The sequence below is a fragment of the Juglans microcarpa x Juglans regia genome, chromosome 4S, assembly GCF_004785595.1.
Source record: "Juglans microcarpa x Juglans regia isolate MS1-56 chromosome 4S, Jm3101_v1.0, whole genome shotgun sequence".
NCBI lineage: Eukaryota > Viridiplantae > Streptophyta > Magnoliopsida > Fagales > Juglandaceae > Juglans > Juglans microcarpa x Juglans regia.
Genome location: NC_054601.1, coordinates 13,732,430 through 13,804,518, shown reverse-complemented (window position 1 = coordinate 13,804,518; position 72,089 = coordinate 13,732,430). Strand labels below are relative to the sequence as shown.

At 38.5% G+C, this 72,089-nt stretch overlaps 1 protein-coding gene, 2 long non-coding RNA genes and 1 pseudogene across 3 annotated transcripts; 3 read left to right on the top strand and 1 right to left on the bottom strand.

Moving 5' to 3' along the window:
• The first annotated feature begins 2,878 nt into the window (after positions 1-2,878).
• On the top strand, positions 2,879-7,550 carry LOC121263784. The gene is made up of 3 exons (XR_005940343.1): positions 2,879-3,275; positions 3,813-3,816; positions 7,541-7,550. It is a non-coding gene; the product is annotated as an uncharacterized LOC121263784 (long non-coding RNA).
• A 21,831-nt stretch (positions 7,551-29,381) lies between these two features.
• Positions 29,382-31,146, top strand: LOC121263426. The gene is made up of 2 exons (XM_041166306.1): positions 29,382-29,861; positions 31,035-31,146. Exons 1-2 carry the CDS (start codon positions 29,382-29,384, stop codon positions 31,095-31,097), a joined length of 543 nt encoding a protein of 180 aa, XP_041022240.1. The 3' UTR covers positions 31,098-31,146.
• Positions 31,147-32,455: 1,309 nt separating this feature from the next.
• On the top strand, positions 32,456-35,611 carry LOC121263470. The gene is made up of 3 exons (XR_005940266.1): positions 32,456-32,502; positions 33,759-33,803; positions 35,228-35,611. It is a non-coding gene; the product is annotated as an uncharacterized LOC121263470 (long non-coding RNA).
• Positions 35,612-40,018: 4,407 nt separating this feature from the next.
• LOC121263936 lies at positions 40,019-40,133 on the bottom strand (annotated as a pseudogene).
• Positions 40,134-72,089: the final 31,956 nt, after the last annotated feature.

The following is a 72,089-nucleotide window of genomic DNA, read 5'->3' as shown; positions in this document are numbered from 1 at the left end:
CCCACAATCCAAATATAATTTCTTAAGAATATAAACATAAATTCATCTATTTCAACCAAATATATATATATATATATATATATAATCATCTACAAGGTCATCAATGAAATGATCCAACAACATAAATCAACAACTCCTCAAAATCTCAATAATAATATCAATCTCCCAATAAATCAAATCAACGTAATAATAATAATATCCAATCTACTGAATAAAATTCTCCAATAATTACAGTACCCTTAGGTACTCAATCTGCTATCCTCAACTAAACCTTGCCCATGCTTCCAATTCTTGATTCCAAGCTGAATCATCAAAATAATCTGAAAAGATTGAAGGTGATTGAGTGAGTTATCAATAACTTAGTAAATAGTGAACATGTACTAGTAAGTAACCATGAGCAAGCATGGAATGCAAAACAAAATATAGTATCAAATTCTCAGAGCGAACTTTAGAAAACATTTATTTGCAACAGTAAAACTTATAAAATCCTTTGGCATAAACATAACTAAACAACATCATAATAGAATGTATTCTATGTTTAAACCCTATGGTGGGGTTGTGCAAACTCTGACGGTCAACTGAGCAGAAACAGACTGTGAATCTTTCCCTCGTTATTCTCAGTGCCCCAAATCTACATATAGAAAAGACCACGCAGAAAATCATTTTGTTTCGAAAGAGGGTGCACTAGAAACAGAGGTGTTGGTACCAACGATATAACAAAGGCCACAGTTTTATACCTGGTGTAAGGTCAGGATGAAAACAAAGACAGAGAGTCTTGCAAGAGGTTTTCAGATGCAACATTTCATAACAAAACAAAGTGCCAAACAAATATAGATCACATAATTGTAAGCAAAATTTTAAATTTTAGTTTCCCTCTTTTATACAGTTATGAACAAAGTGTCAAAATGCTTATGTCTACACCAATCATGACAAAAAATCTTTTAGTACATGTTACGATAACACAAAATGCAGAGTAAGATGATCGAGGTTGTTTTCCAACGTTCCATACCAAAACATGCAAGCTTTTTCAAAATCAACCTCAATCAAGGTTTTGGTAAAGTTTAGCATAGGAGCATTGCGTACCTGATTCTTGCGGCATATTATCTAACCCTTGGGTCTGACCTTTAATAGTCTCACAACCTAAATCAGAAAATATCCACAAAAGTGTTAATAACCAAACAAACACAAAACTAACTTTATCCACTTACACCAAACAAACATAAGTCTAACTTTACTAATGAAAATCCATAACACAAATTTCAATTTTAGCATGCACAAGTCATCATAATACCTCAATTCAAAATTACATGACACAACCCACAATATACACGACTAGTTTCTTCCATCCTCCCCAATTTCACTTCACCATCATACGTCAACCCATCAATCACACGTTCCAAACACTTAGCCCTTACCTTGTAAAATCAATAACCAAATTACAATTGCTCGACATGTGAAGGCCCAACTTTATATTGTGTGTGTGTTTGTTTAGTGGGGTTGGAGCCCAAATTGTGGTAAGTGGGTTCTTTTATTTTTCTCTGTTGGGTTGACTTTTAGTGTGATATGGGTACAAAAGGAGGACCTAGCCCGTCGTGTACGTAGAGAAAGAGCCCAAAAACCCCTCCCCCAACCGAAACGGTGTCGTTTTGAGGCATAAGCTGAAATCAGCCTTCCCTCCCTTAAACGACACCGTTATGAGCTTAGGATGAAAACCTTAAGCCTTCTTTTTGTCTTTTGCACTGAACGCCTTCTTCCTATTTTATTTCTTTTTCTCTTTTCTTTTTCTTCCCTCCTCTTCCCTCAACCAGTGCCCTACAATGCCTCCTCTCGTTGCCACCCCGCCATTGCCACGTGTTTTCTGTGCAGCAGCCATCCCTTCTGTCAGCCTCCACTGTGTACCTTGCCAATTCCTTGGGCCTCTTTGTCTAGCCCTTCATGAAGCCTCGGTTAGTGTAGTTTTGTGCAACTGCTATGTACCAACCGTCGCATGCCATGCATGCAACGCTCATGAATCCCCTATCGTCTCTCACCACCAGTCACAGCCACAACTGCATTCACTGAGCCCTACCCCACGACCAATAAATAGGTCATGCCTCCTTAACTCGAGACTCACTTCCAAGCATCTCATCCTCCCTCAAGCCTCCTCCTTTCATCTTACCCTTCCTCGGATCTGCATTCACCGAGCCCTACCCCATGGCTACAGCGAGCCACCACTCCCAGCCATGTTCCAGTGGCCATGCAACCATCCCTTGCCTTCCCTCCCCATTCTCGACTTCCTCCTCCCTCGATTTCACCCAAGCCATAAGCTAAGGCTCACTTTAGCCACTGCAATGCCGTGCTCACCACACTCCACCCCAAAAATACCCTCCTCCACTCACTATCATGACAAATCTACCTCCGTTTATATTATCCTAGTCATAGATTCCTTTCAATCTATCTAGATGCCACCAAAGTAAGTCGCATGCCACTCACCTTGTTTATTTATCTTTAGGCAACATCATTTTTGAATAATTCTTTTTCTTCCACGTACGCAGTGACACGCACTCATGCACGCTTGTGGGATGCTTGAATTCATCGTGCTTAATCATCTTGAAATTGCCTTTCTACTGTTGTAAGTACATTCCCGAATTGACCTTCAAAATACTAACATAGAATAAATTATTATTTGAATGTTGGTGCAGTCTGGTTTGACCAAGACAATAACGCTCTTGGTACAACTTTGTGGCCCCTTTGCTGGTGGGGGCTAGAGGATGTCTAGTTACATACGTGTTGGGTGTAGAGCTAGGCATTGCTCGTTACGACTTCACACGCACGGTCGTTACCCGTGGTGTGATGAAGGGAGGTAGAATGTTCAGATGGTCCCTAAGGGAGACCATGGTACACACTGTAATAAATGAATGTCAACTGTGCACAAATGTGATTTTTTGTGTGAGTGGCTATAATTGAAACAATTGTAGTAAAGGTTACAAAAAGGGGTATTTTGGGATAATCTCTCGTGATTATTGTGCGTGTTTGTTTGGTATGTTTTCATGTTCATAATTTCTAATTGTTTATCTATGGATTTACTTGCTGAGATTGCGAGATCTCATTGTGGTATTCCCACCTATGGTTCCGTTTCATGGAATTGTAAATTTTGATGCAGAGGACGAGTTTGAGCATGAGGGACCAACCCCACCTGAGGCGTGATGACCTGGGGTTTACTTCTATTGTGGTTGATGGATTTTTGTTTTATTTTATTTTTAATCAGTTGGATGACTGTAATAACCTTATGTTGGGTTGTATTTTAAAGTTTTTTAGTACTTAGTTTTAGACAACCTTATTATTTTTCCATTGCGTTTACAAGCAGTACACATATTGCATGTCCGCACACAGTTGCACTTGGCATTGGGGTGTGTGGCCCGAGTGCACAGGTGGTATCATACGTGGTTTGGCTCTGGGTAAAACCACAAGTCACCTAGTTGCACAGAAATTTAGGCTTTAATCTCTGAGAATTATTTTGTTTGAGTTAAGGAATGGAGTAATGTGTTGTGTTTTGGCAGGCTGAGATGGTGCGACCCAGGTTTCTGGGTGGTGACCCTTTTGGTCAAGCTCCTGAGGATGAACTACGGCATGATGAAGAAAATTATGCCATGGCAAGGGCGTTGAGTTGCATGATGGAATTCGTCTAGCAAAACTTCCTACCCCAACCTCAGGAAGAGCATAGAGGGTGCTCTTATGAGCGTTTCTTGGCCCATAGTACTCCTGAATTTACTAGCGAGGAAGACTCACTTAGAGCTGGGAGATGGATCAATGATTTGGAGTGGACGTTCGAGATTTGTGGGTGTATCGTATCCCAAAAGGTGTTATGCAAGCCACATGCTGCAAGGAGAAACTGCCACTGAGTGGGAGACTAAGCGGGAACTCTTTAAGATGGAACTGAGATCTTTTGCGCAGCGATGACCTGATAACGCTTTAAGCAGTTGTTTGATGATCGCTCTTTCCCTAACATAGTGAGGCGTCAGAAGGCTAGGGAGTTCAACAGCCTCATGGAAGGAGATATAAGTGTGGAGGAGTATGCTAAAAAATTCATGGAGCTCGGTAGGTTTGTGATGCATTTCATTGCCACTTAAGAGATGCGAACCGAGCGATTTCAGGAGGGATTGTGTCAGCAGATTCGCAGACAAGTCTCTTGTCTAAAAATTCAAAATTTTCAAAGACTGCTTGAGGTGGCCTCCATAGCAGGGCGAGATTATGGTAGTGCAGTAGGCTCTCTAACAGGCCAAAAGAGGCGGAGCTTCGTAGGAGGGGGAAGCAGTTCGGGGTCACCTTAGAAATTTATGTCAAGGACAAGGGCAAGATTGCAAGCATCTACTGGTGTGGGTATGGGGGGTTGAGCCCTAGTATGTGGTAGGTGCAACATATCTCATGAAGGCGACTATCATCAAGGTGGGACCCATCGTTTCAAATGTGGTCAACCGTGTCGTTATGCTCAAGAGTGCCCCAATGATGCACAAGGAAGTCGACCAGGACAGCGCGGAGGAAGGTCAAATTATAGGTAGCCAGTAAGGGTGAGGGTGTAAGCTCTGACACCTAGCGAGGTTGATGATGAGACCCCGAAGGCTCAAGATGCAAGGGTCATCATAGGTATGAACTTGATCTGATCTATTTGAGTTGATGCATTGTGTGGCTTAATTTCTAGAATTACATTTGAAGTGTTTCATCGCTTCAGGGAGAGTTTGCTTGTATGAATTTTATGCTTGTACGTTGTTTAATTAGGGAGGGAGCATCCCAGTCCTTTGTGTCTGCTACTTTTGCATGAATGTGTAACTTAACCACGGAGCCTTTACAATAGTCTGTGGTTGAAGCATTACCAAATGGAGAAAGGGTAATGTGTTTGAAAGTTGCCCTAAGCTATCCTTTGGACTTTGGAGAGAGGATACTTGATGCCAACTTAATAGTATTCAAACTACTTGGGTTTGACTTCATTCTAGGAATGGATTGGCTACTTTGGCATTTCGCGAGAATCAATTGTCAGAGCCAGGTGGTCAATTTTCATATACCTAGAGGGGACAATATGGAATTCGCAAGTAACAAGCTGAAGTCGAGACCCACGGTTATATTTGCGATCCAAGTGAAGAAGGATTTGACAAATGGGGCAGATGCTTATTTGGTTCAAGTGGTGACTAAAACTAGTAGAAAGGAAGTCGGTAGCTTGAATTCCAGTCGTTGAGGAGTTTTCAGATGTTTTTGCAAAGGACCTCCCCAGATTGCCTCCCGTTCAAGACTTCGAGTTCACAATTAATCTAGAACCTGGAGTGGCTCTTGTGCATAAGGCTCCCTACTAGATGGCACCAGCTAAATTGAAAGAGTTGAAGACTCAGTTGTAAGAACTGGTAGACAATGGATTTATACAGCCCGGTTCTTCACCTTAGGGGGCACCTGTATTGTTTTTCAAGAAAAAGGATAGCACCCTTAGAATGTGCATTGATTATCGGGAGCTTAACATAGTGACCGTAAAGAAAAAATATCCATTGCCCAAGATCGATGATATCTTTGATCCATTGCAAGGCGCAACTACATTTTCGAAGACCAACTAGAGATCGAATTACTATCAACTGAGAATAAGGGACAAGGATGTACCGAAGACTGCTTTCAGATCGAGGCATGGGCATTATAAGTTCAAGGTAATGCCTTTTGGACTAGCCAATGCGCCTGCAACTTTCATGGACATGATGAATCAGATGTTTCGGTCTTATTTGGATTCCTTTGTGGTAGTCTTCATCGACGATATGCTTGTATATTCTCGGGATTAGGAGGGCCATGCTAATCACCTTCGGCTAGTACTAGGTAAGATGCGGCAGCATTTGTTATATGCAAAACTTAGAAAGTGTGAGTTTTGGCTTGACGAAGTCAAGTTTCTTGGGCATGTCATCTCTTAGGAGGGTGTGGCGGTAGAGCCTAGTAAGGTGGAAGCAGTTTTGGCCTAGCCGCATTCCACGATAGTGCATGAGATCCGGAGCTTCTTAGGACTCGTAGGTTACTACTGAAGATTTGTGGAGGGATTTTCTAGGTTTTTTGGACCACTCATTGCTTTAACCAAGAAGACTGCAGAGTTTGTTTGGACTGAAAAGTGTGAAAGAAGCTTCCAAGAATTGAAGAAAAGGTTGACCTTGGCACCTATTTTGGCACTTACAGAGCTACACAAGACGTCTGTTGTTTTAAGTGATGCTTCCAAATTTGGTTTGGTATGTAAACTGATGCAAGGAGGGCGAGTTGTGGTTAATGCATCTCGCCAGTTGAAGGATCATGAAAAGAGCTATCCCACTCATGACTTGGAACTTGCAGCTGTGGTCTTTGCTTTAAAAATTTGGTGACACTGTCTATATGGTGAGACCTATGAAGTCTACACATGTCATAAGAGCCTGAAGCATCTCTTCACACAGAAAAATCTCAACATGAGACAGATAAGGTGGTTGGAGTTAACCAATGATTATCAGTGAGAGATTAAGTACCATTAGGGGAAAGCAAACTAGGTTGCTGATGCGCTAAGTCAGAAATCTCACCTTGTGGATGTGGTTGAATCATTAGGGGTAGACTCTCTTCTCTTTGGAATGAGGAGACTTTTAGTGGAAAGTTCACAACAATAGGAGATCCTAGCCTCAATTCAAGAAGTCGGGGTTGTGGACTTTGAGGAATTGAAGACTTTTCAGAGGAGGGATCCGAAGCTATTAGATATCCAGGAGAAGGTTAGAAAGTCAAGAGGACCTGCACATTACAGTTTGAGCAAGGATGGGATTTTGTTGTTTAGAAACCGTAGGGTTATTCCTACTAATTCAAAGATTAAAGAGAAGATTTTGGCAAAGGTGCACATGGCTTACTCAGTTCATCCTAAAGTACGAAGATGTACCGGGACCTAAAGAGAATTTTTTGGTAGGAAGGGATGAAAAGTGACATAGACATGTTCGAGAGATACGCCACCTGTCGACAAATTAAAGCAGAACATCAGAGACCTGTTGGTAACCTTCAACCTCTTACAATTCCTTATTGGAAATGGGATGATATTGCTACGGATTTTGTAGTCAGTTTGTCGAGGACTCTCAGTGGGAAGAATTCTATTTGGGTGATTGTTGACCCTTTGACTAAAAGTGCCAATTTTCTACTAGTCACGAATACTGGCACCTTGGGAAAGTTGACACGATTGTATGTGAAAGAGATAACGAGGTTGTATGGGATACCCAAGACCATTCTATCAAATCAAGACCCGAGGTTCACATCCCATGTTTGGAAGAGCTTACAGGTTGCAATGAGCACTAAGTTGAAGTTTAGCAATGCTTATCACCCACAGTCAGATGGCCAATCAGAGCATATTATTCAGACTCTTGAAGATATGCTGAGAGCCAGTGCTTTGGAATTTAAAGGTAGTTGGGAAAATCACTTCCCGCTCATAGAGTTTGCATACAACAACAGTTTCCAAGCTTCCATTCAGATGGCACCCTATGAGGCTCTGTATGAGAGGAAGTGTAGATCACCGATATAATAAGACGAGGTTGGTGAGAGCAAGCTTATTGGGCTAGAAATAATTCAAGAGATGAAGGATTAGGTCAGAGTCATAAGAGACAAAATGATAGTAGTTCAAAGTTGTCAAAGTAGTTATAAAGATACAAGGAGAAGATGCTTGTCTTTTGAGGAAGGTGACAGGGTGTACCTCAAAGTCTCACCCATGAAAGGCATTAGGCAGTTTGGGAAGAAAGGGAAGCTTAGCCTAAGATATGTCGGCCCATTTTAGATAATGGAGAAGGTTATCTGTAAGGTTAGGCTGTAGTTGGTGCTACCGAGGTCGACAAGCAGTGTCGGTGAAGGTGTCATAGGGAGAACTGACAGCTCAGGACTTCACTTGGGAGAGAGAAATGGATATGAGAGAGCATTAACCATATCTCTATGGGTATTATTGATTGTATATCTTGTTCCAAGCAAGTATTGAGCTGTAACTGTTTTGAAGTTTAATGGATTAAGATTTTCAATTTCGAAGACGAAATGCTTTTATAGGGGGGAGGTTGTGAGGGCCCAAGTTTATCTTGTGTGTGTGTATGTTTAGTGGGTTTGGAGCCCAAATTGTGGTAAGTGGGTTCTTTTATTTTTGTATGTTGTTGGTTGATATTTAGTGTGATATGGGTACAAAAGGAGGGCCCAACCCATGGTGTATGAGGAGAAAGAGCCCAAAAATGCCTCCCCCAACTGAAATGGAGTTGTTTTGATGCATAAGTTGAAATTAGCCTTCCCTCCCTTAAACGAGACCGTTTTGAGCATAGAATTAAAACCCTAAGCCTTCTTATTCTCTTCTGCACCGCACGCATTCTTCCTCTTTTCTCCACACGCCATCGCCATGTTTTTCCCACGCAGCAACCATGCTTTCCTTTTGCCTCCACTGTGTACCTTGCCAAATCCGCATGCTTCCTCGTCTAGCCCCTAGTGAGGCCTCGGCCATGGCAGCGACATGCGACATGCAACGCTCGTGAATCCCCCAACGTCTCTCACCACCAATCGCAGCCACGATTGCGTTCACCAAGCCCCAACCCACGGCCTATAAATAGGTCGTACCTCCCTCACTCAAAACTCACCTCCAAGGCTCTCATCCTTCCTCAAGCCTCCTCGTTTCATCTTCCCCTTCCTCTAATCTGCCACTTCATAGCTTTTAGGAAAGATTTTTTCCTTGCGCTGCCGAAGCCACCACTCCCAGTAGTGTTCTAGTGGTCGTTCGGCCAACCCCTTGCCTTCCCTTTCCCATTCTCGACTTCCTCCTCCCTTGATTTCTCCCAACCTATGAGCTAAGCCTCACTTTAGCCACTGCTCCACCGTGCTTCACCACTCTCTGCCCCGAAAATACCCTCCTCCTCCCACTGTCATGACAGATCTGCCTCCTTTTATATTTTCCTATTCATAGATCCCCTTCAATTTGTCCAAATCTGCCACTGCCTCCATCACACCGCCACTACCACCATTGTACTCTGCCCCTCCAGATGCCACCATAGTAAGCCGCATGGTACTCACCTTGTTTAGCAAGGTTAGATTTGAATAACTATTTTTCTTCCATCTGCGCAGTGACACACACTCATGCACGCTCAAGGGATACATGAATTCATCGAGCTTAATCATCTAGAAATTGCCCTTCCACTGTTGTAAGTAAATTCCTGGATTGACCCTCGAAATACTAACATGGAATAAATTATTATCTGAATGTTGTTGCAGTTTGGTTGTGAATGAGAAGTGGTTGGGGGCCCCATGGAGCGTTGGGTTACATTGGTTACATTAATGTAATTGGTGATGAATGTCGACCTAGGGCTGGGTGGAGTGTTGGGAATCGCGTGTAGTTTGGAAATTGAAAAATCTTTGGGACTGCGACAACTGTGATGTTTATATGATGAACTGCATGCTACTTGGTTTTATTATGCCATGCCATCCAATAACAGCCTGTCATGCATATGCATTTTTATTGTTATTGCTTGTCATGATTTGTTAATTGTGCTTTGCCCTGTGGTTAAGCTATGAAACCGGAAAAACTTTGTTTCGGTGTCAAAAGATTAAAAGCATATTTTGTAGGTGCGTGTGTATCATGACCCCAAGACGAGATTGGGTATTGTCTTATTAGAGCTCTTCTGGTCACTGTGGAGTGTGTAAAACTGAGTGACGTTCCTGGGCTATCGCTAGGTGATAGCAGGCTCAACCAAGATGGTAACGCTCTTGTTACAACTTCGTGGCCCCTTTGCTGGCGAGGGCTAGAGGATGTTTGGTTATGTACGCACCAAGCATAGAATTGGACATCACTCGAACGAAGTCACATGCATGGTCCTTAGGAGAGACCATTGTGCACATCATAATAAATGAATGTCAACTGTGTACAAATGTGATTTTTTGGCGTTAGTGGCTTTAATTGAAACAATTTTGGTAAAGGTTACAAAAATATGTATTTTGGGATAATCTCTCATGATTGTTGTGCTTGTTTGTTTGGTATGTTTTCATGTTCAAAATTCCTGGTTGTTAATCTGTAGATTTATTTGCTGAGATTGCAAGATCTCATTGTGGTGTTCCCCACCTACGATTCCATTTCATTGAACCATACACTTTGATGCAAAGGACTGGTTTGAGCATGAGGGACCAACCCCACCTAAGGAGTGATGACCTGTGGTTTATTTCTGTTGTGGTTGATGCACTTTTATTTTATTTTATTATTAATCAGCTGGATGGCTATAATAACCTTACAAAGGACTTCTTGTTGGGTTGTATTTTAAATTCTTTTGTTTTAGACTGCCTTATTATTTTTCTGTTGCATTCATAAACTGTACATGTTGCATGTCCACGCACACTTACACTTGGCATTGTGGTGTGTGACCTGAGTGGCCATCACACCGGTGTCGCGACTCCTACCAAATCACATATGGGGGTCGAGGGCGCTACACGACATATCAAACCGACATGTCCAACAACCCAAAAACGACACATAAATCCCCAAACAATCACACATAAGCCCCGGACAGGCATACAACTCGACCCACATCGTCACACATCAACCCAACAGCTACACGTCAACCCAAAGAGCCACACAACTCGACCCATACTATCAAGTCTTCTCCACCCACAACACTATGACCAACGACTCCCAACATAACCAACAACTCACAAACCTGGCATATTAAGCAATCACATTCCACAAATCGATATAATGAATAATCAAACAGCCCAACCAACCATACGTCAATCCCCAAAACAACCACACAGTAATCCAAACAGCCACCCACATCAATTATCAGTTCAATCATGTAATTAGTGCCAACACCATCTTCCAACAATTACCAATGTAAAAGTTACGTAATAACAGTACAAAGACAAAACTAAAGCTTGGATTTCCTTATCCAAATTTTGTTACTGTGATACAACAAATTTGATAAAGAGATGAGGATGTGTAGGATTGATTTCAAAGCCCTGTGATAAATGTCAGTGGTGTTAAAACCAAATTTAAATAAGTGGTAATACACAACAGAGTAGCCTCTGTGAGAGAGGGCTGTGAGGCAGAGTTTACCAGGAGCGAGGGAATATGCTACAGTGGTGGCTGAGGTGAACCCACGATAGTGTGGAACCGAGTTGTAGGCTTCGGCAACAAGAACCCACACGCGAAGGCCTCAATGTACTGTAATCTAATGAAGAACACGTAAATCTCACTGAGAATTGCAACCAACTACAACAAAGAATCAAAGGAGAGAAAAAGCAATACTATAGGGGGTGGGGCAGAGAGTAACAGAGGGAAAATGGCTTACCGTGGCACAAAAAAAATCCGACGAAGGGGTTGTCGACGAAGGGAGGCATTGGCACACTGGTATTCAATGAAAAAAAATAATTTTGGGTGAAGGGATAAACACGGAGAGAGGGAGGAAGAGAGAAAAACTTAACTATGTTGCAAAGTATGGCAGAGTGCAGCAGTTGGGATCGGACAAAGATGAGGGGGAAGAGAGAGCCTGCGGGGAGTGGAGCACAAAGAGATGAAGAGAGAGTATTCACGGAAGTGAGGATTTGAGTGGAGCGGTGTGAATGGATTGGCGAGAGGGAAAATAGGGAGGAGAAAATTGAAGGAAGAGGGAAAAGAAGACTTACCAAAAACAACATGGCATCGTTTCTTTCGAATGGGTTGATTTTTTCATGGGGCTAGTTTGGTCTTGGTATTATAATGTCAATCTTATTCAAACGGTCATGCCTTCAATATTTGAACAATCTCACATTCCCTTCCAACGTTTCTTAAGACTTAACCCATTCGAATGTGACTATAGTGTTTGAACACTAGCTTCACATTGTAACAGTTCAAACAATATTCTATATTCAAATGAAAATTGATTGTTCGAATGCTTGTTAGGGACAAAATGACTTCATCTGGAATTTTTTTTTTTTCGTTTGGACAAACTTTGAATGGGTGGGAAAAATTTCATCCCAAAAGATATTTTCTGGGATGAATTTTCTTCTCGTCCCAGATTTTCTTTCACGATAGACCTATTGGGACGAATTAGGGATGGAATGTTATCATCCCTAAATGTCTTCTAAGATGAAATCCTACTCTTTTGGGACAAATTTTTTCATCTCAAATGAGTGTTTTTGTTGTAGTGCATCAAAATCGGATGAGCCAAAGCAACACATTAAAATCATTGATTGTGAAGCCAAAGCAACATATATACCTTCTTATAAACGCATACAAATGAACTTATATGAAAATTTTGAATTTTCGGTTCAACACCCTTGTGTTTGATTTTGCGTATTTGCAGATTTCTTCCCTAGATAACCTTTTTCTTCCACCAACACTAGTGAAAAATATCTATAAAAGTAGTGGCATCAATATCCGTATATCATATAGCAATGTATAATTTAACAAAAAATGGAGAAAACACTCCTACATTTTGGACTAACCAAATATCTAGCTCGCTAATAAAATCTATGATCTAGTTGTTGTAGTGAGCCCTATGGATCGGAGTTGGAGATGCTTGGGTTCTCAAGAGCAAGGTTTTAAAAACCGTTCTGTTCCAAATTTTCCTTGTCGAAACAGTAACCGGCAAGGTGTGATGGGTTGTTCCGTTTCGGCTCAAATTCTGGTCTTTCATTCGGAACACGTATTCCGGTCTAGAATTGGGCTATATGGCAATTTGGAAAATATTCTGAAAAGGAAAGGACAAACTTGTAAAAGCCTTAATCGTTTTCTTCTATGCTGACATCCTGCTATATTTGCACCATGTCTCGTCTACACCATTTTCTTCTATCCTGACATCACATCTGCACCCTTTCCTGTACAAGCAAGTAACAGCATATATGCACTGTCTCGTCCATGGAATAATAGATTAAAATATTATCCCTTGAAAAGTAAGGGTAGCGTCCATGTACTGTCCTTTTTATGAAGATATGTGATTTTTTTAGCAGTTGGATTGAGAGCTAATTATAACTTAGAAATATTATTGAATTTTTTAATTATTTATATTTTTAAGACTTGTATCGATATTATTTTAGAATATAATTTCCATATATATATATACAATTTATCTATATATCGACTATCCTGAAACGGTACACCAAAATGTACCGATATCAAAATATTCTATTCCAATAATTCAACTCGAACGATCACAAGAACAAAAGTCAAATCTTTGCTCAAGAGCTCAAGCCCAGGTGGAAACCGTGTGGGGGTGGGGGTGAGGGTTCTGTTTTAAGGTAGAAGGTCATGTTGGCCGGGTTCATTTTGTGGACGGAAAATGCAAGAGAAAAGCATGAAGAGGTGAGGTGAATGGAAATAATTGATAGTGGTCATGCTCTCATCATCTTGTTGTTGTGATAAACACCTCACCCACATACAACAATAACGAGACATGCAGTTAAATATATATAGAAATACAGGAATCAAGCATACACACGACACAGTATTTAACATGGTTTGGCAACGTGAATACATAGACAGAGTTATAGATGATTTTATTTAGCAAAAATTACAATCACACAGTAAGTTACAATCAAGTTAGGTGGACGGAAATAAAGGATAGTGGTCATACTCACATCATCCTTTGTACATCATTTTCTCTATTATCTGATGCTACCACTATGAGCAACAACTAAATCGTTTGCAGTTATTTCAACTAGGATCATGCTAGATGGCCGCCCAGCTTTACCACTGGGCGTACCACTAGTTACAAGCTTTTTGTTCTTTTCTTTTGATTTTCTTTTAAGTATTTTTTTAACATTCTTATTCATTAAGAAAAAATACATAATTTCATTAATAATCACTTTCTTAAACATTAAGTAAAAATTAAAAATTAAAAAATTAAAATACATAAGTGGTAAGATTGGGCGGTAAGTTTGAGGAGCTACATTAGCATTCACTACAACACAATTGGTTTTTAGTGAAGGTTAGGAAATTGTGACGGTCTCTAGACCGTCACTAAAAGGTATTTTCTGTGACAGTTTCTGGAAACCGTCACTAAAGATAGAATGAGATTTTTTTACGTTCCAACGTATGGGAAATATGCGTTCGAACGTTACATATACGTTCGAACATTATGTCTGTTTATGTTTGAACGTAAAATGTTTTGGCGCAACCGTTCGAATGTTATTAATTTTACGTTCGAACGTAAAATGTTTGCACCAATGTTCGAACGTTAAGTAATAACATTCGAACGTTCATTGTAAATTTAAATTAAATGACTTTAATTTAAAAATTATGTGGTTTTTATTGTGCATAATTTGTGAACAAGTCTAAAAAATTGAATTGTATATATTTATATATACACACTTTGTAATATATAAATATATATTATTGATTTATATATATTTGAAATGCAGTGATTTAGTATTAAAGTTGAAAAATATAACATCAAAGAAGGTTAAAAATTGAAATTAAAAAACGATAGAAATATTCAATAATATTTTTCGTTACAAATATTAAAAATAAAATACAAAATTTGATATTAACAGTCAGATGATAACGTTATCCGCAAAAGTCGAACTCCGTACCTCCTCAGTCAAGGTATCAACCTTGTCGTTGAGGATAGTTACACGATGGGTGAGTTCGGCAACAGACGCCGATATAGCCTCGAGCGATCGATCGATCTTATGATCGATATGCGCAGTCAGCTGTGAGATGACCGCATCAACCCAAGCAGGCCGCACATCTCCTGCAGATGTACTCGGCGTATGCTGACTACTACTCCCGACATGACCTGGCTCAGGCTGCGTCGGAGGAACTAGATCCTCTACAGGGGGTGGCTGACGTCCCCTCGCCTGTCCAATGCTACGTCGATGCGTGGTCATGTCGAGGGGGCTCATCTGATCTTTGACCCGGTCCTCTGGCTGGGTCGGCACTCCCCGTGCAAGTAATAGTCGGCTGATGAGGACACCATATGGGAGATTATCCGTGGAGACGATGCTCGCCTCGTAACGGATCCTCTGAAAGATGTGCAATGGCAAATCTATAGGATCTCCACGTGCCACTCGTATCAAAAATTGTGCCCGAAGCCGACTAAATGTGGTTTTATGAGCCACAGGATCGACATTTGTTGCAACAATAAGGTGCAACATGCGGAAGAAATGCAGCAGATGGTTCTGGTTGAAGGCGTTCTTCCGCTCGATCTGCATGCGATCCCTCCCGGTGAGGATGTAGAAATCCTCGTCTCGGTCATCATCCCGAGCCTCGACGCCAGTATCCTCAGCCTCTGACTGGCCTGCATCTCTGGCTGATGCTGGCTCACATCCCCGACCAGTAGATGATGTAGAAGTGCCTACATCCTCACGGGGTGTCGAGTGTGCAAATGTCTCCACTCCTCGACGAATCCCAAGGTGCTCGCCGATGACATCTGCTGATACCTCAATGGAAACACCGCGTACAGTCACGGTGTGAGAGGATGCATCCTGAGGCATGTCACACATCCCCATATAGAATTCTTGAACCATTGAGGGGTATACCTTCCCCCTCAATGTGCAGATATTTCCCCAACCTCTACTGAGGAAAACATCTCTCAGGTTCGTCTGCTGCCAACAGAGTTCGTCGAACTCATTAATTAAGATCTCTCGCTCTACCATAACAGTACGAGCTCCAATACGGGCAGTGTCCGACGTGGCTCCTTCCCTCTCTCGTTTCCTAGTATGCAGTGGAAGAGCCATATCCTGAAAATAGAAAAGGAAAAAAAAAATTATTTACAATAATGCATTTTTTTGTATTAATTCTAAGATGCTCTGCCGTAACGTTCGAACGTTTTATCTATAACGTTCGAACATAAAGATAAAACGTTCGGATGTTTATTTATACGTTCGCACGTAAAATAATGTCAATATATTTACATTCGAACGTAAAACAAATACGTTCGAATGTAACAATGTACGTTCGAACATAAGCAGTAAATAAATATTGGCTGACGTACGTTCGGACGTTAAGACAAATACGTTCGAACGTATTTGTTTTACGTGTGAACATAAATATGGACGTCCGAACGTCGAAGCATGAATAATGTAGAAAATCATTACTTTCGGATGTTATAATCAAACGTTCGAACGTGGAAGCCGTAACGGCTTTGTAATTTAAACGTCGTACGTTCGAACGTCTTGGTGAAACGTTCGAACGTTTCGACGCAGAATGGCTGAGTCGACTCAGCCATTATTGAAATCTCAAAAATTTCTCTACACGGTTCTAAATACCGAAATGTCACCGTGGAAATGAAGTATACACTTCAAGAAACATTTCTACGGTGACTATTCGGCAAATGACTAGCCGTGGTGGCCGAAAAATGAAGTTGAAAATCCGACATCACTTATCCGGTTTAACACAAAACTCAATCCAAATTTCAATAAAATACATATTACTTGAATAAAAGATGAATGCCTACCTTTAGTGACGGTTGTGGCGGAGTTGACGGCGGCTGCGAAGGAGGCGTGGCGGCGTGCAACGGAGTAGACGATGAACGTAATAGAAATGTCGTTTCGACGTTCGGTTTTGGCCTTATATACACAGAACGTTCGAACGTAATTATTATTACGTTCGAACGTTTTTCAATTTAATATTATATTATAAATGTTTATGTTATAGATTACGATGTTATATAATATTATTGACAATTAGATTATTGGTTTTTTTGCGAGTGCTTGTTATATTTCTAAAGTTTAGCAATATGTTTATACATGTTGTTGTGATTTTATGCTTACTCTTGAAATAATTGTGATTATTGTTTGTGAATTTTGTGAATAGTTTATGAGCTTATGGTGTTTATTGATTATTTAATAAGTAGTATATAGATATAAATAGATATATAAAATGTAGAATACATATTATATTATAAGTTTTTATATAATAAAGAATTTAATAAGTAACAATTTAATATATATTATATGGTATAATTTATATATTATATACATTTATGTTCTCATTTAAAGTATTATGCTATCATACTATACAATGTAGTATATAGTTATAAATAGATATATAAAATGTAGAATACATATTATATTATAAGTTAGTATATAATAAAGAATTTAATAAATAACAATTTAATATATATTATTCATTTATATATATGGTATAGTTTATATATTATATACATTTAAGTTCTCATTTAAAGTATTATGCTATCATACTATACAATGTAGTATATAGTTATAGATATATAAAATGTAGAATACATATTATATTATAAGTTTTTATATAATAAAGAATTTAATAAATAACAATTTAATATATATGATTCATTTATATATATGGTATAGTTTATATATTATATACATTTATGTTCTCATTTAAAGTATTATGCTATCATACTATACAATGTAGTATATAGTTATAGATATATAAAATGTAGAATACATATTATATTATAAGTTTTTATATAATAAAGAATTTAATAAATAACAATTTAATATATATGATTCATTTATATATATGGTATAGTTTATATATTATATACATTTATGTTCTCATTTAAAGTATTATGCTATCATACTATACAATGTAGTATATAGTTATAGATATATAAAATGTAGAATACATATTATAGTATAAGTTAGTATATAATAAAGAATTTAATAAATAACAATTTAATATATATTATTCATTTATATATATTGTATAGTTTATATATTATATACATTTATTTCTCATTTAAAGTATTATGCTATCATACTATACAATGTAGTATATAGTTATAGATATATAAAATGTAGAATACATATTATAGTATAAGTTAGTATTTTTTAAAGAATTTAATAAATAACAATTTAATATATATTATTCATTTATATATATGGTATAGTTTATATATTATATACATTTATGTTCTCATTTAAAGTATTATGCTATCATACTATACAATGTAGTATATAGTTATAAATAGATATATAAAATGTAGAATACATATTATATTATAAGTTAGTATATAATAAAGAATTTAATAAATAACAATTTAATATATATTATTCATTTATATATATGGTATAGTTTATATATTATATACATTTATGTTCTCATTTAAAGTATTATGCTATCATACTATACAATGTAGTATATAGTTATAGATATATAAAATGTAGAATACATATTATAGTATAAGTTAGTATATAATAAAGAATTTAATAAATAACAATTTAATATATATTATTCATTTATATATATTGTATAGTTTATATATTATATACATTTATTTCTCATTTAAAGTATTATGCTATCATACTATACAATGTAGTATATAGTTATAGATATATAAAATGTAGAATACATATTATAGTATAAGTTAGTATTTTTTAAAGAATTTAATAAATAACAATTTAATATATATTATTCATTTATATATATGGTATAGTTTATATATTACGTTCGAACGTTAAATAAGAGTAGGACTATTACGTTCGAACGTTTCAGATTAACGTTCGAACGTTAAATAAGAGCGGGAAATTTCCCGCTCAAGGTTTCTGTGTGATTATTCAGACGTTCGAACGTTTAGACTATGCGTTCGAACGTTATTTGATGAAAATCACCAGAAAATTATGTACATGCGAACACCAAATATGTTAACGTTCGAACGTTACTTAAATTAGTGCGGAAAATTTAACTCTCAAATATGGTAACACTTTGATGAAATAAACGTTCGGACATTTATGTTAAATGTTCGAACGTTTATCTATAAATTTACAAACGTTCGAACGATAAATTGGGATACATTCGAACATATATGAGGAAAGTGCGGGAACTTTCCCGCTAGATTTTATGATATAAATAAGAAGGGTACGTTCGAACGTGTACTGTAAACGTCCGAACGTTATGAGCGGGTGAAATTTTGCCAGATAACGTTCGGACGTACAACTTAAACGTTCGAACGTTTAAACTAATAATTTGCGGTATTAATCAGTACGCGCACGGGAGGAAGCGGATCATTTCTTCTTCTCCCGTGCGCGCAACAGACAGAGAGAGAGAGAGCGAGAGAGAGAGAGACAGAGAGAGAGAGAGAGAGAGAGAGAGGGTGTTAGTGTGAGAGAGAGTTGAGTTAGAGAGTTAGAGAGAGTTGAGTTTTGGTAAGAAAATATTTTTATTTCTTATCTTTATTTGAATTTTATGATATTTATAGAATGTGTTTTTGTTATAGAATATTTCTAATAAGTTAGTGTTGTATTTTTTTGAAGGATTGCTTGTTTTGGGAAGTTGGAAGATTTTGATTTGTAAGAGGATATTGTGAGTGCTAGGTATATTTCTAAACTTTATCAATATATTGTTGAAATATTGTGATTATTATTTGTATAGTTTGTAAATAGTTTGTGAGTTTTTGTAAATATGTTGTGATATGAATTTGAAATATTGTGTTTCTTATTAGGTATATATTTTCATTAGGCTTTGTTAATACATGTTTATTACTTACTCAACTTTAAAAATATGTTAATACATGTGGCATGTTATTTTGTGAATATATTGTGAGTTTTTTCTAGTATGTTGTGATATGAACTTTAAATATTTAAATTATTATTTGTGAATGACGTTTGAATATATTTACATTATTACAAATAATTAATAAGTTCGTATAGTAGGAATCGTACGTTCGAACGTTTCAGGTTAACGTTCGAACGTTAAAATAAGAGCGGGAAATTTCCCGCTCAAGGTTTCTGTGTGATTATTGTACCGTTCGAACGTTTAGACTATGCGTTCGAACGTTATTTGATGAAAATCACCAGAAAATTATGTACATCCGAACACCAAATATGTTAACGTTCGAACGTTACTTAAATTAGTGCGGAAAATTTAACTCTCAAATATGGTAACACTTTGATGAAATAAATGTTCGGACGTTTAAGTTAAATGTTCGAACATTAATCTCTAAATTTACAAACGTTCGAACGAAAACTTATGATATATTCGAACATATATGATTAAAGTGCGGGAACTTTCCCGCTAGATTTTATGTTATAAATAAGAAGGGTACGTTCGAACGTGTACTGTAAACGTCCGAACGCTACGAGGAGAGGAAATTTTATCAAATTACGTTCGGACGTACAACTTAAACGTTCGAACGTTTAAGGTAACGTTCGGACGTACAAGTTAAACGTTCGAACGTTTAAACAAATAATTTTAGAACTTAATCAGTGCGCGCACGGGAGCGCCATTGAACATTTTTTCTTCTCTCGTGCGCGCAACACAGAGAGAGAGAGTTGAGTTGGAGAGTTAGAGAGAGTTGAGTTTGGTAAGAAAAAATTTTTATTTCTTGTATTTATTTGAATTTTATGATATTTATACAATGTGTTTTTGTGATATGGATTTGAAAAATTGTGATAATAATATTTTAAATTAAGTAATAATAAATAAAAGTAACTCTTTAAGAATTATAATAATTAAAATTATTGTATAACCATGGAAATTTAAGAATGATAGTGTAAGTATAACAATTAAAATTATATTTTAAGAATGATAATAATTACAATTATAATATAACCTTTAAAATACTCTTCAATAAAAAAGTCTTGAAACTACTAAATAAGTAGAGTTTGAATATGTAAATATACTTATTTATTATAAACTAAAGAGAAAGGAAATAAGGATCAAATTGATTCTTATATAAAAATTATATACTTATTGTCTATATAAGTAAATAACTCACTAAATTAAGTATAAGAATTAAGATTATAATTGTAGAATGATAATAATTAAAATTATATAATAACATTTAAAATTATATATAACAATTATAATCTCTAAATTTTGGTCTAATTGCTTGACTGTCATAGTCTCTTCGGCCTTGAGAGGAGTGTCGAGGTCGGACAGTTTGTGACGGTTAAGTAATTAGACCAAAATTTAAACATTTCATCAAGATCATTCTCCCTCGTTGTGTACAAGACACGATACAGGGGGTCACATAATCTTCCATCCCTCTTTAGTTTAACAAATATGGAGATATTGTTGTATGATTATATTGCTAGATGCGTGTGTCATTGCATAAATACCCTTAGACCCGTTTGGGAATCAGTGTACATTTATGTGTCCACTGATTCCTGAATTGTCTAGTGTGGACAGTTTGAGATTATATTATCTGTATTGCACATTTTTGTTACTCGCTACTTTCCACGTTTAATATGAAGTTTCGGTGTCTTCTTCATTGTTCTTCGGGTATACTGTTCGTCGGGTCACAATCCCGATATTTGAACATGTATACTTGGAGAATTATGGGGAGGTGCTGCCGAAATTTCTACTAACGTAGAAATTAGTAGAGTGACGAGATTTGTGCAATATGGAGAATATAATCTCGAATGGGATAGGACCAACTACCTTATCAACAAAGTAATGAGAATTGGAGCATGATATGCATGTGAATTTTCAATGTACGTGTTATTAATATATAGATGTTTTTAGAAATGGATAAAAATTGGATGCGTCTGGACGATAGACTTGGAAAGGATTACGTACCCTATGCATGTGGAGTAAGAACTTTCATTGATTTTGCACGGGCTTCTGCTAATAGTCGTGGTTACATTAAGTGTCCATGTCGAGGGTGTAAAAATTTGTGTGCGATAGGATTGGATGAAGTAGAGCGTCATATATTTGTGAACGGTATGGATCTGGGGTATACGCGATGGGTACTGCATGGTGAGCCGTATGAAGGGTCAGCAGATGTATTGGTCGATCATCACAATTATTTGCGGCACATGGATGATGATTATGAGCATGATGAGATGGAGGAGATGTTGGGTGACATTGGAGCTGGGATGTTTATGGATGAGGTTAACGACAATGCCTCAACTGGTGGATCAGGGACTGATTGTGAAAATTTCCCTTCACTGTGGGAAGATGCAAAGCGCGAGCTTTACCCAGGTTGTACAAAACATTCCAAAATGTCGTTTATTGTGCGGTTGCTTCACATTAAATCATTGTGTGGGATGTCGACGAAAGCAATAAACATGGTATTGGACTTATTTAACGAGGTGCTTCCCGAAGGGTCCGCATTGCCTAAGAACTTTTATGAAGCGAAGCAGTTGAGAAAGGGATTAGGATTTGAGTACAAGTCCATACATGCATGCAAGAATGATTGTGTATTGTTCTGGAAGGAGAACGAGGAGAAACAAGCATGTCCTGTATGTGGAGAGTCGAGGTGGAAAGGTAAGAAAAACGTTCCGGTTAAGGTGTTGCGGTATTTTCCCTTGAAACCTAGGTTGCAAAGACTATATATGTGTAAGAAAACAGCTCATGATATGAGGTGGCACGAGGAGAAAAGAGTTAAGAATGACGGGTATATGAGGCATCCAGCTGATTCACTTGCGTGGCAGTCTTTCGATAATCAGTATCCAGAGTTCGGGTTAGAAGCTCGGAACGTGCGCCTGGGACTCACAACCGATGGATTCAACCCTTTTGGGAATATGAGTACAAGTTATAGCACTTGGCCCGTGGTATTGATTCCGTACAATCTTCCACCATGGAGGTGCATGAAGGCGCCAAACTTTTTGTTAACTTTACTCATCCCTGGCCCTAGATCACCTGGGAATGATATTGACGTATTCATGCAGCCGTTGATTGAAGAGCTGAAAGAGTTATGGGAAACAGGGGTTAGAACTTATGATGCATCTAAGTCGACATCTTTTCAGATGCATGCTGCGGTAATGTGGACCATAAATGATTTTCCGGCGTATGGGAATCTTTCCGGCTGGAGTACGAAAGGGAAGTTAGCGTGTCCGACGTGTAATAAAGAAACTGCTAGTGAGTGGCTAAAATTTTCTCAGAAGTTGTGTTTCATGGGTCATCGACATTATTTACCAGCAAATCATGCATGGAGAAGAGAATGTGCCAAGTTTGATGGGAGAGTAGAGGATAGGATTGCACCAAAAGAGTTATCTGGAGAAGAGATAGTGGAACAACTGGAACATGTTAGAGCGAACAATTTTGGCAAAGGTCGGGGAAAGAACAAGAGAAAACGAGCCGTACCAGAATTGAATTGGACAAAGCGTAGTATTTTTTTTGACTTGCCGTATTGGTCGTCATGCAAGTTGCGACATAGTTTGGATGTAATGCATATAGAGAAGAATATTTGTGATAATATACTGGGTACATTGATGAGTATTAACAAAAAGACGAAAGACACGATCAAGACGAGGAAAGATCTTGAGAGAATGAGAATTAAACATAATCTGCATTTACGGGTGGAAGGCAACAGGGTGGTCATGCCGCATGCATGTTTTACGATGACGAGGGAGGAGAGGATGGATTTCTGCAAATGGTTGCAAGGTGTGAAGTTGCCAGATGGTTATGCTTCAAATATTGGTAGATTCGTGAGTCCTGATGATTGGAAAATCAATGGATTGAAAAGTCATGATTGTCACGTATTTTTGCAGAAGTTATTACCTGTGGGAATTCGTGGGAAGCTTACATCTAATGTACGTGTGGCCATATCTGAACTATGTATGTTTTTCAAGGATTTGTGCGCTCGGGTAGTAAATCGAGATGTGTTGTCGAAATTGGAAGAAGACATTGCTACTATACTATGTAAATTCGAGCAGATCTTTCCACCATCATTTTTTGATGTCATGGTCCATTTAGCAATACATTTACCGCGAGAGGTACTTCTGGGTGGACCGGTGCAGTTCCGTTGGATGTATCTAGTTGAAAGATATTTGGGTCGATTGAAGCGCACTGTTGGGAATAAAGCCAAAGCTGAGGGTTCAATAGCAGAGGCCTATATACACGATGAATGGTTAACATTTTGCTCTCTATATCTACGTGGTGTTGAGACACGATTTAATCGTCAAGAGCGAAATGCTGATCTTGCTACTCCGCCTCCTCGTGAGCTATCAGTATTTTCCCAGAATGTACGACCCTTGGGTGCACAAACAGGTTACGATTTAATTGATGGAGAGTTGGGTAAAGTTCGGTGGTATGTGCTAAATAACTGCCGAGAGATTGATGATTATCTTAGGTATGTCATTTCATTTCTTTGAATAATTATAGTTTTCTTTAAATTAATTAGAATTGTTGTGCTCAAAATATACTTCTTTTGCAACATGTTATAACAGTGACCACATGGACAAACTTAGGACGGAAGGCGTAGAAAATATAGAGGCAAGACACGAGGAAGAATTTCCCGGATGGTTTGAAGAACGTGTATGAACTAAAATTATATATATGTTATATTGTGAAATTTTTAACTCTGGATAATGAAATAATCAATATAATCTATTTCAATTTATAGATTTTGGAACAACGTGCTCGTGATCCCGGATCAATTTCTTCTGAATTGTATGCATTGGCCCGTGGTCCCTCAAATAGAGCACTTCGATATACTGCATGCACGGTCCGAGGTTATAGATTCCATACTTTGGACCGTGAACGTAATAGAAAGACTCAAAATTGTGGTGTGTTGGTCGAGGGGAGTCATGGAACAGATGATATTGACTATTATGGTGTCATACGTGATACTATCGGATTGAAATATCTGGGTGGGTCTGTAACATATGTCTTTAAATGTGATTGGTGGGATCTAGGCGGTGGTCGGGTTTCGATACATAGGGATAATCACTTTACGAGTGTCAATACTGCATCTAAATGGTACGAAGATGATCCATTCGTATTGGCTTGTCAAGCTACCCAAGTCTATTACTTGATTGATCCAATGAAAAGTGCTGATGAAGATAGTGGGGGGATAACTTGGCGAGTCGTACAAAAATTTGTTCCTCGAAATATATATGAAGCAGGAACGGGTGCAGATTACGAGAATAGTGGAGATGAAGATGACACTGCGATTGTTGAGGCATACCAGGAAGATGGAAAGGGTATTAACTTGTTTGTTGACCTCGGTGCACTCGAGTTGCTCCCCTTGTGTAGAGATGATGTCCCACCCGTACATCTCGACCCGTCTGTATTAAATGATCATTCAATTCAAGTCAGTGAGGAGGAAGAAGAAGAAGACGAGTCAGAAGATGAAGACGAATCAGAATCCGGGCAGGAGGTGGATAAAGATGATGAAGAAGAGGTGCATGATGATGATGAAGATGTTATTGATGGAGATTTTGAAACAAGCATAGAAAATTCATCTGAAGAATAAAAGTACTAAATATTTTATTCATATAGGTGACTATAAAATATCTTGAATTTTCATAATTTCTTCTAATTAATTTTCTTTGATATAATTAATTATTTTCAAGAATGCCGCCAAAACGACAACGAAGAAATGTGCCTCCGCCAAGTCCAAGTCCTGAACCCATTGAGGACTTCCCACTCGAGGAATCCGTTCCTGAAGATCAAGCTAACACAGAAGAGAACAACAGCCAGTCGACACCTACCAGTAAGGAAATATTGTCGTTGATAATTATATATATAGTTAATACTTTTTTCTCAATAACTATATAATTATAATTATAGTATATCTATTATCATGTAGTTGATGCATCTGCACGTCACGGTCGTGGCTATACACGTGGAATCTCTCTTGAAAAAAATAGAAGGCATGGTAAACTGAAGATCACAATTCCTGATAATTCCACTGGAGGAGTGGATGATAGTGCAGCAGCGCTTTCCTCCTATATTGGCACATTAGTTCGAGCTTATGCTCCATTTTATGTGCGCTCATGGCGAGATGTTCCGAATGAGATTAAGGAGCACATTCGAAGTCGTGTGCTGGTGAGTTTACTTTTCAGTACATTTTTTTAACCTAGATTAATATATTATATTTTTTCCTGATTCCCTTATTAGGATGAATTCGACCTCGACTTTGGCCGTAGCGAGGATTTGAGAACCGTGAATGAGTTGATGGCTACACTATTCCGACGTCACAAAGGACGATGTCATGACCACTTCAAGAAGTTTGAGACGTTGGAAGAGGCTGCGCAGTCTCCTTTTCAGCAGATGAAGTTAGATGATTGGAGAAAGTGTTGTGATCTTTTCGCATCTCCAGATTATCAGGTATTTTACATTTATCTCTTTTAATTATTTACATTCATATTCGTTTTATATATTATATGTATACATATTACAATTAACATTTTTAATATATTTTGTAGCACTTGAGTTCTACAAATGCACAGAATAGATCCGTTATGACTGTCCACCATCGTGCCGGTGCAAGGTCATTCCATCGTCTTGCTGAAAAAATGGTAATTAAAAAATTATAGAATTCATTTATTTTCCTGATATTATTTCTGATAAGTACTAATATTATCTTTTTAAAATTGCTAATATTCTCGCTTTTTTAGAAACGTGATGATCCTGAAAACTTTTCCCTCATTCATGTCTATGCTGCTGCTCACACTAATGAGCATAGTGAGTGGATGGATCCTGTCGCTGCAGATAATTATGTAAGCAGTGTTAATTTTGTTAAATAAATTATTTATATAATATTTTAATAGTTTATTTCTATTTCTTTTAATACGTTACTAATTATTTACGATCATTACCTTTTAAATTGCAGAGCAAAATGTTGGAGATGCAGTCGGCTTCTGAGGAATCATCTCCTAGTGACATAGACATATTCACGCAAGTGCTCGGGCCGCAGTCTAGTATGGCAAGAGGTTTGGGACGATCTATCAAGCATAAATGTTCATCCTCCTCAACCTCATCGGCTTCACAAATTAATAATCTTACGGCAGATTTAGAAGCTGCACGGCGTGAGAATGAGTATATGAGGTCCAGACAACAAGAGTTAGAGTCTCTCTTAGAACGACAGTCTCATTTAGAGACGCGTTTGCAGGACCAACAGAGAGACCAGGAGGAAAGAATACGCAATGAAGTGCAAGAGCAAGTGCAACGGGAGATGATGGTGCAAATGGAACGTGTTATGTCGTTGCAACAGAATCCCCGTGGGCGAGGGAAAAAGAAGAAATAACTTTTATCAATATTTCTGACTAGTTTTAATATCTAATTTTGTACTTTTATAAGACATTGTTACTTCTTAATTGGGTATGTAATATGATACTATTGGTATTATGTTTTTAAATTTTATGAAATTAGTATTTCTGATCTGTACGTTCGAATGTAAATAAAAATCGTTCGAACGTTGGTTCACACTGTAACAAACGTTCGAACGTAAATACAATTGAATCGTACGAACGTTAAACTATACGTTCGAACGTACTCACGCTTAAACGAACAAACCGTTCGAACGGTAAAGCGACGAACGTTCGAACAGAAAACTTGCATTCGGACGCTCCTTCGTTTACATTCGAGTATACGTCCGAACATTAAACGCGCTACGTTTGAACATTTACGTTTTCGTTCGAACAAATATTCGAACGTTTAATGTAATTAACGTTCGGACGCATTAACATTCGAACATACATTTTATACGTTCGAACACGATATCCAACGAACGTCAACTTCTCTCATTCGAACGCCAATCGGTCAGGTATAACGTCCGAACGTTTGATTTTACGTCCGAACGTTATTTTCTGTGACAGTTCATAACCGTCACCAAAAAATGAACGTTCGAACGTTGTACTGAACGGAACACTTCCAACCGTCACTAAAAATATTTTTTGTGACGGTTGTACAGTAAACCGTCACCAAATGTTTTCTGTGACGCACTTTAGGTGACGGTCATGGTGACGGTTTCAAACCGTCACCAAAAATTTTTAGTGACGGTTTGCCATTTTTTTGTGACAGTTTTCTCTGTCACAAAATACACATTCTGTTGTAGTGATTTTCCTTTCAACTATTTCATAAGTTGACGCCCGCTAGCTTGAGTAATTACCGGTGTCTGAATATTTTTTTGAAAGTAATCAGTATTAGGGTACGAATTTAGTAGTTTAATGGGACTTACTTTTTTACAAATAAGTTACCTAAGACTTGTCTATTTAGCATGGCACTAGCAACGCCCCCACCTCGATAGTGCCCTTTATAATTTTGTCAATGGCGTGAACCAATATAATATGCCAACCTCCACGCCACTTGCTGGCAGAAATTACTAATTATGACCCACTTAATCCGCTCTCCCATTCAATATAATTAGCGAGTTCTTTGTCCAAATTGGTTGAATTGCTCCAGCTGAGAAAACCTTTCCAAGTCTTTCTATAACTTTATTGTGTCGGATAAACCTAGTTTTTAACGACAAGTGGATCACGTGAACAAATGTCTTTTCAGAAGACCCACGTTTTAAATTATGTACTAAGTTGAAAAGTCTTAAGTAGTGGTTGAAAGATTCGAAAAGATAGAGATAATAAAGAGTGAAGTTGTAATCAAAAGTACTCAACTTGATCAGACTTAAAATACATTAACTTAGCCATGTGGAACTCGTACTTATTAATAAATTCAACAGGAACTCGTAATTTTTCTTTTCATATTTTTAGCCCTGTATTATCATATATAAAGTGACGCGCGGCCTCCTCGTTTACCAGAATATTGTCGTTCTATTGAGTCGTTGTCCATTTCAAATTTTATTCCTTCTAATTCCACGCTCACCACGCACCCTCCATTTCTTGACTTCACAAAGTTAATAATGTATCATATCGGTATGAACAAAAGTGGGGGAATCAGAATCTTCCCTTTGAGAGCGTATGATCATGTTCACATGCATGCATGAAGTACATGATCGCCAACTTAAAAAAGAGGAGTACTTTAATACCCCCTTAGCTGCCATTAGTGGAAACTTCCCTTCAGCTACCTTCAGCAATTTGAAGGGGGAGAAGGTCGATCTCATTTTTTTTACAAGTCCAAGTTGTTAAGTCGTCATCTGTATAAAGTGAATAAAAAGAGTACAATGAAGAGTACTGCGCTTCTCGTGACAACTTACTCTTGGCCACCACGTAGTAAGTTTATGTTTAAAAAAGAGGAAAAAAAAAAAAAGAAAAAAAAGAAAAGAAGAGAGTTTATTACTTGGTGCAATGAACCATGCAATAGAATCAGACCGTCTACGTACGTACTGACATTAAAAGGAATGCAACTGCAGCCATTTTTTTTTATTTTTGCAGCGATTCATAAATCGCCGGGAAATGACGTTTTTCTTGTAGTGCGCGCTAGAACTGATCCTGAAAAACAAATCGTGAAGTGTGTAAATTTGCAATAGAAAATTACAAATTGAAAGCAAAACCAAAGCTTTTTGGATTCTAGTTACAGTTGGAATTGACTCACTATTACAGATAATTTTTTTTAAAACGACTTGGCCATGTTTCTCGATCTGTGTAGGATGATGATGTCCAGCTTGCAGGACCTACAATTATAATACAGGAAGAGAGTAGTTGTAATCTAAAACCAACTTGGAGACTTTTTATATTTATTTTTTTGATATATGAGGACCAGTTCTGTACTTATTTCTAAATTCAAGTGTGAGCCGTGAATATTCGAATTTAGTATTTCATGTCACGCCAATTTCTGTGCAAGTGGCAGTGACACCGTTCTAGCTCTAACTTCTGCATAAATACGAGAGTTGTCCATGCAAAATTATTGTAAGGGAAAAATGGAGGAGATCCGCGAGGTCGCTAAAGCTTATTACGTAAACTTGACAGAGCAGCAGCAGGAGAAAGCTCAGGATGATTTCAAAAATATGAAGTTGGAAAACAATAAGAGCATGAGCCTAACTGATTTCTTGGATTTCTTCCTGCAAGACAATTATCCAAAAACTGTTGTTTGTTCTTTGTTCAAGGATCTAGACGTAAATGGTGATGGCAACCTGGATTTCGACGAGTTTATCACCTTGTTCTATCTGTATCAAAGCAAGAGGCTACTGTATTGTCGTGGCTGTGAAACGTTTCTTAATGGACTGTATTTCACTTGCATCAAATGCTTTGGTTCCACCGGCAATAGCTATGACCTCTGCTCCTTCTGTTACCGGAACAAAAACTTTAAACACCATAAAGATGCAGTCTTCTTGGACAACTACGCTTTACTCCGCCGGAACATCAAATGCTCATCGGAAACGCCAGTAGACCCAGTTCAGGTACCGTATACCATCTTTGACTTTATAGTTAGTTTAGTACTAAGGATCAATCTCAATGCAACCATGTCCGCTAGATTTTTCCTCCGCACGCGCATACACACATGATGGCTCAATCCCCCCCATGCCCTTTTTATTCTGATAGAGAAATATTTTAGCTACAAAAATGATTACATAAAAGTAATCTTACAAATTAACGTGGCTTAATATGATTTGTCAGATTATAAATTTACTTTTATTGCAAAACAGATCTGACAAATCACGTGAATACATGTGAACTTGTAGAATTTTTTTTTTGTAATCCCTCTGTAAATTTGAGTGTTGGTCACATTAAGTCCCGCTTATTTGATGGATTAATGTGAGGATACTCGAAAACTCTGTCCTAAGCCTAATATATTTAATCACATCCCTCTCTCGTTCCATCATATAAAGCCTCCTTCATTCACATAAGCTTGACTCGACTGATTTAAACTTCTTCTAAATTAAGCCTGTGACACATAAAAACGTATATTTCGATGTGTATAGAAACGTATAAAAACTTTTTCTAGCTTGTGTATGTATGCAGTATAATATATGTATGTATATAAAATATAAACTATATACTCCTTGTTTAGCACACATGCGTATATATACAATAAGATTATATGCTTAAAAATAAAGCTAGGTCCCAATCAAAATTATATATATATATATATATATATATCTTTTGGGTCCAAAACATCGATCCAATTCTATTTTTTCTCTCATTCACATTCCAAGAACCACATATGGGGTTCGGTCACTTCGATGGTTATTAGTACTGCAGTTGAAAGATAAAGTATATTACGAGATAATTTTGAATTTGGATCCTTCTCAGATCATGTAATTCTGGTTCCATATATGCCTGTATATATATAACAAAAATTTTCTTGAATTCCCCTTCTAATAGCTGCAACAATTTTGTCATGCAGGAAAACGATAATAAGATCAAAGAAGACCGCGTAGATGAATCTGGCCAAGTAATTCTCTCATTAATCGATCGACTAATTATATAATATGTCTTGTGCTTCTTCTTAGATATTGTAAATTTGATTAATTTTATTTATATCTCTTACAATTTTTTTTTTTTTTTAAAAAAACAAGTTAATTTCTTAATCGTGCGTGACTTTTTGATAAAGCAATTGATCTTTGGTGTAGGTCAAAAACGATGAAAATGAAGGTCAATATGTCTCTGAATTATTATCGGATCATCAGGTATAATTGTCTTTTACTTAAATGGTATCGTTATTGTTTATTTTATATATACCAGTAAATTTGAGTCTTATGATCAGTACTCTTGTTAACATGATAAAAGCGATATATTCTTACCTAGCTAGGCTTGACTTCTTAGTGATCATATATATATTTTTTTATTTAGGAAAACAGTGCAACTCATGAAGCAAATTTAGATGACTCTAATTACCAGGTAATCTCTCATATATATATATATATATATATATATATATATATGTTGTCTTCTACTAATTCTTGATCTATCTCGTGTTTTTTAATTGTGTTCTACACTCACATGATGTTTCATACATTTATCGTGGTCAATTTAATTATATCAATATTATAAAATATAAAAACAAGAAGATCATAAGATTAACAATAATTATTTGCGAGCTTGTGCAATTTTTTTCTTTTTTCCTATGCAAGTTTTGTAAGGGTGCCACGCGTAGAATCCTCTCTATTTTAACTCGGAATGGATAGTACCAACCCGTCCTGATATATCCCATTCCAATTTTATATTGAATTTGGAACGAGTTGAAAGTTGGAACAAACCGATTTCGTTATTACTCCAGTTGGGTTGGAATTCAAATCAATTGGATCAGAATGACAGGCTTCCAATATAAAATCAATGTCCCTTCTTGATTACATTAAAAATCATACTTATATTATAGGATAAGTGTGAGAATACTCTAAAATTCTTTCCTAATTAATCCTAATATATTCAATCATATCCCTTTCTCATTCAAACATATCCATCTTTGATTCGCTTACACTTGTCTTCGCTCAGATTTTTCCCTAATGAAGTTATTCTATTATCCACCTAGTGTATAGATCAGTGCACATTATACATCACTTAAATTGTAAGAATATTTGATTTGTAAGATTCAAATTTTAAAATTTCTCTTCTGAATCATATTATAACATGTTAGCACTTAATTACTACGTATGTATATCTCTACAAGAAAAATGAACGTTTGTGATTATTTGCGATGAAAATAAATTTATTTTAGCAGAAACTAGTCATTTTCATAGAAATTAGCTAGTCACAAATAAGTAGTTTTCTTGTAATTTGGTCACAAATAGCTGGATATATCCACAAAGGATAATTATAAATAGAATTTTTCTTCCCTAATAAACAATACACACACATATATATATAAGCTTGACTTGGCTCATTTGAGCTCTTCAAAATAGCATATATCAACAATTGCATAAAGTTTTAGCTTATGCACATGAAGTGTATATAATATGGATGTATGTGCATGGGTACGTATCATGTGTGTTTAAATTTGTGTATCAACCATGCATGCGTGACTTCTTGCTGACCAACAAATATTTTTTGATGTAGAAAAATGAAGAAAATGAAGTCGTCGCAAATGCATCTAACCAGCTGGTAAAACTCTCATTATAATTAACATGTAATTGTATTTCCCTTCTTTCTTTTTCCACGTGTCAGGTACATGTTTCCCTCACATGCACTTAGATGACGTGTATGCCGACCGATTTGTACGTCACCCTATTAAAAGCCATATGAAATATAGATAATGAAATTACTTATTAGCCTATGTGTGACTTCTAATCGATGATAAAACAAAAATTAACGTAGTAAAACGATGCAATGAAGAATCTTCATTATCTTGGTTTTGTAAGGGTAGCAAGGTCCCAAATAGAAAGAATCCACATTATCTCACTTTGAATGGATAGTATCTAATTAATACAATATGCTAAGTATTAATTTTTATTATTTCACAAAATATTGTCAAGTGAAATGATCAAAATACCTTATATTTTATATTAAATGGATACTATTCAGTTTACTTGAGAGGATATTTATCCATTTTACTTGAAATGGGAAGATTTATCGTCCATTAATTCCGATATATAAACATACACACGCGCACGCACACACAGAGATATATATATATATATCTCTGTGTGTGTGCGCGCGCGCGTGTGGATTGAAGACTAAAAATCCCTATAGGCCAGGGACGGTAGGGATTATGGTGCTAGTCGATCACCAAAGGCTTGCTAGCAATGTGCCGTGTTAGACTTTTCGCAACCAAGACCAATTTACGGATCTAGCTAGAAGACCATCCAAACCAAGAAGATAGAAATGAATATAATTTAATGAGTAGTGTTATATATACTTACAGTTTTATTTACAAAAAACGTGTAATCAATTTATTAGATTTCTTTTGAAAATCAAAATTTTAATTTTCAAATTTTATAATTCTCAGCATATCAATAACTGACACGTGAAGAAATAAATTTTTTATAAGTTTTTATTGAGTACAATTAGCATTTCTAGTACTGTCTTCTACTTCACAATCTTAGGTCCAATACTTTTGTTGCACACACATGATCTATACATTTCATATATAGTAATACTATATATAGTTGTAGAATGCGTAAGTACCACGCAATCATTTTAAAAAAAAGTGGGATCTATTAATTTTTTTCATGTGAGTCCCATATCTATTCACTTTTTTTAAAAAGATTGCACGACACTAGTCCATGACTATAAATACCATTTATCTTTCATATGTACCAGTCAATTTGAATCTTATTACCATAATTGTTAAAAGGATGGAAACAATTCTCAATTATATGTGAGACGTTGTTACTAATAAAAGCAACTTCTTGATGCAGGGAAAAATTGCAAATCAAAAAGTTGCAAACATAAATCGTTACCGGGTAATTCTCGCATTCACTTCTTCCATGTGATATAAAAGTCAAATATATACTATATTAGAATTCATTGTTTGATATGTGATTTTGATTAAGTTGATCAAACTTTAATTTCTTGGATAAAATAATTGGGGTGAAAATACTTTTCATGACCAATTAATAAATTCATATGTGAAATAATATTAAGTAATTTTGCTTTATCTAATTAAGGATGCGAAACAAGTCATGTCGTGTTGGTTCATATCAATTTTGGCTTGACCAAAAATCAAAATAAATAATAAACATGTTGGACACATTTGACCCGAACCCGATAGTTTATTATATAGGTCAACCTGGCAAAACACATAAATCCATTTATTTATACGGGTTGGATCAGGTCAACCAGACACCTCACATGACTCATTTGACCCGGCTATGATGCAAGCAAACCTCTTGAGTAAATTCTCTATGCCTACCGACGGCACCCCTCATTGATCAATCTTTGAAGGCATATGTCTCAATAACATCTTCGACATCATAAGCAATATCTCTTATGCTTTCAACCCAGTTGTTTATGCATGGTCTCATTTTCATTAAGTTTCGCATCTACATCTTTATGTAAACATTGGATTCATTTGAGCTTAGTTCGCAACTGTTTGACTTGGTTGCTCACTCCAGTCAAGTATCTTGCTTCTTTAACGAATAGATCACCAAAAATTTTCACCCTAGAAGAGACAACAACATCGACTATTTCTATTCCCCCAAAAGAAAATGAATTGACCCACAAGCCCGAATACTCTCTCCCCTTCATTTAGATAAACTAGATTTCACTACGACCCGATTCTTGATTTGGTCAATTTGGGCCGACATGAATTAACCCAAACTGGAATACTCTCACCCTAATTTTGTTATTGCATGTCTGATTTGTGTTAAAAATTGACAGCCTTAAATCTAATTAATCTACATTTCATACCAAAAAGAATAAAGAAGTTGTTCTCTATGGGAATGATTTCTAATGGGGTAACTTGAGTCTATGATTATTAAAAGCACGGTGATGACTATTTAGGAGTCGTTTGGATGGTGAAATGAAATGAGATGATTTTATATGAGTTGAATAAAATATTGTTAGGTAATATTTTTTAATATTATTATTGTTTTGGGATTTGAAAAAGTTGAGTTGTTTATTATATTTTTTTGTGGGAATTTGATAAAGTTGTAGTGATGAGATGAGATGAGATGAAACCATCTCTGATGACTATTTAGTCACTTGTACATGAAACCAATTTAAATCTTCATCGAACTATTTCTTTGTGGACATTTTTTTTAATTTCGGGCATGCAAGCAAGATAAATTAGAATGATGAACCAACAATCTCCATTTAATGTCTCAACTTTGTGTATATGCTCTATAGAATTACACACTCATCATATTTGTAACTGTCCAAATTTCAGAATCGCGAGCGAGTTGGCAAGGCATTTTCAAAACTAGGAGCAAACATCACATCAAAAGTAACAGGCAGCTTCTCAAAGGCTACTGACAGTACCGATTGCAATGTCATGTGATGGTTATCACATAAAACAGATCTGGCAATTGCTTTAAAATTAGAAGTTAATTATTAAGTGAAATGTTATTTCGTGTTCAGTACTGATCATTTGTAGCATTATTAATGTGTGCATGCATGCGTACAAATTGACTATATGCCATATTGTATCGTAGTACGCATTATTAGTACTCTAGCAAGATATTGTATTGTATTATGCCTTCATTGTCTTATAAATAAACATCATCTTGAATTTTGTAAACAACTTTGTTGTAGTAGTTCAAGAGTAGTTTAATTATGGCTAATTTCCTTATAGTTCTAAATAGGGGTTACATGATTCTAATTGACGTTTTGGTTTTCCATACCCTAAATTACCATATGGGTTAGGGCATAAAACATAAAAGCTTGGACCGAAATACTAATTATCCAAATATAAAATACAAACAAATAAACTCTTTTCCTAGCTAGCTCATGATGTTCTCTACAAATTAAGGGATGCATGTCTAGTACATATTGCTTTCTATTGACATACTTCTACCATCTAAAGAGTCTTAAAAAGTTGGCTAACCATCAAAATGGGATGAGCCAAAGCAGCATATTAATATCACTAATTGTGAAGCCAACTTTTCAATATCAAAATGGGATGAGGTTACAATCCCAAGCACAATGGAGGTACTCATACTTCGCCACCACTTGGTGGTCCAATGGGAGGGGAGACCACTACTCTATGAAACAGTGGAGTAAAGAAAGGTGTTCATCAATGTGATCAATACCGTATAATACATTTCTTTATATAGAGCATTTACATGTTTGAAACTATATACTAAAGAAGGAAATAAACTAACAATTGATTCTGTACAAATCATATCCCAAACTAACTCCTTAAATAACGTGATTATCCATCATCCATATCAGCTGCACACATCGTGGGATTTCTTTGTTTTTCAACAAATATGGATTTTATTTCAAGATTGACTTGGCCAGCTAGAGATAGCCTTGCTTGATTGCTGTTCTAGCTAGCATCCCCCTGCAAGCTAATGGGGGGATAAGTGACCATGAGCTTGTCTTTCAAAAATAAAAACTGAGATGAAGATACACCCTTGGTAAAGATGTCTGTTACTTGCTCAACTGTGGAGATAAACTTGAAAGCCACATCCTTGTTAATCACCTTCTCCCGAATAAAGTGGACATTGACTTCAACATGCTTGGTAAGAGCATGAAAGATTGGATTGGAAGCCAATGTTGGGGCCCCTACATTATCGCACTAGATCAGTGGAGGTGTGGAAAGAAAAATGTGAAGGTCTTTAAGGAGCATTCACAGCCAATACATTTATGCAACAGTCATGGCTAAGGCTCGATACTCGGCCTTCGTACTTGAGGGAGCTACAACCTATTGCTTTTTAGCACACCACGATATCAAGCAAGGGCCCAAAAATACACTATACCCAGTGGTAGATTGATGATCATCTGGATTCTCAGCCCAATTTGAATCGTTATAACCATGAAGATCAAGAGAACCTTTAGTGAAATAAAGTCCATGATCCACTGTACCTTTAAGATATCAAAGAACCTGTTACTGAGTAGGCAGTTTCAGGCCTGGTTAAGGTACAATACTGCAGCGCCCCAACAACTTGTCTATAATGATAGGCATCAGGTAAAGTATCCCCAGAGTGTGAAGACAATTTAGAGCCAGAGGTACAAGGGGCAGAATAAGGCTTGGCTCCAAGCATGTGGGCAAGATTAAGAACATCAAGAATGTATTTTGATTGCTGAAGATGTAGGCCATGAGCATCCATTGTCACTTGTATACCAAGAATGTAATGCAAGGCACCCAAATTCTTAAGAGCAAACAAATAATGAATGAAGTTTAGCAATTAAGGAAGAAATAAACGAAGGGTGAGTAATAGTAATAATAATATCATCAACATAGATCAAAATGAAATATGTATGCCCGACTGGTTATAGATAAAAATGGAATAATCAACTTGAGAACCACAAAAGCCAAAGTCCAGTAAGCATTGAGATAAGCATTGAAACCATGCTCGGGGAGCTTGTTGAAGGCCATAGAGAGCCTTATTTAGTAGACAAACATAGTCAGGATGTGTAGCATCAACATAGCCTCGTGCCTTAATATAAACTTCTTCAGCTAAGGTTCCATGAAGAAAGGCGTTGGAGACATCAAGATGTCTGAGCTCCCATTCAAAATGAACAGCAAGGGCAAGAACAATACTCACAGTGGCTGGTTTAATGACTAGACTGAAAGTCCCTAAAAAATGAATTCAATTTATCTGTTCGAAACCTCGGGCAGCTAAGCGTGCCTTTCTCCATTCAAGAGAGACATCAAAATTCTCTTTCTCCTTGTATACCCACTTTGTGTCAATGATATTATGATGAGGAGGACGAGGACACAAGGTCCACATATTGTTGGCAAGGACGGCTTCATATTCTTTATCCATTGGAAGTTACCACTCTGAGGAGGTCACAGCTTGTGAGAATGTAAATGGAGTTTTAGAACCGTGAATGGTAGCTAAGGCTTTAATGGGATGCCATGTAGAGTAATGTAAGGTATGATCAAGGAATTTGTTTTGGCTTAAGAGAACCAGTTTGGGAACGTGTGATAACCCGAGAAGGAGGGATAGAATGTAATTTACGTGAGTTAGGAAAGGGAGAAATAATAGGAGAGGATTGATTAGAGTTTAAAAGAGAAGGCTTACCTAGCAAAGGAGAAAAACAAGGATCTAGATTAGAAACAACCTTGGATGTTGGAGAAATTTTAGCACTTGGGGTAGATAGCAGGACAAGGGTTTGAGATGCAGGAAGAAAAATCGGATAGCTAGGAGCAACATCATCTTTGAAGGTGTGATTGAGAGGTGGTTGTGATGGAGTTGGATACAGTTTTTCATCAAACCACATGTTTGGAGAGATAGATTTTCTGAGTTATCAGATCATAAAACCTACAACCCCTTTGATTAGAAGAATATCCAAGAAAAATGCATAATTTAATGTGAAAAGCAAGTTTATTAGATGCCTAAGGATGTAAGAGGGGATAACAAGCACAACCAAGTGAGCGTAGTTGTGAGTAGTCCAAATCTTTTTGAAAAAGCTTACTGTAAGGAGACTCATTATTATGGAGAGGTGTGGGCAACCGATTAATCAAGAAAATGGCAGTTAGAAAAGCATCAACCCAAAAAGATTTAGGAAGATTGGATTTTGCTAAAAGAGACAAGCCAATTTCCATGATATGCCGATGTTTTCTTTCGGCTACTCCATTTTGCTGAGACGTATAAAGGCAACTAAGGCAGTGGTAAATCCCATTTTTATTAAGAAAGGAAATAAAAGATGTGGATGTATACTCACCACCATTATCCGATTGGAACTGTTTGATTTTATTGGGAAAGTGATTCTTAGCAAGAATTTTGAATTTAATGAAACAAGGCAAAACATTAGATTTATTTGAAATTGGATACAACCATGTAAATCAAGAATAATCATCAATAAACAAGACATAATATCGACAACCACTATTCGATAAAATATGCGACACCCAAACATCTAAATGCACAAGTTCTAAAGGACTGGTAGAGACTCTAGTGGAATAAGTGAACGGTAGACGTTTACTTTTTCCCAACTGACATGAAGAACAAATAAAATCTTGAGATGTAGGAACAACAAAAGGAAGCTTGAAAGAATTGATAACTTTTGAAGTGACTTGAGCTGATGGATGCCCTAGCCTTGCTTGCCAAATGTCTAGAGATGTTTTAACACCAAAAAGAGCAACTGAAGCACAACATTTATTGAATGAAATGGGATATATGCCACCCTCATTTGGCCCCTCCAGAAGAGTTGTTCCTGTTTTATTGTCCTTAACAAAGTAATGAGAGTCCATTAGAACAAAGAAACAATTATTATCAACATAGAAACAATTAATAGAGAGAAGATTAGCCACCGCTTCATGACAATGAAGCACACGATTGAAAGGTAAATCCTTCTGAGGTGTTTGAATAGAGATAACCTGTATTGTGAATGGACAAATTAGAACCGTTACCTATGGCCACAGAATCCTCACCTACATAAACCTCATGTAGAGTCAAATTAGCAATGTCATTAGTAATATGTTGGTTAGCCCCACTGTCTACAATCTAGGTATTATTATCCAAGTAATGCTAAATAAAGTTGTGAAGTACGTAAGCGTCATGCAGTCACTTTGAAAAAGAGTGGGGTCCATTATTAAAAAATTAATTTTTCATGTGGGTCCCATATTTATTCACTTTTTTTAAAGTGATTGTATGGCGCTTGCGTACTCACGACTGTAACTATCATTTCTCTTATTTTCCTCAGGAAGTGAGTTGCTTGAGTAACTTTTGCAGCCAATTGAGAAGGAGGATGTCAACCTTGGTAGCTATAATCCATGCAATGGAAACAATCCAACACTTGATGATTTATCTTGCCACAGATTGGACAAGGGATTCTGGTTTGAGTGTGTTGTGAGGTTGGGTTTGACTGTGGGGTTGGTGCTTGAGGTGTAGCATGCCTTGGTTTTTTTTTTTTTTTTTGGGAAAGTGGGTTATTGAACTGGGATTTAGGAGGAAATTAATTGTGGTGTTTGCGCGGGCTTCTTCGCTGCTGGTGTTGGTGTGGTGTAGCATGCCTTGGTGTTGGTTTTCAATCAAACTTTCATAAGACAGTAACTCAGACAACATGTCATCAAAACTCATTGATTTGTCACATAAATCAATATTGATGGAAGTAATAAAAGGAGTATAGGCTGCATTCAAACCACTAAGGACATATGAAATGAGATCGTCGTCCTCCAAAGGTTTTCCAACAACGGCCAATTGAGCAGCTGATGATTTTGCAACCGTGAGATATTCAGTGCATTTTTTCTCACCTTGATGCAAGTTTTGTAGCTGCCTTTTGAGAGTATGAACTCTCAAACTTGCTGTGGAAGCAAACTTGTTAGCAAGAGCTAACCATACCTGTTGGGCAGAGGTGAGTCCATACACAGAGGAGAGGACCTAATCTGCAAGAGTGGCATTGAGCCAACCCAAGACAAGTTGGTCCTTCTTCTGCCAAACCACAAATGCTAGATTCACCACATAGCTTCCCTTGTCATTTGTCAGGTGCTGCTCAAGGCATGGCTCACTACCATCCATGAACCCGAGTAAATCATTACTTCTCAAGGTTGGCATGAGTAGGAGGCACAATTCAAATAGTTGTTGCCGTCCAACTTCACCGAAATTAGTTGACCAATATTTGGTGGAGTATAAGGAATCGGAGTTGTAGAACTAGCAGAAGCCATTTGAACATAAAAGGATCAAGCGTGAGCTAATGAAGCTCTGATACCATGAAAAAAATAGAGTAAAGAAAGGTTTTCATCAATGTGATCAATACCGTATACTTCATTTCTTTATATAGAGCATTTACATGTTTGAGACTATATACTAAAGAAGGAAATAAACTGACAATTGATTCTGTACAAATCATATCCCAAACTAACTCCTTAAATCATGTGATTGTCCATCATCCATATCAGTTGCACACATCATGGTATTTCTCTGTTTTTGAACTGATATGAATTTTATTTCGGGATTGACTTGGACAGCTGGAGATAGCCTTACCTGATTGCTATTCTGGCTAACACTCTAAACCGGCCATTTTTGTTTCGTTTATTTCTTAAAATTTGTCTCGAAAAAAGAGAACTATAAATCCTCATGTGGGAGTCCATGTGCTTTCTGTTATCTATATTGAATGGAATTTGTAAAATTGGAGCTAATCCGAATTTTCACAGGTTTGTTAATCATTTTTAAAAAGAGAAAAGGGTATATATGTAATGAATCTCATTAACCAAGATAAAGCATGAGTCTGAGCGATTGCTTTTCTTTTCTTTTTTTTAAAAAAAAAAGAAAGAGAAATGACACCCCGATTTCATTGACAACACTAAACTTACTTTTGGAGGAGAAGAATCGTATACATTGGGGGAGGAAATTACCTTTATGTTGGAAATATTTCAAATTAATGGACTTAACACATCATAAATCATACATTGTATAATTGTCAAATATAAGATTTAGGTAATGTCAGTAAGGTTCAATAAGTGTGTTCAATAAAATAACACAATCGGGTCATTAACATATCTCTAGAAGCCCATGATTTTAGTTAGATCATGCACTACAATATTTTGACTCTTCTAGGATGAAAATTTGTGGCGCCCCCAATCCCCCTTACATAAATACACAGGGATCGAGACGTCAGGATGGTGACAACACGGTCACACATCCCAACGAAGTGCCAGTGTGTGTACATGCAACAGTGTACAAATAAAATAACGCAACGGATAGTCAACTAAGTACCAGAATTTATTTACAATCAAACATCAGTAAAAATTTAAATAGCAGTTATACAGTCATCCATAAAATATATTACAATAGTTTTCAAATAAACAAACGAGTGATCCCAGATCACTCCTCAGGCGGAGCCGTCTCCTCAGGCTCGCCCTCCTCCTCTTCATCTGCATCAAAATCTGCATTACCACAAAATGGTATCGCAGGTAAGTATGACCCCAAATAACAACGTAATATAAAATGCATTAAATGCAACTAACATGCATGCACATGATGAAATATGCATTTTTCCACAAGACATCATTTTTCCCGAAAATGATAATTTTCCAACACATGCCAAAATCCCATTTTGGCCCAAAATATCCGTAAAACATTTTCCCGGAAAATGATTTACCCAAAAAATCAACTCGCACTATTTTCCCAGAAAATAGTGAAATAATTCCAAATGCATCATGCATTAATTCCATATGCACCATGGCCTCCCCTATGGACCATCCGCACGTCCTGGCTTCGTAGCTGTGCTCAGTTCCGCGCCCAGCGCGTACATGGCCAAGCACCCACACTACGCAACGAGCGATGCCCAGTTCCGCGCCCAGCGCGTACGTGGCCAGACATCCTCTAGTCCCCGCCAGCAGAAGGACCACGAAGTCGGCATGAGACCATCTCGTGCGATCCCATTGTCGCCCGGCGACAATCCAGGGGACGTTACTCAGTATATTCCGCTCCCGAGTAACCAGAGGAGCTCCACCGAGTTAATACCCCATCTCGGCTTGGGGTCGTGATACACACGCACCCAAAATCCATTCTCACATGAAAACCCTGTTTTCATAAGCACATGAACATGAATGCAATACACGAAAATCTAGTTTTCTTTACAAACATGATCATGCATGAAATAATGATATGAACATGCACCAACACTGATCCAACATCCATCCAGAACCAATCCCAACAAATCCAATCAAAACAACTCATCAACAACCAAACCAAATAAACCAAACCAACCAAACAACTCCAATCACAAATCCATCCGACCCCCGAACTCCTCGGACTCAGTCCGGCATGCCAAAAATACAGTGAAATTGGTTAGTGCAAAAATACATTTAAATTATGAAAGTTCTTTGGAGAAATACTTACAATGCTATATAATAATTTTCCGTGGATCACGGGTGCGCTCGAAGTGGAAAAATAGTTGTCGAACAGTGTAAAATACACTGTGGCCGTGGGTCACAGATACCCACTTTTCAACGGTGACAAACGAAGACTCAAATTTGATAGAGTAGGGCCTAGGGAGGTCGGTGAAGCTAGTGGTGGTGGTGGTTTGCCGTGGGTGGCGGCGAAATGGGCGGTAGAAGACCAAAATGCCCAAATCGGAAATGTAGATGGTGGAGCTTCACCGGTGGCGGATCGGAGCTGGGGTTCGGTCCAATGGGTTGCTAAGAGGTCCAGGATGATGTGGTAGGAAGATGGTGGCCAATGGTGGTGCAACGGCGGCGCTGGAACGAATGGTGGCCGCGGCTTTAAAGGGCTACTGGTGGTTAACGGCGGCGCGGATGGAGGTGAGGTTGGTGGGTGAGGTAGCCGGCGGCAGGGGAACACAATGGGGTGGGCGGTGAAGGCCACCGCTGGCTCACGGCGGCGCTGGCGTGAAAGTGGCCCGCGGATTCGTGGGGTGCGTGCGGGCTACCGGCGGCGAGGTAGGGGCTGGGATTTGGGGGGTGAGGTCGCCGGAGGGATGGGGAGCTGGTCGGCCGGGCGGTGTCGCGCACGGCGGCGGTCTAGGTGAAGGTGACGGACGCACGGGGAGAGAGAGGGAGAGAGAGGGAGCTGGGTCCGCGCGCACGGGGGAGGGGAGAAATAAGGAAGAAGAAAAAAGAAAAGAAATAAAAGAAAAGAAAAGGAGAGGAAGAAAAATGGAGGGAAAAGAAATGAGGTCCAATCCTCATAACTTGGGTCACAAAAATGATCCAACGGAGATGATTTTAAAACCACAAGTTAAATAAAATAATTTAAACGTAATGGTAAAGTCAAATTGAAATAATTAAATCCCACAGTTATTAATTAAATATGAAAAATAATTTAAATGCACAACAATAAATAAATATTAAGAAAGCACATAAAAATTAATTTTCACCAATTAAAAAATCCTAAAAAATAATCCAATTAAAATCCAATAATTTTAAAACAAGAGAATAATTTTTGAATAAAATAAAAATAATACTTCAATAAAAATACACTAAAATACGGGGTGTTACAAAATTTTCGTCCCAAAAAACTACTTTTTCGTCCTAAAGCAATTTTAGGGACGAAAAAAAAAAAAAAAAGTGTTGCAAGTTCATCCTAATATCATTATCTCAAAAGGTTTTTAGGTTGGAAGATCAAATTTTTGTGCCAAAAAACCTTTATTGGTAAGAAATTAGAGAAAATCGTTCAGTAGCGTTCGAACGGAATTTTTTTTCGGAAGATTTTATTACGTCTCAAAAGGGCAGTCGAATGGTCAAATTTACACGTTCTACAAACAAAAAGATCAAATGGATTCGATTATTTGTTCTGTTGAATAAATTTGGTTTGAATAAGATTTCGTTCGAGCGTTATATAATTTGAACGTATATAGTTGAATCTTCGAACTAAAGATATCAACGTTCGAACGTTCGTAGTTGATAGTTTGAACTTTCATTTTGATGTCGAACGTTTTACTATTCAAATTCATTTGAACATTTAGTGTATTATTCAAATAGTAGTATAATGTTTGATTTGCCCGATGGTTGTTTGAACGCAGTTTAGGCATTCCGTTCGAATGTCTTTATTACACCATTCAAATGGTTTGCACTTTTTAACTGTTTGAACAGTTTTTTTGCGTTCGAACAATATAATATTTTTTTAACCCATTAATAGAAAACAAAATACACATAAATAACATCTTAAAATACATTAGTACATGTTCAACAAACATAAAAATAGTCTCATAAATGCAAACCAGCTAAATAAAAAGGTAATTTTCATAATAGAAAAGACAGTTGAAAATCTGATGTATAAATTAAATTAGTTGCTTGGGGGCCAGAATTGTTACATAAGCATCTGCATTTGGAGTTAAATTAGTTCCTCCATGCCTTTTCCATTAGTCGTGCCGTCCCGTTGAGCACCGCTACTCAGTCATACTCCTCCATCTCTCACCATGGTTGAACCGCCCGTGAGCCTCTCTCCTCCCACGGCCATGTTCAACAACTAACCGCCGTGTGCTCTACGTGAACTAGTTGACCTTCACTGACCACCATTACAACAGTGCCAGAGACTGTGACAGAGGCTCTTCTATTTCTAACCACCATTAACCTCACACAGCATTGTGACCTGCCGCTGCGCCAACACCTTCAACCTCCGCCCAACATCCTACTCCTTGGTGCTCCTCCTTCTCTTTCGGTATGAAACTATCCTCTCTATTGCACGGGTTGGTCTAGAGGCATATGTAGTTTCAGAAATTTTTATTGAATTCCAACCCTTCCCAAAAAGCCCATGCATGTTTTGCTCAATTCCTAAAATACCATTGTCATTAGGCTTGTCTTACGTTGGCCTTGATTTTTCTTTATATATTAAACTCACTTTGTGTGGGCTTTGTTTTGAATGCAAGATTTTTATAAAGAAAATAAATGAGGATTTAAATTGTTTTATTTGGTATTAAATTATGTTTAAAAATTTAATTTGAGGAGCAAATAGTAAGTGTATAATTTTATTTTGAACACTTAAATTTGATTAAGTTTATTTTTATTAAATGGGATTTTTCTGGTTACTTTAATATATTTTGTTGTAATATTATATTAAGTGAATATCGATTAATTTGAGAAGTGATGATATTTAAGGATACGAGAATCTTAGTTTTTTAAGAAAAATAAGTTACTCTTGTAATACCCCGTATTTTAGTGTATTTTTATTGAAAGATTATTTTTATTAATTCAAAAATTTATTCTCTTGTTTTAAAATTATCGGATATTTTAAATGGTTTATTTTATGATCTTTAAATTGTGAAAATTAATTTGTTATGTTTTCTTAATATTTATTATTGTGATGTATTTAAATTGTTCTTCTTTTAAATTAATTGATTGTTGGATTTAATTATTTTATCTTCATTTTTATCATTACTTTTAAATTATTTTATTGAACTTGTTGTTTTAAAATCGTTTTCGTTGGATCATTTTCGTGACCCAATATGTGAGGATTGGACCTTATTTCTTTCTCTCAATTTTCTCTTTCCTCTCTTTTTCTTTCTTCTTTTCTTCTTTTTTCTTCCTCCTTCCTTTGCTTTCCCGCTCGACACCCCTCTCCCTCTCTCTTCCCGTGCGTTTTTCTTCTCCACCTAGCCACCGTCGCCGTGCCGCCGTGACCCACACCGCCCCTCCCGTTCGCTCCCCGACCAGCCGGCGACCATTCCCTGTCAATCCCAGCCCCTATCTCACCGGCGTTCTCCTCCACACACGGCTTGAGCCCGCGCGCCTCCGTCGCGCCACCTCTGGCCACCATTTCTTCACCACTTCATCATCGACCTCATAGCAACCCAATGGACCCAACCCCAGCTCCAATCTACCACCGGTGAAGCCTATCTATCTCCATCTCCAATTTGGGCATTTTTGGCCTAAAACCACCCTCTACGCCGCCACCCACGGCAAACCACCACCACCATTGGCTTCACCGACCTCTTTAAGCCCTATCCTATCAATTTCGGGTCTTAGTTTATCTCCGTTCAAAATTGAGTTTTTGAGACCCATGGTCAAAGTGTATTTTATACTGTTACGTTGCTGAGCCACCACTTCTTGCAGCTTCGTGATCCTTCGGAAATTTTTATATAGCACTGTAAGTATTTTTCCAAATAACTATCGTGATTTAAATATATTTTTGCACTAACTCATATTATTATGATCTGGTTGGACATGCCGGACTGAGTCCGAGGATTTCGGGGGTCGGATGGATTATGGACGAAGTTGTGTGTTTGGTTGGTATTGTGAAATGTTGGTTGTTGGTATGGTGTTGTTCATGTACATGGCATATTGCACGCATGATCTTGTTTGTAAACGAAACTGATTTTTCGTGTAAATACATTCATGTTCATGTATTGAGTGAAAACTGGATTTTCATGTGTTAAAGGGTTTTTGGGTGCGTGTGTATCACGACCCCAAGCCGAGATGGGGTATTATCTCGGTGGAGCTCCTCTGATCACTCGGGAGCGGAATATACTGAGTGACGTCCCCTGGGTTGTCGCTGGGCGACAACGGATTGGACGAGATGGTCTCGTGCCTACTCTGTGGCCCCTCTACTGGTAGGGGCTAGAGGATGCTTGGCCACGAACGCGCTACGCGCGGAACTGGGCATCGCTCGTTGCGTAGTGGGTGCTTGGCCACGAACGTGCTCGGCGCAGAATTGGGCATCGCTACGAAGCCAGGACGTGCGGATGATCCCTAGGGGAGATCATGGTGCATATGGTTAATGGATTAATGGGCTATTTTCTGGGAAAATAGCATGTGTTGAATAAAAGGATTTTATGTGATTCATTTTCTGGGAAAATGATGTTTTATTAATTTGGGTCATTTTTTGGAAAAATGACGGGTTATTATCTTTGGGCCAAAATGGGATTTTGGCATGTAAAAATATCTATTTTCGGGAAAAATGATATTTTTAGATCTGATGCATATTTTGTCATATGCATGCATGCTGGTTGCATCAATATGTTTGTATCCCGAGAGTTGTTTGGTTTCTACTTACCTGTGGTACCATTTTATGGTATTGCAGATTTTGATGCAGATGAGGATGACGAGCCTTAGCTTGGCTCCGTTGGCGGAGTGATCTGGGATTGCTCCTGTTTATCGAGATTCATTTTTATCAATTATTTATGTATTGCCTTTGTAATATATTTGTGATGACTGTATAACTTTTTAAGGATAATTTGTTTTGAATATTTGTATTTAAAAATCCATGTACTTAGTAGACTTATTTATATTATCCGCTACGTTGTTTATTGTACACTGTTGCATATACACACACTTGGCACTATCGTTGGGATGTGTGACCGTGTTGTCATCATCCTAACGTCACGATTCCCGTGTTTTTTTTGTACGTGGGAGTCGGGGCGTCACAACTCTAGTATTGTAGGCTTTAATATCAAAATACGTGTCTAGTTAGGAATTTAAGTAAGTTACGTGTCTATTGATTTCGTTTGGCACTGCTGTAGGAAGTTCAAAGATAAAAAGTCCAGGTAGGCGGAGTTCATATGCTAGACTTTGCATAAAATGTACGGACTGAAGCTGATTTTTTGAAAAAGTATGCATGTTTTGTTATGAAATGAGAACTTGGGAAAACAACCTCAGTCATTTATCTGCATTACTCATGATATTTGTATAAGAAGAGAAAAGTATTTTTGTCATGATTAAAGTAGACATAAGCAAGTTTTTGGCATTTAGTTTCTGAATTATGTAAAAAGAGGGATTATGAAAATCTGAAAATTTGTGCATAGTTTTATGAATATGCTTTGACTCTATTTTTGAGTATGTGAGAATGATCTGAATTTGTTTTGTACTCTGTTTTAATATGATATGGCATTTGAAAACCTTTGGCATGATGTTTTAATTTTGTATTTGACTTTAGTTCTGCTCCTCTGTTTTGTTCTGACCTTACCACGAGTGTAAAATCGTGACCTATGTTTGAGTTGGTACTAACTTCTCTGTCTCTGAGTGCACCCACTTTGGAAACAAAGTGGTTTTTGCACGGACATTCCTGTGTGCACACTCAGGACTCCGAAAAAGATAAGGGAAAGATTCACTTCTGTCTTTGCCTGGTTTGGCCACCAGGGATAGCATAACCCTACCACAAGGGTGAAACATGGCCTTTGGATTGATGTGATGCTCTGATCCTCAACTAAAACATTTAAATTATCTGAAAAAAATATTGTGGAGATATGGGATAAGTTATCAACAACTCAGTAAGCAGACATTTGTTATTGGATATTTGTTAAGCATAGTGGATGAAGCACGAAAGGATGCCATGGTTATTGGAGAATTTTGTTCAGTACATTTGTTGTGTTCTAATGACACATGTTGAAAGGTTGATGTTTATATTAAGAATTTGTGGCGTTTGTAGTTAATTATGTGTTGTGAGTTGTGAGTTTAAGTGATAGAAAGTAACTCTCCAACCCATCTGGAACTAGGGAATTACAGAAAAAGTTTAGTATATTAACTTAACTTGTACCATAATCCTAGGATCTACAAATAAAAAATGGTGAGAATAAGGAAAACTGCCAATAATTATACCTTGCACCATCAGTTATTAATCGAATGATCGACGTACAAATGGCATGCAATAGCACAAAGACGAGAGGAGCAACATCAAACAGTGGCCATGGAAGAGGTTTGTTGGGTTATGGCCTGGTTTGGGAAGCACCTTATAGAAGTACTTTAGTACCGCGATGGAGTTATTGTTGTGGAAAACACCACACACACACACATCGATAACATGACAGACAGTCAAATAAATGTAGAAACACAAGAATCAAGCACACGCATATAAAACACTTAACGTGGTTAGGCAACATGCCTACGTCCACAGAGCTACAAGAGATTTTATTTTGAAGGAGATTACAATCACACATTGAGTTAGAAAAACTTCACTCTACTCACACAAATCTCAACTCTCTCTCTCTAGGATTTTTTCTCTCTCAAGAGTGCTGTACACCCTTTACCTCTTAATGTTCTCTCAATCTAATGAACTATGATCATAAACATATTATATATATATATATAGCAAATGGTGCTGGAAAGCCTAATCTGGCAAAACAGGGTTCCTGGCTCAAGTGGGTGTCAAGCGCTCCATAAGCGAACAACCAATCCAAGATTGGCTTGAACGAACTATCGAGCGTGCCTCGAGTGAACTCACTAGTTAAGCTTTGCTCGAGAACTAGGTCGACCTAACAATTTGTGTGCGCCTTTTCCAGCTCGCAAAACCAATCAGGCTCCGAAACCCAACAATCTCCCACTTAGGGATTGATTCTTCACATGCCAGCCACTATCTCCAGCATTGGCCCTGTCCTATCACTGACAAACTCCCATCTTCACAAGCTCCCGTCTTCAAGCCAAAAGATGCACTGAAGTCGAGCCCAACTTCTATCTCTCACATACATCGCCTTTAGTTATCATGTTTACTAGCGATTCACAACTCCCACTACATTAGGAATATCCGGTCTCGAACCGACCCTAACAAATATTAGAGAACTTGTTGTTGATGTCCCATTCTCTGATTTAGGTGACTAATCCCCATATTAGAGAACTTGTTGTTGATGTCCCATTCTTTGCACTTTGCCTTATTTTTTCATGTGTGGTGTATTATTATGATTTTCTTATGTCGTGTGCTGATTGATTTTATAATTTTTTATTGTATTGTGGAATTAGGAATGTCTTCTCAAAGGGACTTCACTGATAGTCCTCCTACCCTTACCCGTACCCCTGCCCCTACCTGTACCCCTGCCAGAACCTAACCCTACTCCAACCCCTGGGAGTGGGAGTACACCTTGCCCCGCCCCCAAGCCCACAGAAAGCAAGAAACCTGTTTCTGTAGTTTGGTCTCATTTTACCAAATTAGTGGGTGGTGACCCCAATAACCCCCAAGCTAAATATAATTATTGTGGAAAAATATATGGATGTCACTATAGGAAACATGGTATATCCCAGTTAAAGGTCCATTTAGAGGAACAAGGCAAGAAGAGTCCAATATTAAGATCCTTACTGGAGAAGAGTCAATCTAGACTAGAAACTAGACTAAAAAAATGGCAGATGGGAATAGTGGGGGTCAAACATTGAAGTGGTATACGAAGTATAATGCTGATGAGTGTATAAGGAAGTTAGCTCATATGGTTATCATAGACGAGCTACCTTTTCAGTTTGTAGATGGGAGAGGGTTCCAAGAATTTGTCCAAGAATTGGAACCTAGATTTATGCTTCCTTCTCGCCACAGCGTGGCAAAGGATATTAAAAAGATGTACTGGAAAGATAAAGATGTTTTGAGGGGCCAATTGGCAAGTTTGGTAGTTTGCCTCACTACCGATACTTAGACTTCTATCCAAAATTTCAATTATATGTCTTTGACTGTTCATTTCATTGATTCTGATTGGATTCTTTATAAAAAGATCATTAAGTTTTGTCAAATAACTGATCACGAGAGTGAGACGATTGGGAAGGTCTTGGAGGCCTCAATAAAGGAGTGGGGGTTGGCATGAGTTTTGACAGTTTCGACTAACAATGCCTCGTCTAATGATGTCGCCTTGGGATATTTGAAGACTTATCTTAGAGAGGAAAATAAGACATTATTGGGTGGTGAATATTTGCATATTAGATGTTCTGCATATATCTTGAATCTAATTGTGACTGAGGGGTTGAAAAATGTTGATGACTCGGTTACACGAGGTAGACTGGTTGTGAAATTTGTGAGGTCTTCTCCTTCTAGATCGGAGAAATTCAAGATTACTATGAAAATTGTGGGCATAACATAAAAGAATGGTCTTTGTAATGATGTTCTTACTAGATGGAAATCAACCTTCTTGATGTTGAAGGCGGCCCAAGAATATAAGGCAGCCTTTCAATTATTGGGTGATGAAGACATTCAATATGTCAAACACTTTGATGAGCACGGGGGATTAGGAAAGCCTAATGATTATGATTGGGAGGTAGTTTCTACTTTTGTTAATTTTCTCGAGCTTTTTTATGATATCACATTGAAGTTATCTGCTTCTTTGTACCATACATCCCATGAATTTTGTTAACAAATTGTAGGGTGAAAGAAGAATTAGACGACATGTGTAGGAGTTCCAATCTAAGGATGAGGGGGATGACATTGACCATGAGGGTCAGATATGACAAGTATTGGGGGAGATTTAACTAGACTAAATATTTTGTTATATGTGACTGTTATTCTTGATCCTCGTCTAAAAATTTCAGGCATGTTATATAGTTTAGGACTTGTGCACGATCCGGCATGGATTGATCTTATTGGTGAGATGGCCCGAATACCCTACCCCAACACCTCCTTCAGACACCGGGGCAACAAAGAAGCATAGATTGGCCTGGACTAAGGCCCTTGCACATAATCTCACACTAGTCCATCAATCTACGGAGGTGGTTTCAGAGTTAGACAATTATTTGTCAAGGGATCTTATTCAAGACGATGATGGTTTCAACATATTAGGATGGTGGAAGGCAGCATCAAAAAAATATCACATCCTTGCTGAGATTGCCCTTTGTTTGTTGGCCATCCCTATTAGCATCGTTGTCTCCAAGTCTACCTTTAGTACCGGAGGGTGCATATTGGATCATTTCCGTAGTTCATTGTCTCTTACAACTGTGGAGGCATTGATATGCACACAGAGTTGGACGATGGGCAAGCATATTTATGTTCTGGATGTTTTAGATTTTAAAGAGACCGACGAAGAGGGTGGTGATCAGTTTGGATCTCGACCATCTGGTAGTTTTTGTTTTTATTTTATTATTTTAATTTATTTATATTCATTTCAATTTCATTAGTATTAATTTTAGTATTGATTGTTGTAGCAACACATGAGACAACTCAAACGATGTCTACCTCCACTACAATATGAATATGTGCTCAAGCCTCAACAGACTACCCATCCGGGCCGCCCCATATGTCATAGTCAAAGACCCAAACAGCTCGCTTCTATTTTTAGATTCTTAATTTCTTAGAATATTGAAATTTGAATTAGTTGTACGTATTATGTATTTGATTTGTAATTTTGTAATGTTGATACAATATCCCTTGGACACTTTTTTGTTTGTAATTTTGTAATTGTTTAGACTTTCCATTTTATTTTTGTAATAGTTTAGTTATTATTATTATTTATTAGTTTATTAGGTAGTAGACTTGTAGTCTGTAGTAGTAATTCATTAGAGTCTTAATTATATAAATTTGTATTATGTATATATATTATTTTTATTCATGTAACTTTTTTCCTTGTTTTAACTCTTATTTTTTTAAACTTATAATTTTATGGGCCCAAAATGGCCCAAAAACAGCTTCTGGGCCATTTTAGGGGTTTTTGGCAAAAAATGACCCAGAAATTACTTCTAGGCCTTTGGCCCAATAGGGGGGGAGAACGGATGACCCCCCACCGGCACCCCATTATCTGGGACGGGACGGAACTCGCCACCCTTGCATGCAGGGGCGGGGACAAGGTGGGGGCTACCACGCCCTGTAGGGGGTGGGTAGCAGCCCTAGTTACCTGTGGTGTGACGAAGGGAGCCAAAGTGTGTGGATGGTCCCTACGGGAGACCATGGTGCACACCGTAATAAATGAATGTCAACCATGTACAAATGTTATTTTTTGGCATTTGTGGCTATAATTGAAACAATTTTGGTAAAGGTTACAAAAATGTGTGTTTTGGATAATCTCTCATGATTGTTGTGCGTGTTTGTTTGGTATGTTTCCATGTTCAAAATTCCCGGTTGTTAATCTGTGGATTTATTTGCTAAGATCGTAAGACCTCCTTGTGGTGTTCCCACTTACGGTTCTGTTTCATGGAATCGTGGACTTTGATGCAGAGGACTAGTTTGAGCATGAGAGACCGACCCCCAGGTTATTAATGACCGGGGGTTTATTTTCGTTGTGGTTGATGAAATTTTATTTTATTTTACTTTTAATCAGCCGAATGACTGTAATAACCTTATGGAGGACTTCTTGTTGGGTTGTATTTTAAATTTTTCTGGTACTTAGTTTTTGATTGCCTTATTATTTTTCCATTGCGTTTATAAACTCTACACATATTGCATGTCTGCAAACACTTGCACTTGGCATTGGGGTGTGTGACCTGAGTGGCCATCACCCCAGTGTTGACACTCCTACCAAATCACACGTGGGGGTCGAGAGCGCCACACGACATGTCCAACAGCCCAAAAACAATATGTAAATCTAAAACAATCACACATAAACCTCAGACAGCCACACAACTCGACCCACATCATCACACATCATCCCAACAACTGCACGTCAACCCAAAAGAGCTACACAACTTGACCCGTACCATCACATGTCAACCTGGTAGCAACACGTCAACCCAAACAACCATGCTATCAAGTCTTCTCCGCCCACAACACTACGACCAATGACTCTCAACATAACCAACAACTCACAAACCTAGCATATTAAGCAATCACATTCCACAAATCGATAAAATGAATAACCAAATAGCCCAACTAGCAATATGTCAAACTGCAAAACAGCCCCGCGTTAATCCAAACAGCCACCCACATTAGGCCTTGTTTGTTTTCATAACTCCTCTTAACTCATCTCATCTTATCTGATCTAATAATTACAACTTTTCAAAAGTCTCATACAAAATAAAATAAACAATTTATCTTTTCAAATCCCAACACAAAAATAATATTAAAAAAATATATTCTAACAATATTTTATTCAACTTTTAACTTTAATCTCAACTCATATCATCTCATATGTGAAAACAAACGAGTATTTATCAATTCAATCATGTAACTAGTGCCAACATCATCTTCCAACAATTATCAATGTACAAGTTATGTAATAACGGTATAAAGACAAAACTAAAGCTCGGAATTCCTTACCCAATTTTTGTTACTATGATACAATGAACTCGATAACGAGATGAGGTTGTCTAGGACTAATTTCAAAGCCCTGCGATACATGGCAGTTATGTTAAAACCAAATTTAAATAAGTGGTAATACACAACAGAGTAGCCTCCGTGAGGGAGGGCAGTGTGACAAAGATTACCAAGAGGGAGGGAATATGCTACAATGGTGGCTGAGGCGAACCCACGGTAGTGTGGAATCGAGATGCAGGCTTCGGCAACAAGAACCCACACACGGAGACCTCAACATACTATAATCTAATGAAGAACACGTAAATCTCACTGGGAATTGCAACCAACTGCTACAGAGAATCAAAGGAGAGAGAAAAAAAGAAAAAGAAAAAGAAAAAGAAAAATGTTAGGAGCCTAAGGAATAGGAGGATTGTAAAGGATGTAAGGGCTACAAAGGATAAGGGGTTATTTAATTGTTCATGGGTATAATTATATTTTACTTTATTATTCAGTTGGGTCTGTATGAATGGGTCAATGAGCTATAGTTGTAAACGTGGGTAATGGGTAATGGGTCTGGCACCAGTCCGTGCACGTAGAAGGGTAGTTATTTCCAGTTTTCTGCATTGTACTTGTGTATTAAAATTACTTTATGACGTAATGAACATTTTATGATTTGAGCCCAAACATTCCATGTGGATTGTGGAGGTCTTCTGGCTCCTTGAATTGCCAGTATTTATCTTATTCATTCGAAGGGGGTCATAACAGATTGGTCTTAGAGCCGCGTTCCTGCGACATGGCAGAAGGCACTTGTAATGTGCAACTTGTAGAGGCAATAGCTACCTTGCATGGGGAAACTGCTTCCTCGAAGGAGGAGCAGGGAACACAAAGTGCACTACTAGAGGGGGTGTTACAACAACTTAACAATTTAGCTTCAAGCTATGATAGCTTGGCACTAATATTTGCTAAATTGAGTTAAGAACTCTAATCCTCTATTTGATGGTCAAAGTGGAATCCAAACAGGGACACTCAAGTTGGATTTTCCTCGCTTTGATGGTGGATACCCAAGTGAATGAATTTTGAAGGCACAACAATTCTTTGCATACTATCAAACTCCAAAAAACCATAAGCTGCAGATTGCTTCTTTCCACATCGAGGGGAGGGCATTGACATGGTACTACTGGCTGATGGAGTCCAACCCGGTGGCTAACTGGGAGGATTTCTTGGTGGCTCTTCGCATCAGATTTGGACCCTTAGCATATGATGATCCGGTAGGTGCATTCACTAAGCTGCGACAAATAGGAAGTGTGGAGGAGTACCAGACTGCATTTGAGATCCTGTCAAACAAATCACTGGGGTAAGTGAATAATTTCGAATTAGCACTTTTATAAGTGGACTAAGAGATGAATTGAGAATTATAGTTACCATGTTCAAACCAAATACCCTCTCAGCTGCTTTTGGTTTGGCCCGATTGCAAGAAGAAGAAGTGAGGAGAAAACCATTCAACCACCGAAACACAAATACCCAACACAACCCACATCCAATCATTGCTAAGCCTCATACACTAAGATTACCAGGACCTAACCCCATACCAAGATTACCAACCCCTCCAATAAATCCAAAACCCAACCTGAATCACCCTAGCAAAAACCAGTACCCTATAAGGCGTATCAGCCCCACTCAAATGCAAGAAATGAGAGATAAGGGGTTGTGTTATTATTGTGATGATAAATATCATATAGGGCACAGGTGTAGCATACCTAGATTATATTTTCTAGAAGGTATGGAGTTAGAGATAGGGACACAGGAGGAATTGGAAGAAGAGGAGGCCCATAATCAACCCAATACAGTGGCCATACCAGTAGCACAACAAGCTGAGTTGCTAGGCATATCTCTACATGCTATTGCAGGAGCTCCGTCTCCCAAAACTATGAGGTTAGTGGGAAAGATTAGTGCATGTTCGATTATTTTTCTCAATGATAGTAGTAGTACACACAGTTTCATAGATATGAATGTAGCAAGGAGAGCAAAGCTGCCTGTGGAAGAAGGCCACCTGCTAGTCCAAGTTGCTAATGGGGCAACTCTTCCTTGCTAGGGTTGATGTAAGGCAATATTCTTAAAATTGAAAAGTTGTAATATTTTAGCCAATCTGGTTTTACTAACCCTAGGAGGATGTGATGTTGTATTGGCAGTAAATTGGCTAAGAAGTTTGGGAACTATCCAGTGGAACTTTGCAGATTTAAGCATGAGTTTCTTTGTGTAAGGGAAGAATTTGTTTTTGCAAGGTTTACGGTTACCTGAGAAGACCTTAGAGGAGGAGCACAGTTTGAGTAAGGCTACACATATAGAGGGAAGAGGGATCTGGTTGCAGCTCATGGAGGCCAATGACATCAAAGGAAGGGCACTAATAGAGCCTGCCATACAAACTATTTGGAATGGATTTTGTAACACCCCGCTCCTTCCTTCTGACGTAAGCAAATTTCTAGGACGGAAATTATGTAACAGTCTGCCCCTTCTCTCTAGTGATTGCGAGTCTCGTTATGCGTGCTGAATCTCGATGACGTGTTTTTTTAAAGATATTATGTGATTTCTGAAGAGTTCCAAAAATATTATAATTGTAGGAAATCATTTTAACTTCATTTATTAAAATGATTTCAATTATTTAAAATATTATGAGATTTAAATTATGTTGAAAACTTTAATTAATTAAATGGTTTTATTCTTTTAAAGATATTAAATAAGATTTCATCATTTTATTAATGATAAACGAATATTATTTTATAAACTAAAGTTTAATTTAAATAATATTCTACCTTAATTCCTCTCAGGACTTTTAATTAAGTTAATGTTACGTATTTTCAAATCAGTATTTAAAATCACCGTTAGATCGTTTTGAAGATCCCAAGATAAAGGGTTAGGATTAAAACTCAGACCCCTCTCTCTTCTCCCTCACTTTTCCCTTCCCTCTCTCTCTCCTCCCTCTCCCTTTGAGCCCGACGGAAGCCTCTCTCCCTCTCACCGATTTTCTTCTCCTCTAGCCCAGCTCCGCCTAGTCTCACCGCCACCACCCATGACTTCCCCTCACGCCGGCAACCAAGCCAGCCACCACCGACCTCCCCCACGCAACCCTCTATCTACTCCTACGATAGCTCCATTGAAATGGGTTTTACACATTTCTCTCCCGTGCGCCACCGTACGAGGCTACCCTAGCCACCGTCCCTCCACCACCTCACACCGGCAATCACCTCTCACAAACCCAGCCACCACGAACCTCCCTCTCCCTCTCCGTCCCACACACGCACACAACCCATAAATGGGTCTCACATAGGTTTCTCCCCTTTCCACAATCGTCCACTGCCTCCTAGCCACCGCACCTCCACCAGAGCCTCCTCTGGCCACCGATGACCTCCCCTATCCACCCGCACATACAGCCGAACCACCTAGCACCCCCACTCTCTCACACTCTCTCATAGACTCTCCCTCCACCTCACGGCTAGATCTGCCGCCTCCAGCCACCATGGTGCTTCCCCAAAGCCTCCACAATCTCCACCGCACCTCCTTTAGCCCTTCCAAGGCTAGCCACGACTAGCTAAGCTCCCCCTCCATTTCCATGCCTTGAGATCCACGAATTCCCCTTGAAAACCCACGGCTCTACCGTGCTCCGCCAGCCCAGCCACCATGAGGACCACCCTTGCCCTCCCCTAGCCTAGCCCTAAGCCCAAACCACCACTTTATGTGGTGGATAGCCATTGGGCATTGCTAACCGCCACTGTACACGGCTAGATATGCCGTGTTACGCCCCTCGCCGCCACCACGACGCCAACATGAGTGTAACACCTTCTCCTTCCCTCTGACGTACGTTCTTTCTTTCTGATGTAATGCTTATTCTTTTTTACGTTAGCAAATTTTGAGGGTGAAAATTATGCAACAGTCCGCCCTTTCTCTCTAACATCTGTGAGCCTCGTTATGCATGCCAAACCCCGATGGCGTGTTTTCAAAGATACCATGTGATTTTTAAAGTATGCTCAATGTTTTAAATGCACTGGAAATATTTATATGAGGTATTTCCAGTGTTATTGAACTAAGCTTGATTTTAAATATGACAATTATAATAATTTTGAAGAGCTTCAAAAATATTATAATTGTCGGAAATCATTTTAATATTAATTATTAAAATGATTTCAGTTATTTAAAATATTATGAGATTTAAATTATGTTGAAAGTTTTAATTGAATTAAATGATTTTATTCCTTAAAGATATTAAATAAGACTTCATCATTTTATTAATGATGAAGGAATATTATTTTATAAACTAAAGTTTAGTTTAAATAATATTCGACCTTAATTCCTCTTAGTGTTTTCAATTAAGTTAATATTTACACATTTTCAAATCAGTGTTTTAATCCTCTACCGTTAGATCATTTTGAGGATTCCAAGACGAATGGACTGCATTAAATACCCAGACCCTCTCCCTTTCTTCCTCACTTTTACCTCCCCCCTCTCTTTCCTCCCTCTCCCTCACGCGTACGACGTACGCCTTCCTTATCTCTCACCCGATTCTTCCTTAGCTCGGTGCCGCCGCATGCCACCTAGCCTCACCGCCACCACCACCGGCGTCCCCTCACATTGACGAGCAAGCCAGGTACCTCCAACTACCCCCACACACAGCCTCTCTCCCTCCTCATGGTAAGCAGCCGAAATGGGTAAAAACCCATTTCTCCTCCTTGCGCCGCCATACGCGGCCACGAAAGCCACCACACCGCTACCAACGGCCTCCCCTCCCACCGGTGAACCTCTCCCATGGAACCCAAACCATGACAACCTTCCTTTCCCCCTCCGTCACCCGCATGCACGTGGCCACTAATAGCCCTAGCACCTCCGTGCACCCGTTCCAGCCCCACCAAACACCACCATGAACTTCCCCCTCCCTCCCCCTTCCTCCTTCACTAGACCCGAGGCTCATTGCCTCCCTCAACCGCAAGGGCTCTCTCCTCCCTAGCGCACGGGTTTCTTCCTTTGGCCCGCCACACCACCACCAGAGCTTCCTCTGGCCACCATGACTCCCCCCCAAACTCCTCCATGCCAGCCAAGTCCTCCGCCTCTCCCAAGCTCTCTCACTCCCTCACGGACTCTCCCTCCTTCCCAAGCTAGACCCGCCGCAGTAGGCCATAGTGGTGCCACCCCGACGCCACCATCACCTGTCCAAGGTCCTCCCAAGCCCCTCCCAGAACCACCACTTTACGTGGTGGACAGCCACTATACATGGCTAGATACGCTGTGTACCGACCCTCATCACCACCACGAGATCTTCCAAGACCACACTTAGTTATCCACAAGTTGGGAAGAGATAGTGACCGTAAGTGGTCCCCAAAGGTGTTAGCATAGTAAAGGGCACGTAAGAGCATGGGATAGAAGGAGAACGTTCAAAGTGAAGTGCAATTCTAATTATAGTTTAAGTTGCTTATGCATTAGATAGAGAATGACGTGAAGGTTATGTGTATGCATGTAGGTTACTATCTGACATGCACATGAATTGACTGCATGATATGAAAGTAGCCTGGAGTCTAAGTAAGTATGGCTTTCATACTCTTCTAGTGTTTCTCTAAAATACAAGAAATGAAAATGAAACGTTTTTCCTTTACGATGCCTTACGAAGCGATGTTTTTACGAAAGCATATTACGTGTTCAAAGGTATAAGTATGTACGGCCCCTCCTTGGCAGCCCCTTTATACGCACCCAAAAGTATTAAATGTACGCATGTGAATAGATGACTATATGCAGTATCGATTATATGTATTTTCTAAGAAAAGAAGTAAGGTTGATGCCTGATGCTTTAACAGATGCTTTAAATGATGTGAAGAAAGTATGTTGTTTTAAATGGTCCCTACGAACTAATGCTTTTACGAATGCCACGAAAGATGATGTTTAAGCCCACGCTTTTAAATGAAGTTTTTCCATGAAATGAAAGGATAGAGCTTAAATGAACTGAAAAAGGAATGAAAGGACTGAACTGAAAGAAAGGATTGAACTGAATGAAAAGACTGAACGTTTAATGTATGAAAATACGTAACGGCCATATGAATTAATGAAAAGGGTACCAATGAATGGGTAGATAGTAATGCCGGGTAAGTAGTACCGGTAGTGTACCCAGTGCTGCCCCCTGACTGAAAAGAGATTCCCAACCCGTGGCCACGGGCGAAGTCTGGGTCCAAAGGAAGACCGCTAATCCCAACACACGAGGCATAACAGTGTATACTAGACAATGAAAGTGATTAGAAAGTATGAATTAATGAATGCATGAATGCACGCACTCTTGAAGAAATGAAGGCATTGATGGAAAAAACGTTCACGAAAAAAAAGCCCATTTTTAAAGAAAAACCCCTGTCCAGTAATGTTTTCAAAAGAACGCACGTATGCATATACGTATAGTATGTATGGAATGATGAATGCATGAATGAAAACCTATACTGTTATATTTTAACCGTATGAAGTAATGCTTACGAGTCATCGACTCATTTTAGTTTTTATGTATGCCTCTCCTCCCAACAGGAACCGAACGAGAAGTACTCGTCAGGACGAACACGGCCCATGGGGAAGAGCACGGAAGTTTAGACATGAGTGTTTAAATATATGAGAAGCCTTTTATTGTTAAAATCGATGTTTTCCGCTGTAAACCTCTTTTATTCTCAAAGCACATTTTATTTTATAACGTAGAGTCTTGCACCCTAGGTATGGAAGCAAAAAGTTTTAAATCGAACGGTAATTCACATCATCCTTTCTAAAATCATTTTATAAAAAGTCTCATCACAAGGATGGGCGTTACAATGAGCCCTTCCAAGACCACACTTAGCTATCCAAATGCCCAAACAGCCACCATGTAAGGTAAATAGCCACCGTACGTGGGTTAGTTGCCACGTACGACCCTTTCGATGTCATCAACTGTGATGGTCAGCGAGCAACGCACGGGTTACCCCGACTATGGTATAACCCTCTATCCCTCGTTCTTTATGTTATATGTTAGTTGGTTAGGTTGTGGACTGCGCTGTTAGTATTTGTGGAGTTCGCTATATAGTATGGAGATGTGATGTGCTATGTATGTGAAGTATTGGGCATAGTTGGGAACTATGCTGTGTAGTGTTGTAGACTGTGCTGTGAAGTGTGGATTGGGAAGAGTACACGTGGAGTGTACTCTATGTGGCGCAGCATGTGTGAAGGGAGTACACATGGAGTGTATTCCATGTGGTGGAGTGATGCACCATATGGCGTCTGTGAAGGTGCACCTAGTGTTGCCCCTGACTGAAAAGGGATTCCTAACTCGTGGCCATGGGTGGAGTCCAAGTCCAAATGAAGATCGCTAACCCCAACACACGGGGTGTAAAAGTGTGTACCGGCCAATAAAAGTGTGATAATAAATAATGTACAAATGTATAAATGCATCGAATTCTTTAAGAAATGAAGGCTAAGTTTCTTCCTTTTGACCGAATTTGTAACCTTCATTAGCAGATTCATTTTCTGTGGTTTCCCTAATCAAACTAGAAGTTACCAAGGAACCATGCATAGCACTGAATAGGGAGCCGTCGAATACACCAGCTACACCTAATAGACGGGAGATATATTTTATGAAAAGAAGGCCCCTTTATAAAGAAAAACTCCGTCTAGTGACGTTTTCAAACGAACGCATGTATGCATGTACGTATAGTATGTATGGAATGATGAGTGCATGAATGAAAACCTATGTTATTATATTTTAACTGTATGAAGTAACGCTTACGAATCATCGACTCATTTTAGTTTTTATGTATGCCCCTCCCCCCACAGGAACTGAATGAGCAGTACGCGTCAAGATGTACACGGACTAAGTGGAAGAGCACGGAAGTCTAGGCATGAGAGTTTAATTGTATGAGAGGCATTTTTATCTTAAGATTAATGTTTTCTGCTGTAAACCTCTTTTATTCCCAAAGCACATTTTATTTTATAACGTACAGTCTTACACTCTGGGTATGGAAGTAAAAAGTTTTAAATCGAATGGTAATTTCTATCTTCCTTTCTAAAATCATTTTATAAAAGTCCCACCACAAGGACTGGCGTTACAAATTCAAGACTGTGTTTGTTGAAGCTTGTGAACTCCCACCTCCTAGGAGTCACGACCACCAGATCCAACTCCAGGAAGCAGCCAAATCCACATGTGTTAGACCTTATCGATATCCTTACTACCAGAAGGAGGAAATTGACAAGCTAATAAGAGAAATGTTGAAAGCAGGGATCCTTCAACCAATCCAATTCTTCACCAGTCCTCTTGGTGTGGAAGGCGGATGGGAGTTGGCACATGTGCATTGATTATCAGACTCTAAACAAAGATATAATCAAAGATAAGTTTCCCATTCCCAATGTAGATGAATTTTTGGATTTGCTTAATGGTGTTGAACTATTTTCTAAGCTTGATTTAAGAGCAAGCTATCATCAAATGAGGATGAAACCTGAAGATGCGCCCAAAACTGCATTTCGTACACATGAGGGGCATTATGAATTTTTAGTGATGCCCTTTGGGCTCACTAATGCCCCATCGACCTTTTAGGGGTTGATGAATGAGATATTCAGGCCATATCTCAAGAAATTTGTGTTTTTTTTTTTTTTTTTTTTTTTTTTTATGACATACTTGTATATAGTAAATCTGTTGAGTAGCATGTGGTTCAATTGAAAGTTGTTTTAGAAGTTTTAAAGCACCACCAGCTATATGCTAAGGCCTCAAAGTGTGTGTTTGGATGTCGGGAAGTAGAGTATTTGGGCCATGTTATGTCTAAAGAAGCGGTCAAGACAGATCCATTAAAAATTAGAGCTATGATAGAGTGGCATGAGCGTAAAAGTCCTAAAGCTCTAAGGGGATTTTTAGGGTTGACAGGTTACTACAGGAAATTTGTAAAAGGATGTGGGAGCATTGCAGCTCCTTTGACTACATTATTAAAGAAGAATTCCTTCAGTTGGAATGAGAAGGCCAGTCAAGCTTTTGAAGCCTTAAAAGCAGCTATGGTGGCACCCCCAATCCTTGCACTACCAGATTTTTCAAGAAAATTCGCGGTGGAGTGTGATGCTTCAAGGAATGGATTGGGAGTTGTTTTGATGTAGGAAGGGAGGCCACTAGCCTATTTGAGTCAGGCATTAAAAGGTAAAAATCCGTTCTTATCAACTTATGTAAAAGAGTTATTGGCTCTAGTCCTGGCTATTCGAAATTGGAGGCATTATTTGTTGGGACACAGTTTTAAGGTAAAGACAGATCAACAAGCATTGAATCACCTTCTGGAGTAAAGGGTTGGAACACCTTTCCAACAGAAGTGGGTTGCAAAGCTGTTAGGCTTTGATTTCTTTATGAAATATCACAGTGGAAAAGGAAATAAGGCAGCAGATGCAATTTCTAGGCTACCAAAAGGGGAAGAAGTACAAGATCAAGAAATGAATTTGACTGTTGATGGAGAGGCCAAAGCAATTAGTATGGTCATAGTTAATTGGTGGGAAGGGCTCCACCAAGTATACAACCAAGATCCCCAGTTGCAACAGCTACTCAACGATTACCATCAAGGTGATCTTGACCCTCTCAAGTACCAAGTCAGAGGTGGGTTCTTGTTCTATAAAGGAAGGCTACACATGGGAACCCTAAGAGCACAACTAGAATAAATAATGCAGCAGTTCCACGATAGCCCCATAGGGGACACATAGGGTCACAAAAGACACATTCCAAGATAAAAAGGGAATTCTTTTGGCTTGGCATGAGAAAGGACATCAGAAGATACATAAGAGAATGCGAGGTATGTCAAACAAACATAACAGAAAACCTCAAACTAGCAGGGACCCTGTAGTCACTACGCATACCTAGCAAAGCATGTATGGATATCAGTATGGACTTCATGGAGGGCTTACCTCTGTCGAAGGGGTACAGTGTAATCATGGTGAAAGTAGACAGATTCAACAAGTATAACCATTTTATACCACTAGCCCATCCATACACAACAGCAACAGTCGCAAAAGCATTTATGGAAAACATATTCAAGTTACATGGCATACCACAGAGCATAGTAAGTGACAGAGATACAATATTCACAAGCCATTTCTGGAAGGAGATCTTCCATATAAGTGGTATAGAGCTTCTAATGAGCTTCGTGTACCACCCTCAAATAGATGGCCAAATAGAAGTGATGAACAAGTGGTTAGAGAGGTACCTTCAATGCTTTACCAGTGATAAACCCAAAGACTGGGCCAAATTGCTAGCTTTAGCCGAATGGTCATACAATACCTCAGAGCACTCCTCAATAGGGTTTAGTCCCTTCGAGGTTGTGTACGGTCAAGCACGGCCACGGCTCCTCCCTTATGAGTATGGGTCAATGGTAGTATAGGCAATTGAAGAAGAAATGAGAAGTCGAGACTTCATTCATGCACTTGTGCATGAAAACCTGCAGGAAGCTCAAGCAAGGATGAAATACTATGTTGATAAAAATAGAACATAGAGGGAATACAACGTTGGGGACTTGGTTTATCTTCGACTATGACCGTATCAACAAATGTCGGTAGCAGTAAGGAGGAACTTGAAGATATCACCCAGATATTTTGGCCCTTCCAGCTTATACAAAGGATTGGGAAGGTAGCATACAAGCTCGATCGGCCCGAAGAATCCAAGATCTACCCAGTATTTCATATCTCGTGCCTTGAGAAGAAGCTAGGAGATAAGGTAAACCCTAACCCTAAGTTACCGTCAGTTATGGAGTATGGTACTTTGGCCCCCGAACCAGGAAATATACTAGAAAGAAGATTAAAGAGGAAGGGGGGAAATAGAGCGGGAGTAGAACTCTTAATTCAATGGAAGGGATCATCTGAGGAAGACGCATCGTGGGTGGATTTGGAAGAGTTGCAGAAAAAATACCCAAACCTTGAGGTTGAGGTCTTTTGAAAGGAAGGTTGTGTTATGAGCCTAAGGAATAGGAGGCGTGTAAGATGTAAGGGCTATGTAGGATAAGGGTTTATTTAATTGTTCATGGGTATAATTGTCTTTTACTTTATTATTCTGTTGAGTCTATATGAATGGGTCAATGGGCTGTAGTTGTAAATGTGGGTAATGGGTAATGGATCTGGCACTAGTCCATGCATGTAAAAGGGTAGTTATTTCTTGTTTTCTGCATTGTACGTAAGTATTTAAATTACTTTCTGAAGTAATGAACATTAATTGATTTGAGTCCAAACATTCCGTGTGAATTGTGGAGGTCTTCTGGCTCCTTGAGTTTCCAGTATTTATCTTATTAATTCAGAGGGGGTCATAACAAAAAGCTATACAGAGGGAAAAGGGCTTACCGTTGGCACACTAGCATTCAATGAAAAATAATAATTTTGGGTAAAGGGATAAACAGAGAGAGAGGGTGGAAGAGAGAAAAACTTACATGTGTGGCAAAGTACGATGGAGTGCAGTAGTTGGGATCGGACAAAGATAGGAGGAAAAGAGAGTTTGTAGGGAGTGGAGCAAAAAGAGATGAAGAGAGAGTAGTTACGGAAGTGAAGATTTGAGTGGAGAAGCGTTAATGGAATGGGGAGAGGGAAAATAGAAGAGAAAACTAAAGGAATACGGAAAAGAAGACTTAGCAAAAACAACTTGACATCGTTTCTTTCAAATGGGTTGATTTTTTCCTGGGGCAAGTCTGGCCTTGGGCCTTGGCCTTGGTATTATGACGTCAATCTTATTCAAACGGTTATGTCTTCAATATTCGAACGACCCTATGTTCTCTTTGAACGTTTCTCAACCAATTCGAAAGTGACTAAAGTGTTTGAATACTAGCTTCACATTATAACAGTTAAAAAAATATTCTATGTTCGAATGAAAGTTGACTGTTTGAATGATTGTTAGGGACGAAATGACTTTGTCTTGAAGTTTGTTTTTCATTCGAATGAACTTCGAATGGGTCATAGAAATTTCATCCTATTTTTTGGGATGAATTTTCTTCTCGTCCCAGATTTTCTTTCATGATAGACCTATTGGGATGAATTATGGATGGATTTTTTTCATCCCCAAATTTCTTCTGAGACAAAATCCCACTCTTTTGGGATGAGCCAAAGCATCACATTAATATCACTGATTGTGAAGCCAAATCAACATATATACCTTCTTATAAATGCATACAAATAAACTTATATGAAAATTTTGAATTTTTGGTTCAACACCCTTGTGTTTAATTTTGCGTATTTGCAGATCTCTTCCCTAGATTACCTTTTTCTTCCACCAACACTAGCGAAAAGAATCTGTAAGAGTAGTGGCATCAATTTCTGTATATCATATAGAAATTTATCATTTAACAAAAAATGGAGAAAATGCTCCTACATTTTGGACTAACCAAATTTCTAGCTCGCTAATAAAATCTACGATCTAGTTGTTGTAGTGGGCCCTATGGATTGGAGTTGGAGATGCTGGGGTTCTCAACAACAAGGTTTTAGAAACCGTTCCGTTCCGAATTTTCCTTGCCAAAATAGTAACCGGCAAGGGTGTGATGGATTGTTCCGCTTCGGCTCAAATTTCGGTATTTGTCCAGAACATGTATTCTAGTCCAGAATTAGGCCAAATGGCAATTTGGGAAATATTCTAAAAAGGAAAGGGCAAACTTGTAAAAGCCTCAACCCTTTTCTTCTATCTTGACATCCTGCTATATTTGCACTGTGTCTCGTCTCCACCCTTTTCTTCTATCCTGACATCACATATCCACCCTTTCCCGTACAAGCAAGTAAAAGCATATATGCACTGTCTCGTCCATGGAATAATAGATTAAAGTAAGGGTAGTGTATATGCACTGTCTTTTTTATGAGATATGTGGATTGAGAACTAATTATAATTTAGAAATATTATTGAGTTTTTAATTATCTATATTTTTAAGACTTGTATTGATATTATTGGTGGCGCCTCTGACCCCCATGTACAGGAACTCGGGAATCGAGATGCCCGGATGATGACAACACGGTCACGCATCCCAACGATAGTGCCAAGTGTATGTACATGCAACTGTGTACAATGAACAGCGCTGCGGATAATTTAAGTCAACTAAGTACCATAATTTTTAATACAAATTTACATAAGTAAAATGTTTAATGAGAGTTATACAGTTATCCCAAAATAAAATATAATACAAGGCCAAATACAAAAACGAGTGATCTCATATCACTCCTTGGGCAGAGCCGAATCCTTAGGGTCACCCTTAGCAACATCTGCATCAAAATCTGCGTTACCATAAAATGGTACCACAGGTAAGTATAATCCAAAACAACCGTCGAGAATAAAAATGCATTAATGCAACTAACAATTATGCATGCATATGATGAAATATGCATTTTGTCCAAAAAATTATTTTTCCCGAAAAGGAATATTTTCCAACGCACGCCAAAAATCCCATTTGGCCCAAAATATTTTCATAAAAATATTTCCACCATTTTTCCTGAAAATGGCCGAGAACAATAATCCACCATTTTCTCAGAAAGTGGTTCACATAAAATCATTTTATCCAACACACGCTATTTTTCCAGAAAATAGCCCAATAATCCATTTTAATTGTATGCACCATTATCTCTCCTAGGAATCATCTGCACACCTTGACTCCCATCGTCACACCATGGGTAATGACCGTGTAAGTGACTTCATAACGAGCGATGCCCATTTCCGCACCCAGCACGTTCATGACCAAGCATCCTCTAACCCCTGCCAGTAGAGGGGCCACGAAGTCGGCACAAGAGCCTTACCATCCCCTCTGATCCGGTTGTCGCCCAGCGACAACCCAGGGGACGTCACTTAGTATATTCCGCTTCCGAGTGACCGGAGGAGCTCCACCGAGATAATGCCCCATCTCGGCTTGGGGTCGTGATACATACGCCCCCAAAACATTTCTCACATAAAAACTCAGTTTTCAAATAAACAAGTGAATATGTATGCAATCATACGAAAACCCAGTTTTCATTTACAAACATGATCATGCGTGCAAATATGCAATGTACATGAAACGACGCACTATCTAACAACCAACAATTCACAATACAATCCAAACACACAAACAACTCCATCCTCCAATTCATTAGACCCCCTCACTCCTCCGACACAGTCCGGCACAACCAACCAGATCACGTAAAATGAGTTAGTGCAACAATACATTTAAATCACAAAAGTTCTTTGGAAAAATACTTACAATGCTATAGTATAATTTTCAAAGGATCACGGAGGTGCAAAAGGTGGCAACATAGCAACGGAACAGTGCAAAATGCACTAGGCCGTGGGTCTCAAAAGCCCACTTTTGAATAAGGACAAACTAAGACTCGAGATTACTAGGAAAGGGCTTAGGGATGTTGGTGAAGCTAATGGCAGTGGTGGTTGGCCGTGAGTGGTGGCGTGGGAGGTGTTTGGAGGCCAAAATGCTCAAATCGGAAAAGTGGATGATGGAGCTTCACCGGTGGTGGATTGGAGCTGAGGATGGGTGGGTTAGTTTGCTAGGAGGTTAAGGGTGATGTGGTGAAAAGATGGTGGCCAATGGCGGTGTGACAGCGGCACTGGAACAAATGGTGGCCGCTGCTTGAAGCCATGCATGGAGGAGAATGGTGGCGCGAGAGGGGCTGGGAGTGGAGGGGGGTGGTCACCGGCTAGAGGGGAAGAGAATGGAAGGGGCAGTGATGACCACGACGGCGCACGGCGGCAGTGGGTGGAGGACAACACAACGGATGGGAGAAATGGAGGAAAAATCGCGCGGGAGAGAAGAAAGAGAGAGGAGAAAAGAAATGGGGAGAAAAGAAAAGAAGAAGAAAAGAAAAAGAAGAAAAGAAAAAAGAAAAAAGAAAAAAGTGAGGGAAAGAAATGAGGTCCAATTCTCACATCTTGGGTCACAAAAATAATCCAACGAAAAAAATTTCAAAACAACAAGTTAAATAAAATAATTTAAACGTAGTGATTAAATGAAAATAAAATAATTAAATCCAACAATAAAATAAAGAGAAATTTAAACGCATAACAATAATTAATATTAAGGAAACTTATCAAATTAATTTTCACAAATTAAAAATCATAAAAAAAATAAACTAACTAAAACTCCGATAAATTTAAAACAAGAGAGCTAATATTTTAATTAACAAAAAAAATCATTCAATTAAAAATACACTAAAATACGGGGTGTTACATCCTCCCCCCTTAAATAAAATTTTGTCCTCGAAATTGGCAAGGTCAAACATTAAAATTAGGATAGGAATAAGATTCGACTAATAGTAGACTTAAGAAACGTACCGCCAAGGTCAATCAAACAAATATGGATATTGCTCTCTCATGTCGGCTTCTCTCTCCCAAGAGAAATCTTGAGCCAACGGATCTCCCCATGACACTTGCACCAAAGGTATTGTCTTGGACCTTAACCTTTGCTCTTTCCAATCCACGATCTGCATCGGTGCAACTTCATAAGTACGGTTAGGCTGAAGTTGAATGCATTCAGGGTCAACAAAACATGGTTCTTTTTGTCCAAACTCTTCTTCAATGAGGACACATGGAACACATCATGAACTTCCCCAAAATAGTCTGGCAATGCAACTCTATATGCAACAAGCCCAACTTTCTCTACAATCTAAAAAGGGCCAACATGCCTCGGACTAAGCTTTCCCTTCTTACCAAAGCGCTTAACGCCTTTCATAGGAGAGACTTTGAGATAAACCCAATTACCTACCTCAAAAGATAAGTCTCTTCTCCTTGTATCTGCATAACTCTTTTGGTGACTTTGAGCTTCTGCCATTTTAGTCCTTATAAACCGAAATTGATCCTTCATTTCTTGAATTATCTCAGGCCCAATCAATTTACTCTCGCCAACTTCATCCCAACACAAAGGTGATCTACATTTCCTTCCATACAAAAGCTTCATACGAGGTCATCTGAATTGAGGCATGAAAACTATTATTATAAGCAAACTTTATTAGTGGCAGATGATTCTCTCAACTCCCCTGAAATTCCATGACACAAGCCCGCAACATATCCTTAAGAGTCTGAATAGTGCGCTCTGATTGACCATCAGTTTGAGGGTGATATGCAGTACTAAACTTCAACTTAGTGCCTAAAGCTGCCTGCGAACTTTTCCAAAAATGAGACTTGATCCGCAGGTCCCGATCCGACACAATACTCTTGGGTACTCTGTGCAAATGCACTATCTCTTTGACATGCAACCGAGTCAACTTACCCAAAGAGTTGGGATTATAGACAGGCAAGAAATGGGCAGTCTTAGTCAACCAATCAACAATCACCCAAACTGAGTTCTTTCCACTAGGGGTCCTCGGCAAACCCACAACAAAATCTATAGAAATATCATCCCACTTCCACTCAGGAATAGGGAGAGGTTGAAGTTTACCAGCAGGTCTTTGATGCTCAGCCTTAACTTGACGACACGTGTCACATTTCTCAATAAACATGGTGATATCCATCTTCATTCCTTCCCACCATAAATTTCTCTTTAAATCTCGGTACATCTTTGGGCTTCCAGGATGAACTGAATAAGGAGCAGCATGAGCTTCTGCCAAAATTTGCTCTTTAAATTCTAAATCTTGGGGAATCACCCTACGATCCCAAAACTGAAGAATACCATCTTTATCCAAACTATAATGCAAGGGTCCTTTAGACTTCCTGACTCTCTTCCTAATGGCTAATAACTTTGGATCCCTTCTCTAGAGAGTCTTCTATTCTTCAAAATCAACTACTCGAACATCCAAGACCAAAGATAACAATTCTTCTTGCTGCGAACACTCAATAAGAAGTCTTCTCATCCCACAAAGGAGAGAGTCCAAACCTGATGACTCTGCCTTGTCCACCTGTTGAGACTTCCTACTCAAAGCATCAACGACTAGATTCGCCTTTCCAGGATGATACTTGATCTGACATTGGTAGTCACTAATCAACTCTAACCACCGCCTCTGCCTCATATTGAGATTCTTCTGAGTAAACAGATGCTTCAAGCTCTTATGGTCAGTGTAAACTTCACAAACTTCTCTATACAGATAATGCCACCAAATCTTAAGTGCAAAAACTATAGCCGCCAATTCGAAATCATGTGTGGGATAATTCCTCTCATGAATTTTCAACTAATGAGATGCATAAGCAACAACTCGTCCCTCTTGCATAAGAACGCATCCTAACCCGAACTTGGATGCATCGCTAAAAATAAAAAATGGCTTGTGTGGCTCCAAGAGTGCCAAAACAGGTGTTGTTGTCAATCTCCTCTTCAACTCTAGGAAACTTTTCTCGCATCTGTATAACCATACAAACTCAATATTCTTCCTAGTCAAAGCAAGGAAAGGTCTGAATAGTCAAGAAAATCCTTCCACAAATCTTTGATAATACCCGGCAAGTCCCAAGAAACTCTGTATCTCATGCACTGTTGAAGGGCGAGGCCATGACAAAACAACTTCCACTTTGCTAGGATCTACGACCACTCCCTCTTGGGAAATCACATGTCCAAGAAACTTAACCTCTTCCAACCAGAAATCACATTACTTAGCTTAGCATACAACTGATGTTCTCTTAACTTCCCAAGTGCCAGATGAAGGTGACAAGCATGCTCTTCCAAATCTCGAGAATAAATCAGAATGTAATCAAGGAACACCACCACAAATGAATCCAAAAAAGGTCGAAACACCTGATTCATTAAATCCATAATGGCGGCATGGGCATTAGTTGACCCAAAAAACATTACTTTAAATTCATAATGCCCATAGCTCGTCCTGAAAACAGTCTTGGGCACATCCTTATCCTCAATTGATAGTACCCTGATCTCAAGTCAATCTTCAAGAAGACGACTGCTTCTTGAAGCTGTTCAA

What these genes read in the sequence shown, in the direction of transcription:
- LOC121263426 (XM_041166306.1), top strand. Translation starts at nt 29,382, where the DNA reads ATGGAGGAGATCCGCGAGGTCGCTAAAGCTTATTACGTAAACTTGACA. An exon ending in CGCCAGTAGACCCAGTTCAG is followed by an intron (nt 29,862 to 31,034) that starts GTACCGTATACC and finishes TCTTTGGTGTAG; the next exon opens with GTCAAAAACGATGAAAATGA.